The 72,089-nt window shown below is 36.3% G+C and overlaps 1 protein-coding gene across 4 annotated transcripts; it reads right to left on the reverse strand.

Moving 5' to 3' along the window:
* Positions 1–5,586: 5,586 nt before the first annotated feature.
* Positions 5,587–51,768, reverse strand: LOC110095900. 4 transcript variants are annotated; one of them, XM_020821600.2, is made up of 7 exons: positions 51,612–51,768; positions 49,020–49,148; positions 48,881–48,924; positions 10,332–13,403; positions 9,660–9,764; positions 9,394–9,568; positions 5,587–6,128 (listed from the first exon to the last, which is right to left on the reverse strand). In XM_020821600.2, the coding sequence occupies exons 2-7, from the start codon at positions 49,131–49,133 to the stop codon at positions 5,916–5,918; spliced, it is 3,723 nt and encodes a 1,240-aa protein (XP_020677259.1). In that variant the 5' UTR covers positions 49,134–49,148; positions 51,612–51,768; the 3' UTR covers positions 5,587–5,915. The 4 variants fall into 4 exon arrangements, 3 of the variants coding, with proteins under 3 accessions (XP_020677259.1, XP_020677257.1, XP_020677258.1); XM_020821598.2 differs by having other exon boundaries at positions 10,332–13,406; XM_020821599.2 differs by having other exon boundaries at positions 10,332–13,406; positions 49,020–49,152; positions 51,612–51,764.
* Between the last annotated feature and the right edge of the window lie 20,321 nt (positions 51,769–72,089).

Genomic DNA, 72,089 nt, shown 5'->3' on the forward strand with positions numbered 1-72,089 from the left:
AAGGAATCTAAGAAAGCTATTTACGATGCAAAGAGTTTAGCTTTTATTGATTTATATAATAGATTAGATACTAAGGATTGAGAAAGATATGTGTATCAAACAAAGAGATAAGAGTAGTAAGGATTTAGTTCAAGTGAAGTGTATTAAGGATGAAGATCAAAATTTACTTTTCTTAGAAGATAAAATTCAACAAATGTGGATGAGATATTTTGCTAAATTTTTTAATGAAGAATGTGAAAATACGATTTACTTTAGTGATTTTAGCACCCTAAATGTAAATAAATATTTTTGTTTTTATCGGCGTATTAGTAAAACTGAAGTTAAAGAGGCTTTAAAGAAAATGAAGTGCGGAAAAGCTATTAGACATGATGAAATTCCAAGATAGATGTGGAAATGCTTAGGAGATGAAGGAATTTCTTTGCTTACTAAACTTTTGAATACTATTTTGAAGACTAAAAAGATGTCAGATCAATGGAGAATGAGTGTGTTAATTCCTATTTTTAAGAATAAAGGTTATGCACATGAGTGTGCGAATTATAGAGGAATAAAGTTAATGTGTCATACTTTAAACTATGGGAGCATGTTATGAGGCATAGGCTGCGGCGTGATACTAATGTTTCTCAAAATCAATTTGGATTCATGCCAGGTAGGTCTACTATGGAAGTCATACATTTATTGAGAGGTTTGATGGAGAAATATGGAGAGAATAAGGAGGATCTACATATGATATTTATTGGTTTAGAGAAAGCATATGATAAAGTTCCAAGAGAAATGTTATGGAGAGTTTTTGAAAAGAAATGAGTTAATAACACTTATATTTAAATCATTAAAGATATGTATGCTGGAGCTATTACTTGTATTCAAACACAATGTGGTTTGACCAAGTATTTTCATATTTTGGTTGGATTACATCAAGGGTCAGCCTTAAGTCCATATCTTTTTGCTTTAGTCATGGATGTTCTCACTAGACATTTGCAAGATGATGTACCTTGGTGTATGCTTTTTGCTGATGATATTCTTCTTGTTTATAAGACTAGAGAGGGAGTTGAAGGTAAACTTGAATTATGGAGGTCAACCTTAGAGTAAAGGTTTTCGCCTGAGTAGATCTAAAACTGAATAAATGGAGTGTAATTTTAGTAGCAATAGACCTAGTGAGCGGATTGTGACTTTGGGCAATCAAGTTATTAATAAGAATACACATTTTAGATATCTTGGATCTATTGTTCAGAGTGATGGTGAAATAGATGAGGATCTTATCAGCATAATTCAAGTTGGTTAGTTGAAGTGGAGGAATGCATCGTGCTTGTTGTGTGATAGAAAAATCCCCCTCAAACATAAGGGAAAACTCTATAAGATGGTGGTGAGACTTACAATGCTTTATGGTGCCGAATGTTGGCCATTAAAAGAGAAGCATAATACCAAGTTAAGGGTTGCAAAGATGAGGATGCTTAGGAGGATGAGTGGCCATACCCTTAGAGATAGGATACCAAATGAGCATATACATGAAAAGGTTGGAGTAGCTCCAGTGGAAGATAAGATTAGAGAGAGTCGCCTTAGATGGTTTGGTCACATTAAATGGAGGCCTTCTGATGACCCGATTAGGAAAGTTAAGGTATTAGATTTGACTTATGCTAAGAAAGGTAGAGATAGACCTAAAAAGACTTGGCTAGAAAATATTAGAAATAATCTTTCTTTATTAGATTTAAATGAGAACTTGACTTTTAACATGGCACAATGGCGAAAAAGGATTCATGTAGACAAAGGCTTGATGTTGTTGTTGTTGTTGTTTCAGCAAACTATAGCAATTTCAGCACCAGTAACCCATGATGTCATCCCTTATTTTACTATTTTCTATAACGTTTTTTTGAATTACAACAAGTACATCAATTTATCGAAAAACAAGTACATCAATTTACCTAACTAATTTCACCATTTACAACAAATTACAGCCTACAGCAGCTTTAATTTTTTTATTTCTTACCTTAATATTTATTGAATTCTTCCTCTTCAACAGCTTACAGCAGCAGCTTTCCTGATTCCTCTTGCTTGAAGCCTTTAGCAGCTTCCAACGAACAGAATGGCTGAAGGGCGAGAGGAATGGAAGGGAGAAAAATACTAAGTGCTTGATATATTACGTAAATTAATTCCCTATATTCCACCAACTCCAATTCCCCTCATATGAGCTGTAGGATTTAGCATGCTTATATTAGTGGATGGGAAATGCTTAGATTTGTGGAATGCTTATGTTAGTGGATAAGTTAATGCTACAAGTAATTAAATTACGTTAACTTAATTAATAGGTAATTAAGTAATTAAATACCTTAAATTTAATTAATTTAAAATGTGTTAAGCTTGTAATTTAGGTACACTTCTATATGTCAAAATGCTCGAAATTAAAAATAAGATTTAATGAAATAATTTTGACGTGTTATGGAGGAAAGATATAATGGGGAAACTTTAGAAAATAATAATGCCAAAAATATTGTGCTTACATTTTGAAATTTTTATGTATTATATAAGGAGCCAGAATCCTTGAGATTTTATTAATGATCGGAATCTGATGCCTATAAGGCATGTTTTGGTGGCTAAAAAGTCATGTTCTTATGACTATAAGCTATGTTCTTATGCATATAGACAGGTTTTGCTACTATAAATATAAAGGGAGTCATAAAGTGTCAAAATACTTTAAGATTTTGTCTAGCTCCAGAAAAAGAGAAAACATATATGATATGTTATGTTATATTTTATTCTATGATATGAATTTCAATTTATTAGACTGATCAATATTATTACTAGAATATTTGAATAAATGCTATGTTCTTATTACTACACAGTGATTTATTATGCTGCATTTAACTATTTTTAAATATTCTAAAAAATATTTAATAAAATAAATTGGAAAGTTAAATCAATTTGTGTTGCTTATTAAGTTGTTGTAGCTCACTATGATTTTGCTCTGGTTTTTAGAATATGAGAAAGGAAATAAGCTTGCTGATTAACAGTTCAAGATCTAATCAGAGTTGTTAGCTATTTCTTTTGTTAATTTTTGTATCGTCATGGCTTCTTTTTTATTTAGTTTTGTAGATTCTGTTTGTAGTCATATACTGTAATATAAATATATTTTTGACGAAATGAAGGAATTTATATGGATGAATTTTTTTAGTGCTCGGATGTTTTAATAACTCTATAGTATTTTATTTATTTAAAATGATTATTTAAAGAGAATCTGAAACATTCTAAAACTAAATCTTGGGATTTATCTTTCATAATACAACACAATAGGAATCCTAATGGATTGGAATTGAAACATGTTTTATCTTTTCTAAATATGTCAGAAATGCATTATTCCTTAATTTCAGAAGGTTTTAATATATTATGAATTTGATCATTTTGAATAATTTTATAAAATTTTATTGCATTTTCTTTTGTCAAATATATTTATAAGAATTTTTATGGAAAATAAGAAGGAAAAATGTATACTGAAAACAAGTTGAAAGGTGTAGTAGTATGATTTTGATACGATGTTAAATATGATATATGATGAATTAATTGATATAATTAGTTTATGTTAAACAGTAATACTGATATTAATCTGATAAGAATGCTGACATGATGGATCTTATAAGATGGAATTTTTGGCATATGTGGAATTGGGAAGTCGAAACACTGACATGAAACATCGTAAGGTGTGATAAAATGATGTACTGATTGATATCAAATATAGGATATGATAAATGCATGTGATTTACTGATGGAGGTTATAAAGAGCTGGAGATTGATACAGAAGTTATAAGTACATGAGCAAATCCACATGATTTATTGATTGGGAGTTTTAAGATGCTAGAGACTGATACATGAGTCATAAGTGCGAGAGCAATATTAAGATACCATCATCTGAATATATAATAAATGATAAGAGTGTTGATATATATTATATATTACTGATACAAGATAAGAATATTGATATACCATAGCACATAATACTAACATGGCTCATTAGTTGATAGTCATTTATACTGATTTTATTTATAACTGAATAGATCTCTTTTGACTTAAATGATCATATTAATTTTATTATTGATTAATACAAATTTTATTAATTGCTTGTACGGATAAACTCTTCATTGTTGATTGATACGGACTACAACTAGAGTATGCATTATTTGCCTTGCATTGAATGCAATATTAAGTTTTGATTTTTTTTGGGACATTTAAGCCATTTAAGGCAAACTCACACACACAACGCATACACAAAGACTCGAATCCTGGACCTCTTAGTTGGAAGTCTAAGATCTCAACCAATAGGCCAAGGAGAGTTGTGTAGTTTTGATTGTTTATTAAACTTTCATGCTAATTATTTGATTTTATATAATTTCAAATAAAGATAAGGAGCCTACAGTATGAGGTTAGATAATGATGCTATTTTAGTTTTATTTTTAACTCTTATACTTTGAACAAAATCATAAATATTAATTCTGGACATATAATTATGTATAACACAGTTATATTTTTTTAATGTAATTAATTAGTTCTTGTTAAATCTAGTAATTAAAGAAAATAAATAAAATTCTTCTACTTCGGGTCTCGATGCATATAAAAGAGGTCTCAAAGTAATGATTAATGAAAGAATTTGATTGTAATCATAGCTGCATTATTAATTGCATTATTATTTGTTAAATATATTTGTATAATTATTTTATTTTATATTTGAAATTTATTTATTAATCAACCAAATAAACATGGAAGAGAAAAAGTTTGAACTCATACTAAAATCTTTTCAGGAACATCTAAGAAAATGATAAAAATTTTTGACATGGTCACTCATATGATGAGCTCTAAATTGGTAAAACAATCCAGACAAAATTATAAGAAAATAGAAAAGAAAAATATTAGCAAGATTGTCAAAACACCATCCACTCTACAATATATCTGATGTGGAAGAAAACATGTCGCAACCCAATCGAACAAGAACCATTAATAGAACAGGTCATATTGTGTTGCCTTGCAAAAAACATATTCTAAAATTTACTTTTTAAAAAATTTTAAATTTTCTTCCAATATAAATGTTAAAACAAACAGCAGACTACAGAGCTACTAACAATATCCAATACACTAAAAATATTAGTCTCATTTGAACTTAAATGGACTAAAGTGGATTTTCTTCTCATTTGATCTCAAGTAAATGGACTAAACCGGATCGATGCAAATTCGGCCACATCTCTTCCCTCTCATGCACCCTCTTCATTTCTTAAAATGTTAGTCTCATGTTCATAGCTATGGCTACGGCTATTGCCCCTTCATAGATTATTAATCAAGTTCGAATTTGCATCTATCCACTTTGGTCCATTCATTTGAACTTGAATTCAAATATTATTGATATTGTTATAAATGTCAACAAGAGGAGATAGCATTTTATTCAAAAAAAATTATAAAAAAATAAAAAATTTGTTCAAAATTTTAAAATAATAGTTCAAACTTTCTTATTTGATTTTTGGGTGCTTTAAGATCTATAACTTTGCAACAAATTTATTCTTAATTAATTGCAATTGTTAAGATCCCAACTTCAAAAAATTTGTACAAAAGATCAAACGAACAAACTCCCATAAGAGAGCCTCTATTATTTACATAAGACTGAAAAAAATCAGATGACTAAAGCTCCAACTGGAGAAAGAGCATTCAGAATGATGGAGTTATGAATTTAGGCAAAAGCATAAAGAAATTACATCAAAGCTTCTAGCAGATGGAAAATTCAGAGGCTTACTTCTATCAACATACATATACAGAAAAACCAAAATTTAGTTAACTGTTGTACCACATTTCTCCTTATTGTCTCAGGTGAAAATAAAAAACTGGATAGATTTAAGCTCATTGTAAAAAATTGAAGCAGAAAATCGACATAGTGCTTTTAACACATCTTACCTCTTCCTGGAGAGGAAGAACTCATAATCTGGGTGACTGTTTGTGCAAGTCAGACTACCCTTGCGGATGGTGGCCCTTGACATCACAGAAGCTGTTCTCTCTAATGACTGCAATCTGCCCTTAAAATTTCCTGAAGGACTTTTGGGCATGGATGAATCTGTCTGGACTGCTCTAGAGTTTAAATTTGTTGGCTCAAACCAGAACTCCCCCTGCAAGAAATTAACATTTAAATCTGGAGTTTTGTAAAGATGCCATTCATTCACAGTGTATATGTATTCTGCATAATTTGATGGGATATTACTGTGTTAATACACCTTCTAACATAGTGACTGATAAGCAAAGTGATCTTGTATTCAAGTATTCGATTAGACTTCAATTCAACACATTCTTATGTCCTTTTTATGTTAGTCAAGCTATTTCAGCATTGGACAGTGTATACTTTTTTTGTTGGACTATTTTATGAGGGCTATGTTTTATAGAATGGATGAATGAAGAATGAAGAGAATTTATTGAACCAAACTCTCCTCCTTCCTGAAGGCAAGTGGCCAGCTCTCCCTCTCCCAAGGTTGAAGTCCTTTATCATTTGGTTCCAAAGCGTTCTTTATCATATATTCCTGATGTCGTTTACAGCTGCTTTTCATGGGGGAAAACTATGCCCAAGTCACCCGTGCGGCCTTAGCACACCTCCCTATTGCTAAGCAGCCTTAAACCCTTATAAGGCTTGGTTAGAAAGAGATAAATTGAATGAAAAAGCTTTAGTATTACAAGATAAGTTATATAAGAGGAGAACTGGAGGGGTGTGAGGAGATGGTTACAAATGATGGGGAGGGGTTCTATTTATAGCATCCACCCTTGCCTAAGAACATTCTAGAGTTCCCTTCATTATTCATTAGTGTAGAGCTCTATAGAATACTCTACACAATTACCTACACTTACATTACAATATTATGGAGAGTTCTAAAGTATCCTAGGAGACTTTCCAAAACCCTATACCATCGTAGAACATTCTAGAGCATCTAGAATATTCTAGGAAACTCTAGGCCAATCGAGTGTCTTCCAGAACCTTCCAATGTTGTGTGACCCCATCTCAAGATGGTTTTGGAGGATTCTTTGGACTCCACTCGGCATGTCACGCCCAAGGGGTTTGGCCAAACCTCTAGGTCAAATAATTGAGCGTTACACTCTCCCCGGCCTATTCTCGGGATGCCCTCATCGCGATTTTGCTTGAAGCCATGATGAAGGTCCTCGAATCGTCATAGGTCCATTGTGCATCTCTGGCTCCCTTGGCCCTTGACCCTTGACCTTCTCCCTTAAACTGGCTTCCTTGTCGTCTGCTGGTGCATCAAGGACTTGGGATCTACCCTAGTGCTTTGGCTTCACCTCAGACTGTACCATTGGCAAGACATTTGAAGGTACATCGAAAACTTCTGTCACCTCTATTGGCAAGTCTTCAACGTGATTTCCAAACTCTCCCTCATGAGTTAGATTATCATCCTCATCCCTTGGAGTATCTTTCATAACCTGCAACTCCTTGCCCTTGAAGTTGACTCTATATGGTCCTTGCTCTTGCACCACTTGCGTTACCTCCACCTATATGACCCTATCACCATCTTCTCCATCTACCATCCCTTGATGTTTTATGAGTTTTAGGGTCATATGAGGACAATGCCTTCTCCAATGAGGCCCTTCGCAAACAAAGCAGACAATTCTCCTCTCCTTATCTTGACCCATTCATCTCTCTAGTAGTTCTAGCCCCCACGCCTTGATTTGATCCCTCAAGCATCCACGGTTGGTGGTGGAAGTTTTTGCTAAGGTATACCTACAATCCTCATGTAGATCCCCACCTCGAGCTAGAGTCCCGTTGAAAACCCTCTTGAGCTCTACATGCACATGCATTATAATATGTATGCACATAGGTACATAAAAGGGAAAGTGCAATCACACAACCGGCATGGGCCCCGGCGAGGGTGTCATGGGTATACAAGTGACATCTAGGGAAGCTGCGCGGGTCAATAAATGAATGTAGTATGAGCCTAATCCTTCTATATGAATAGATAGGAGTCGACATGGCTCGAATTATCAAACAGATATACAGTCACTCCGATGATGGCCATGTTGAACGTATATCTCAACCGGGGGGGTTAATTCTAAATACTCTATACTTTTAAAATATCACACAAATGCCCATAAAACCCAAAACTCCAAGAAAATGTCAAAAATCATCCAAATCCAAAATGTTTAAAGTTTAAATCAGCTACTGAATGCTTAAAAAAAACTATCCACCTTCCGTAACAATTTATCGAAATGGTCAAATTTGAAAAATACTTCATCTCACAAAGAGATAATGTGTGGTCGAGAATATCACAAGAATTCATTCTCAAACAATCTTCTGCCAGTAAGTACACGGCATGTGTCCTCTAACCACCGATTCTGTCACTAAATGGCACCGCAGGATAAACGGTTATGATCGGGGCCCTCTGAACCGGGTGGTTTGCCGCCAAATGGCACCACTACATTACGGCTATAGCCAGAGCCCGTAAGCTCCCCAATGACATAAAATCCTTGAGATATGTATCAATAGGATATAATCGATAGGGCACAAAGCCCACTATTAGCTAAGGTGAATTCAAATTTGTCCCCTTAGACAAACACCCACCCCAGGTTACAAGGTAACATTAGACGAAGCAATCCATGGCTGCCGACAAGGATCCTTCTATCAAGTTGGGTCGACTACCTCCTCTGACTAAGTAGATTAGGGACCACGATGGCCCGGGACGACGGAACAATGGAATCTTGATCGGGTCCATCATCCATTACCCCACCATCTGCTTTAAGTGCAAGATGATGAAATTTCTATTTTAAATATCAAATTCCCAAATCTAACCTCATGCTGCTATTATATGCCAGATACACGTATCTCTACGTATTTGATTGATGACTAGCCTTCATCGAAAGTTCTCTCTCGTTATCGGGAGGGGTAATTAACTATAGGGGTTTGCGCCTATAGGAAACTAGAACTCATATTATAAAGTCCTCGCAAAATGAGGGTGAAATCTTTGGGTAATGTCATATCTATAAACTCATCTGCCTTCCAAAATTTACCCCGGAACTTAATCCGTTAAAACTCCCCCCGAAAAAAAAAACAACAGGGGAGGCCGGGGCCGAATTTTCAGAGCCCACAGTTAATAGAGGAAATTTACTATGAACCATCAATTTGAATCAATCATCAATCTTTAACCTTTCACCATAAACCATTTTAGTAATATGCCTACTCAGCTCGCATTAAGCTGGAAGATTTGGTAGCACGGTCTGATTTAAGAAATGATAGGAGAAAGTAAAAGAATAAGCTTTTCTGTGCTAGGGGTGTTTTAGTTTTCACAACTTAATAATTGATCCAAGTTTAAAAATTGATCGGAAGAAAGCCAATATACTAAATAATGCAACATGAAATACTAGAAATTATAATGCTTCTACCTGTGCATTGTAACTTTGCAGACCTACAATAGGCAAGATTACAGAATTGATGCAACCATTAGTACTATTTGACGTGCTTCTGCGAACAAAATGGCCAAAAGAATGATAGGTTAAAAATGCAGCACGAAAGCTGCCCTCAGGTATCCGATAGATAGGATACCATGCCACGGCATACCTGAAAAAGCCACGACAAACAAAGTATAGTTCATATATTGCAAAACTAGAATAAATATAAGGGAAACTTCAAAAAATCATGCACAACAAACCAAGAGGCAGGATGGAGTTCTTTCAGATTTAGACACCCCAACTTTGAAGGATCCCCAAATAAGTGGCAATTAGATGATGAATCATTGAGAATAAGCTCTTGAATCCTATTACGTTAAAAATTTATCCTAATGTTAGTATAAAAGAAAATTTTAATCTTATAAAGTAAAACTTCAACTTTGAATCTATGCAACTGACGTATGCAACTGTTTAAAACTTGTTTCTTGGACAGCAGGGACAAAAATTTTCATAAAATTTGTGAGCACACAGGCTCGTATCTTAATAATATAGTAACATTTGGCCATTAACCTGAATACCAAATTGTCTTCGATGGAAAAGCAAAAGAGACTCCAAAGTTTTGAAAGTGCCTGGTAATGCGTGAAGATTATCTTATACTCCACACTGAGACATTAGGTTTCAAATTCTGGGGGACAATGATTTAAAATAAAGGTGTCAATACAAAAATAAAAATATTTAGTTAGGAAACGCGTACTGCTCGTTCTATTTCACCAAAATGTGCGAATTTTCACATTGCCCAAGAAATACAGCAAAAAGTTAAAAAAGTGTTTTCACGCTCAAGGAGTAGTAATTTCCACTCAAACAATTTGACTGGTAAATTAGCAAATGCTAATATACACACTATACTAAGGAGAGAAAAATATTGTCAAACTTACTTATCAAATAATGGTCTCCGCTTCTGTGGCTGATCCGAATCAAAATATTCAAATAGCAACTCATCAGCCAATTGCTCCCTAAACATTGATTCACTGAATTCTTTATTTTTGCTTGACGAATAAAGTTTTGTTGGCCTTGTATCTTCTTTTTTGCATGGTTGTGGCAAAAGCTTTGAGAAGATAGGAAGTGAAGCCAAACTAGTCGAATATTTGCATGTGTCACAAACATCACAAGTTTTCATCAAATCTCCTTCTGTATCATTGTTAGGATGATTGATGGACTTTCTAGATCGGGAAAATAATTGTACAGCAGAAAGATATGGTACAAAATAAGCTGAAAACTTAGAAAGACCAGTCCGTGATCTCTTTGAGGTATACAATTCATCTAACTTAACTTCCAATCCATAACTGCCAGGCTTCTCATACCATTGCCACAGTCTTCTCAGTGAAATGTTGGGAACTTGATGGGAGCACAAAGAATTTCCAATGATTTGACTTTGAGAACAGATATTGCACATGCTGATGCAGTCTGTTTCAATAAGTGGTGATGCAGAATGTAGTAATCTCTCAAATCCAGCAAGCGGACTACCAGTAGCCAGCTGAACACCCTCAGCTGCAACCAATAACTTGTATGATCCATCGACTGCCTCAATTATCTTGCTCAAATCAGTTTCAAAGCCTGGAAAAAGTTGTTCCTTTGTTTCAAGAGAAAAATGGCAACCAGATGGAGATGAGAAATCACTGGACTCTTCAGATGACGTACAAGGTTGACTATCAAGCTTGTTGATGAGTTCACCCTCTTCAGGAGATGAGCAATCCGCATAGCTAGACGAGGGACTTGAACATTGTATTTCTCTAGTAGACAAATAGACCAAACTATGAGGATTTGAACTGAGGTCATCAGTAAAGCTCGAGTTTAGACTACGAGGAACTAAGTTATGGACACTAGAATATGGCTGATCATCCATTTGACTTCTAGTAATCACTACATCCTGTCCCCCAGTTGGGATGCACTTCTGTAATAGAGACCCAGAATTGTTGTCTCTTCTGCTAGTTTCTAGGTGAGTAGTTTCCATATCTAATCTCTGGCATTGGATATCTTCCTTCCTTTTATAAATGCACGGATCTTTACTCATATCAACAGAAGGCTGTGAAGTACTGTCAAAATGTGTATTCGCATGCCTTTGGTCTGATTTTAATTCTATCACGGATGAATCAGCTAGGATATCTTGAGACATTGAAGATGTATTTTGTAGAATGCTGCAGATATTATTTGGTCCTGTTTCTTTCGGTAGGATTGTGCTCTGTGAATTCTTGGTTGATCTTAATAAAGTGTTAACTCTGTCAGTCCGCTGATGAGAAATATTAGTAAACTTAACTGCAGTATCCAGATTTTCGTTTCTTAAAACTTGAGTTTTAGAAGGAATATTAATATTGTTTATACTACTATGACGTGCACACTGGTTTTCCCGCTCAGTAGTAGCTAAACCGGGCTTCTTTTGCAACTTTTCCAGGTAGGTACTACCATCCATTGAAATATGACCTGAATTAGCCTCAACAATAGAGGATACTATGGATGAATATGATTGAGAGGAATCCAATTCATTAGAAGAAAATCTGAAAGATTTTCCCCTCCTACTTTGCTTTAGCTCATTAAGCTGTTGAACCCTTGGGTCCAGGCAATTTAACGAAACATCAGCATTTCGTGACACAATTTTACCATTATTTCTTGGACGGGTTACCGCTGAAGTGCCAGCCTTTTCTACCTTCTGCCATATAGAATGTTTATTATTTGTTTCAAAGCCCCGATGCAAATGGGCATTATTGAGTCTATGCATCCCATTTGAAAACCCAGAAAGCTTTCTTGCCAGCCTTCCTCTCTTAGTATAAATAACTGGATGGAAATCGTCACTGCTTGAAGCTTGGCTGCTATCAAAAAGTCTTTCGGAACAGCAATCAATATCTGCAACATCCTTTTCCCAGTCAGAGCAATTGACACGGCAGCTGCTGGATAAATCATTATCTTGATAAGAGTTATCCTTGCATTCACCTTCAACCGAAACATTCCTTGAAGTGAAAGTCATCATATCAGCCAATGGATTAAATCCGCCATCATTTGCAAGGGACCATTCCGTTCCACAATCAACAAGAGAATCGTTAGTCATATCAATCTCAGGGTTATTCTGAAGAGAAGTGGACAAGCTCAATTCACAAGATTGGTTAGAGCTTGATTTTACAACCTGAAACAATATCTTGTCTGTCTCAGCATCAGTAAAGTCATAAGGTAGAGAAACTGGCTTTCTAGAAACATTGATGCTTTTGTCTAATGTCTCTTCCACTGAGCTTGATAACATGCCTGAGCAATCATTACCATTGCATTCAAGTTGCTCCAAAACTTCACTACAAGTTTCTTGAACAACCAAGCTCGGACAAGGAACAACCAAGGACAAGTTATTTTCAGATGCATACGAACAAACTAGATCACCGCTAGTGGAGCTTTCAGATTTTGAAGCATCACAGTTGACTTCTTCACCCTGATTTTCTGGTTTAATGGATGCCTTGTTATTCATGGATCTTTTATATTGTTTTCGCTTCTTTTTTCTTTTCTTTTTTGAACTTAGTTTTGCAGGTTTATCTACTTTACTAGTTGCATCAGCTGAGATATTCGATGCTATATTATCAGAGCCATAATTGAGCCAAGAGGACTCCTTCGGTGCAGCAATAGGCAGTGAGTTATTGAGGCTATCCCTAATAGATTTGTTTCTGGATAACCTATGGGATTCTCCAAGAACATTAGAGCTGGGGGATCTGTAGTCTGTAACTGTCCGAGGGGAATCAGAAATAACCGATGGATTTTCCTTAGGAATGGGACTACCTTCTTTCTGAAAATCAAACTGGACAAATATAGTTGGTTGCAGATATGATGAATTGTGACAGTCCAACATATCTGCATGAACTGGATTTTGAGAACCCTGTTCATTTATTAATTCAGGCCCTTGCTTGAATGAAGTAAAAGGCACTACCATTCTCGACAAATGAACGTCGGGTGTAAGAAATCTGAGAAAAATCCGCCTGCTAAACAAATTGCAAGATGGACATAATAGATTATAACAACATTCCATTTGAAACTGAAGGAGAAATTAACAGGAAATAGGCCTTTTGTCCTACAAGACAATGGGCAAAATATGTTACAATGACCTCATTAAAATCATGTAACCGAAGGATAGAAAATGAAATTTAATATTCCAGTTCACACAGTAGCATAATCCTTTGTTTCGTAAAAGAACTCATTAGACGTTTGGAAGTCTTTTTGTCACACCAAGAACAGTATAAGATTGGACTATATAAAGTAGCAGCAGCAAAACTTAAATGGACACTTGTGGGCTCCGAAAATTCGGCCCCGGCCTCCCCACCGCGCGACTGTTGAGCTTTTTGTTTTTTCTTTGGCGAGGGAGTTTTAACGGAATAAGTTCCGGGGTAAATTTTGGAAGGCAGATGGGTTTGTATATAAGACACTACCCAGAGATTTCGCCCTCATTTTGTGAGGACTTTATGATCTGAGTTCTGGTTTCCTATAGGCGCAAGCCATCGTGGTTCCTGGTCTACTTAGTCAGAGAAGGTAGTCGACCCAACCTGATAGAAGGATCCTTGTCGGCAGTCATGGGTTGCGTCGTCCAAGGGTACCTTATTGACCTGGGGTGAATGTTTGTCTAAGGGGACAAATTTGAATCCACCTTAGCTGACAGAGGGTTTTGTGCCCTATCGATCATATCCTATTGATTCGTACTCAAGGATTTGACGTCAATAAGGAGCGTATTGGCTCTAGCCATAACCGGTATATCTTGGTGCCATTTGGCGGCAAAACCACTCGGTTCAGAGGGCCTCGGGTTGTCATAACCGTTTATCCTGCGGTGTCATTTGGCGGTAGACCGCCGGTTAGAGGACACGTACCACGTCCTTATTGGCAGGAGATTGTTTCAGAATGGATCCTAGTAATATTTTCGACTAGGCATTTGGCTCTTTGTGAGCAGAAGTAGATTTTGAATTTGTCCACCTCGGCAAACTGTTGCGGAGAGTGGATGGATTTTACTTTAAATGTTTGAGTTGAATTTCAAATTTAAATATCTTAAACTTTGGGATTTGCGGATTTTTGGATTTTGAGTGGATTTTTGGAAGGCATTTGGAAAGCCTGAAATTAACCCCTCTGGTTGAGATCTTCAATCAACGCGGTCATCATCGGGGTGTCTTGGGTCATTTCCATTTGATTGAACCTTGTCGACCCTATCCACTTACCGATAGGGGATCGGGTTTCATAGGCTTTGTGTCCTTGTTTGTGAAATTTCTTTATTAAAGGCCTTGAAGGCCTAATATGAATGTACAAAATAAATATTTCAGTCAACTTTGTGATTGCATATTTATCCGATGGCTTGAACCCTGTCCACTCCTATTTTACTTGCTTAGGAGGATCGGGTTTTGTAGGCTTCATGCCTTTATTTAATGAATTCTTTTGATTATAGGCCTTGAAGGTCTAATATGAATGTATTAAAACAAATACATCGGTCGCCACAACCATAGCTGTCAATGGCGCAAAATAGCGAGCGCCATGGCGCACGGCGCGGCACACCTACGGCGCCATGTTCATGGCGAGGCGCATCTGTTTAAAATAACGCATGCTATTTGCGCCACATGTGAGCCATGGCGCATTGCGCACGGCGCAAAATAGCGCGCCAAATTATTTTTAAATTTCGGTATACTTATAAATATTTTTTATATTTAAAAATATATCTATATTTTAGGATAAACGACTATTCATTGCCCTAATTTCACGAAAGATTTTCTGTTTGTGCCCGCCAAACACATCCACAGTCCCTAAGTCGAGGTCGCGAAATCTATCCCGAGGTCAATGTTTTTTGTTTTCTGTTTGCTGCATTCGCTGCTTCCGCCGAATCTAGCCGAATCTGTCCCGAAGTTGAAGTCGTTCTTTCCGCCGAATCGTCCCGCAGAGCATTGCTTCTGCCAAATCCGCCCCCTCCTTCGTCTGTTCCAATAAAAAATCTTACCAGCTGACTCCGATTTGTAACCTCTATCTGTTCCGCACAGCTCTGTTGTTTTGCATGGTTATTTCTTACAAGAATTTACAACTTAACAGGTATGCTCGGTACTGCTAGGTACATGCTCGATACCGCTAAGTAAATGCTCGGTACCGCTATGTATATGCTGGACACCGCTTGGTACCGCTAGTTACATGCTCTGTACCGCTCGGTACAACTCGGTACAACTAGGTACACGCTCGGTATCGCTAAGTACATGCATGATACTGCTAGGTACCGCTATGTAAATGCTCGGTACATGCTCGGTACCGCTAGTTACATGCTCTGTACCGCTCGGTACCGCTCGGTACAGCTCGGTACAACTAGGTACACGCTCGGTATCGCTAAGTACATGCATGATACCGCTTTGTACCGTTATGTAAATGCTCAGCACCGCTCAGTACCGCTAGTTACATGCTCTGTATCGCTCGGTACCGCTCGGTACAACTTGGTATAACTAGGTACACGCTCGGTATCGCTAAGTACATGCATGATACCACTCGGTACCGCTATGTAAATGCTCAGTACCGCTCGGTACATGCTCAGTACCGCTCGGTACATGCTCGGTACCGCTAGTTACATGCTCTGTACTGCTCAGTACAACTAGGTACACGCTCGGTACACACTCGGTACACGCTCGGTACACGCTCGGTATATGCTCGGCAACAGTTTTCTTAACTTTACAACGTTTTCATCAACAAAAACTGAACTTGAAGAAAATGTTTACTTGTGAAGAATTTATCTTGGGTCCAAAGAGGCTAAAGCAAAACAATCTCAACATACAATCTTACAGCAATCATTTTGGAACACTATAGTGTATGTCTTAAAAATAACTGGCCCTTTATTAAAGGTTCTTAGATTGATTGATGAAGAGAAGAAGCCCCCAATGGCTTACATATATGAAGCAATTGATAGAGCAAAAGAGGCAATTGCTGCAAGCTTCAATAACAGTGATAAGTAGGATCAAATTTTTAAAATGATTAATAGAAGATGGGAAGTGCAATTACATCGGCCTCTACATGCAGCGGGACATTTTTTAAATCCTGAATATTTCTTTAATAACCCTGATATTGCCAAGGATAAGGAAATAGATGATGATCTTTACCAATGTATTGGAAGATTATCTCAAGATGTAGCTGAAGAAGATAAAATCAGTAATGAATTAAGTTTATACATTAGGGGTGAATGACTTTTTGGTATTCCTCCAGCTGTAAGACAAAGAACTACCCGATCTCCATGTATTATTATTTACAAAAAAATTAAGACTGATTTGTTATATAATATTGAAAAAAAAAATTCATTTTTTCCAGCTGATTGGTGGTTGGCATATGGACAAGGAGCACCCAATTTACAAAGCTTTGCTATCAAAGTCATAAGTCTAACATGTAGTTAATCTGGATGCGAACGCAACTGGAGTATTTTTGAACATGTAAGTATTTTACAATGTATGTGTTGATTTTTTATATATGTTCATAATATAGTAATATAATAATATTTTAATTGCAGCTTTATAGCAAACGAATAAGCAAATTGGATCATGGTCGCTTAAAGGATTTAATTTATGTGAAATATAATAGAGCACTGATTCGGAGATTCAATCATCGTGATGTCATTGATCCTATTTCTCTAACTGAGATAGATGATGCATATGGCTACGGGGAAGGAAAATTAGATGATCGAGTTTGATGAAGAAAATGGACCTTTATTGTTGGAGAGGAAGATTTAACTTGACAAGTGTTGCTAAAAGCTACTGGTGTTATGATAAAAGCTATAATATTCGGGAAAGATCTAAAGGGAAAGAAAAATCTTCAATTATGCATGATTTGCTATGAGAATGATGATAAGGTGATGAAGAGAATTATGAAGTAGTGAGACAATGTTGATGAAGATAATGAAGCTTTTTTAACATTCGCTAATGATGATTATTCCTAAGAAGAGTAGATTAAATTCTTATTTAATCTTTTAAAAAAAGATTGTAATATTTGAATTATGAGAATATTTGGATGTTACTTAGCTCGAACTTATATATGCTATGGTTGTCTTTTATTATTATGATAGCTTGTCTTTCATTTTAATAATATTCATATTCATGCTTATTATTTTATAATTTTTTATATACCGCTGCGCCATTGTCAATTAACGTGCGCCGCGACTGTGTGCCAGCGACGCCTATGGCCTGGCCCAAAGGACCTTGCCGTGCCATGGTGCGCATTTGCGTTAACAGGTATGACCACAAGTATGTATTTGTTTGGAAGTTCGAATCCTGTCGACTCCTATTGATCCGTATAGAAGGATCAGGTTCGAACTAGAATTCACTTATTGACCCGCACAGCATCCCTAGACATCACGTGTGTACCAATAACACACTCGCCGGGCCCATATGGGTGTTTGGGAATTTCATTGATTTGATATACCCCTTTGTGTACCTATGTGTATACAAGCTACGGTGCACGTGCAGGGGTAGCTTGAAATAGTTGTAGTTGTGTAGGTAATTGTCATTTGGATGCACACAACTTTTCATTTGAGAGCTTGTACACGCCTTCTGTCCGCTAATACGAGTGTTGCGGATCCGGTGGAGATGGATTGTAGATTGTAGACGTCTTCTGTCTGCATGCATAAGTATTGCAGATCCGGTGGCGGGGAGTTATAATTTGTGGACGCCTTCTATCTGCTCGTATGAGTGTTGCAGATCCGTTGGCATGCGTCTTGATGTTGACACCCCCTTTCTCATTCACCGGGGGGGTCTTTCTGAACTTTGGAGTCAATGACTGCTGATTTGGGGAGAATTTCTTTTAAGATCTTCAGTGTAGTAGACTTGTTATTTCCGGTGTTTGTGGGTACCAGAGCTATTTTCTTCTTAAGTATAGAACTAAGAAGAGACTTTAGAACACCATGAAATTTAGTTCTAATTTGTTCAAACATTTCCTCCCTTCTGTCAGAGGGTGTCCTTTTCGTACATAGAGTCGCCTTGTACTCAATGCACTTGTAGATCTTGATCACCACTGACGTAGGTGATATCCGTACTTGTGTCCACAGTGGTTCGTTGTACTTACAATACACTGTTGTTATCCACAAGTAGTCATTTGCAGGGGACCGGTTGTATCCGCTACGACCTCCTAGAAGTATTCGTAGGAGAGCCGTTGTCAACTTCACCATCTCCACCTTTCACCAATCTCAGGTGGGTAAACGATTGCACTTGCTTGTAAGGGTGATCTTTGATTGCTGGTCTCCAGTATTGCCATCTCAATCAACAGGCAATTGTAGGAAAAAATCGTAAGAGTTCGCTGCATTCTTTTTTCGTGAGCATTATGATTTCATTTCCCACTTGCAACTTGTTGTTAGCTTGGACGACTGTGCACTTAGACTTTGATTGGTTTGTTCATCCAAAGTCCCAGTCTTATGTATTCAATCAGACCCGAATTCAAAGTTCAACTCATGCTTGAGTCTCCCTTGTTGTCCTTGAAAGTTTAGGCTCCTTATTGTTCATGTCAAACATGGATCTAGCTTGAGTTCAGAGTACAAGTTCAAGTGATCTTGTCTAATTCATGTCATTCTTCAAATTGAGTTCAAGTCTGAGTTCACTTGAGTTCGAGCTGAGTGCACAAGTTCACAGGTCTCTTGTATTCAATCCAGTTCGAATTCAAAGTGCATGTTCAAGTCCTCTTGCCATTTTGTTTGGTTCCAATTTGTAAGTCCTTGCAAGTTCAATTATAAGTTCAAATTGATTTGGATTTGAGTTCATTTTGATTTTATTTATTTGGGTTTGAACTTTTAGAAATCATTTAGAATTTGTTCAGGTCCCCTGCTCATGTTCAATCAAGTTCAACGGTCCACAAGTCCACAATTCATGTTCATTTGAGTCCAAGTCCTTGTTCTTTGTTGTTCGTACAAGTACTTTGCACATCTTAATTCAAGTTCTGTGCATTTCTGTTCAAGTACAGGTCTTCTATATTGTTCAGACTTTATACATTTTAGTGAAAATTTTGACAACACCCCGGCATATCCCCCGTTTGGGGGAAACTAGGGGAGCTGGGCCTTCCCACCATGCTACTCGAGCGTGTATGGTAGGTGTCCTTAGACACCGCGGCAGTACAAATTTCATTCCACCACGCTATAAGAGCGTGTATGGAGCCTTCAGCAGTGCCCGTATGAGAACACCAGTGACTTCCCCACCACGCTACAAGAGCGTGTATAGGGCTTACCCACCTAGTCGTATGCATCGCACCGGGCTCCGTGCTACAAGAGCGCGTATAGGTGGTTCTCCGGTCCGCCGCAAACGTCGAGAATGGGATTTGGAATATCATACCTTTGCGTAGCAGTCATTGGCGCCGATGTCGAGGTCGCTACAAGAGCGTGTATAGGGCTTACCCGCCTTGTCGTACCTGTCGCACCGGATTCTCCCCCACCGTGCTACAAGAGCACGTATAGGGGATCCCCCGACGCGTCAAGCGCATCGAGGACGGGATTTAAGTTAATTCACAGCTGGCGAGCCCGTTCTTGCCTCTGATCCGGCGGAATTACGGGATTTGGCCGAGCGGCGCATGAAAGGGAGATAGTACCTCCTCAGCCAACGAAGCTCCTGTCATTGCTGCTTCCGATCACAATGTGGTTTCCGATCGGTCCAGAAGGGAATGTCGGCGGAAGAGCAAAGTCGAAAAGCAACGAACGAGCCGAGGGAGCGCGTGATTGGGATAAAGTTAGCTTCGCAGTCGACGAGCTACCATCGTCACTTCCGATCGGGTAGAAGGGAAAGTCGTCGAATGAGCTGAGTCGGACGTCTACGGAGGAGGGAGAAGCGGCCGAAGGAAGTTATCCTCACAGCAGCGAGTCCAGTTGTTGCTTTCGATCGGGATGTTGTAACTTCCAATCGACTCGAAGGGAACGTCGTCGAGCAGACAGGGTCAAACGACAACGAAGAAAGGAGCGAGAGAGAGCGGGAACCAGAGAGATCGGAGTGGAGAGTGCGAATGAGGGCCTTCGCTCTCATTTTAACGACACGAATGGGATTGGCTCGAGGCGGGATCGTGCGATGAAGCGACACGAGGTCGTGGGAAGAGCAGCGGCGTCATGGGATGGCAGAGAACAGGTGAACGACTCCCTTTTTTTAATTTCATTTTTTTTTTTTTTTGTTTCTTCAGTACAGCGGGTCAACAACACTTGAACACTCATAGGGTTTTTTGCATGTTGTATGGTCCATATATATTTGCCCATGTAATCCAATCTCGGGTTTGACAATGTTGAACCATAGGATTTAGCCATGCCAACACAATCAAGCATTTTTTAATGAAATTTTATTACCAATCAATAAAATATTATATGAAGAACTATTTTAAAGAATGTCTATAAAAGAGTAAAGAAACAAAATACATTATAACAAGATAACAGGCAAGCTGAAAGAGTAGTATCTATCCAAACAGAGAGTAATAGACTCACGTTCAAATACTTGCTAAGTCAAGAATGCCAAAGTCAGTATAAGAGTTATTATGTCTAGCTTGAAATCTATTAGACTTGAGAGAATAAAGTTTTTTTTTTTTTCAATTTGTCTCTTAAAAAAAGCAATAATTAAAATCTTTTAACTATTAGACCAAGTGAATTAATAAAATTTTGAGATTGAATAGAGCTTAAATCATCAACAAACTCTACATCGGAATAAACATCGATAACATTGTCAAACAAAGTTGAAACATCACAGAGAGAAATGTGGAGAGTGACTGTTGGACACTCAATAAGCTAATAGATAACTTTCCCAAACATAACTCCTAAAATATCAGCAATTCTGATAACTATATCTAATGAGATATAGGATCAAGAAGGATACTAACATCCAACAAACCCATAACAACTAATTAAGGAACATAATCAAAAGACAAGGCTAAAATAGAATCCATAGTGCGAGAACATTTCAGGGGGTATAAGGCTTATAGGACAACTTCTAGCAAGTTAGTAGGTTCATTTGATTATTACCGTTTACAATACAAATCTTGCTTGTTCATATCATGTGAACATGATCAACAAGACTATATTGAACAATATGAGCCCCTAAAGGAAGATTTTCTTAATTCTACATGAACTTTGAAACAATCCCCTTGTTCATGATCAAAGATTTTGCAAAACTAATAATATGAGGGCAAACCCTCAAATTTAATTTTTTATCAAAGTGTCAACCAATATCTCCTAGGCCAAAGGAGTAGAATGACTATTTCACCAAGAACATGGGCCACAGATAGTTAGGAAAGTTTAATGGTAGTAGGATTCATTTATATTGTTTTTCCAAGAATTGATCTTAATGAGTATAGAATAGATTGATTGATGAAGTGGACAAATAAATAAGAAAAAAATAAGCCATTGGATCTCTTGCTAATAAGATATATTTCTTCACTCAATGCATTGTGTCGGTATCCAACTTATTAATGGAAATTAAAAATAAATTAATTTATTATATTTTGGCAATAATACCCAACTCAATTTGATTCTTTCTTGAATAAGGACAACGTATTCAATTTTTATCTTTAAATTACCAGCATATTAAGAAAATCTAGTTAATTTGGGTCATTAAATACGTCAAGCTAGAGAAGCATGGCATTTTATTGCTCTTTCCATTAGACTTATAAAGGGGAGCTTTCTTACAACAGTCATTTGTATGTCTTGTGAATGGGAGAGCAGCAACTCAATTATATTTTAACACATTAAGTCCAACTTTTTATCTAGGTCTTAAAATTGAGAGAAAATAAACTTATACTTTTCCAACTTTAAAGCATGCAGACTTCAGCAATCCTTTTACTTTTTAGAATCTTAATGAATTGAAGATATGACCCTCTAGCAGTTGTGCTCCATTTGAAGATCAATTTTCTTTTATGATTCCACTACATTAAACTTAATGCCAATCTATGAGTATTTGTTGGTTGGGGAAATCAGCATGTAGAATAATAATGACCCATTTGAGTAATTATTTGTTAGGGATATATATATATATATATTATCTACCTTATAGGGAAAAGGTTAATGAGATCTTGATATACATAAATAAAAATATACAAATATCAGTTATCATGCAAAGAGATTTTTAGAATATATATATATATATATATTTCAAGCATAATACATCTCCAGGCAATGTGTATTGATTGGAGGCATGGGTCATAGATCAACAAGCTGATAGGCCCCTTTTTACATGCTTTCTTGATGGCAAAGTAAAATTTCCCAATTCGGCTCAAAATTGTTGCCAACTCAACGATGGGGAATGATGGGTTAACATGGAAATATAATTAATTCGCCTTCTTGAAATATTTGTGAATGCACCATATAGTTGAAAGACCTAGCTATCATTGTTTAATAATTTTCTAGGTTGTTGAGCTGGATGTAGGACTTCATCAAATGCATTGACCTCTTCCATTCATAGGTAGGCATTGTGTTCTTGTGTGAAGTTGTACTAAATAGTTATTCAAAGTGAAGATAATTCCACTTCAAGTAGCATGACTGCTTCTACGCTGAATACAAGGGCATATGAGGTGGATTTAGTCATCAACTTATAGATAGTAAGATACACTCATAAATCATCTATCACTTCGATTTGACATTCTCTAGTATTTTTTTATAAGAATTTTCTTAATTGATGATCTACAGTGTGGTGACATACAATATTGCACCATAATATTTTTGTAGAATCTAATTATGAACTAGATCTGCAAGTGCATGTTGACCTGTTATGAAAAAACAAAAAAAGAAGATCGGGCGTACCTGTCGGAAGCCATCCAATGCATGTCGTTCGCACGTCAATTGCACGCAGACGTCGTTTCTCCCCACGTCGTCCGCACAACACATTCGCGCCGTTAAATAGCCAAAGAAAATGAGGCCTTCAGCCTCCCTCGTGCTCGCTCCGCTCTCTCCCATTCTTTCCCTCTCTCGGCACTGCTCTGCTTCGCTCCTTCTACGACTTCCCTTCCTTGTCCGAGCGGAAGTTACGACACTCTGGCCGGAGGCAACGACTGGAACTCGCTTGCTGTGACAGTAACTTTCTCCTTTCGCGAGCCTCTCCAACCGAACTCCCCTTCCCCATCGTAAGCCTTCCGGAGCCACTACCTTGCCCAAACTCCTCCATCCATTCGGCATCAAACCCTTATGCCCAAAGCCTCTGTCGTGCCCTCTTCCTTTCGATCCTCAGAGAGAAAGAGAGAGAGGCTAGTCTAGCTGCCGAAAGCCTGCCCCCATTGTCGATCTCCCCTAGCTCCTACCAACTCTAAGCCCTATCCGAGCTCCCATACCCGTCCGACCATCCCTGTCTTAGCTGCATCCCCCAGCCGCCTTTAACTCGACCTCTTCTCCGCCTGTAGCCAAAACTGAATCCAGAGAGGGTAACCCCTCTCCCTTTGTGCTTATTCATATGTATTATTACTAATAATAATAGTATTATTGTTAATATTAATATTAAAGTCATATTATTATTTATAATAATATTATTATTATTATCAACATTAATCATATCATTAATGTTGTATAATAATAATGTTATGATAATATGATAATAATATGATTGTAATATTAATATTAGTATTATCATTATTATTATTATTATTTTAAATAAAAAAATGCTTCTCTTGCCTTGATGTTCGTGTCAGGCAAGCAAACACCCATACATGCTTTTCTCTAGCGTGGTGGGAAGGGGACCAGGTGCGACACCTACGATGAGGTAGGTGAGCAACCCCTTGGATCCAAAACCCTGTCCTCGGTGTTCGTGTGGAGGCGGCAAACCACATATGCACACTTTTCTCTAGCATGGTGGGAAAAAACCCGGTGCGACACCTACAACGAGGCAGGTAAGCCTGGTACACACTTTTCTTAGCGTGGCTGGGACAACTTTTAAGTACTCGTACGCGGCTTTGTACCTGCGGGGAAACGACTGCTTCTCTCTTGTAATAGGTACCGAAGTCCCATACACGTCTTTCTCTGGCGTGGTGGGGTTGAAGATTTCACGGCCGCGGTGTCCTTGTACGAGGGCACCTACCGTACACGCTTTTCTCTAGCGTGGCGGGAGGCCCAATTTTTCGTAGTTTTCCCCTAAACGGGGGAGACGTCGGGAGACTGCCGAAATTTTGAGTGAATATATTACTGCACTCGAACCTGTTTGAACACAAAAGAACAAGAACCTGGACTCAAATGAGCATGAACAATGACTTGTGAACCTTTGAACTTGATTGAACACGATCATGGGACCTATGAAAATGAACTTAAATGAATTAAATCCAAATTTGAACAAAATACATTAAGGACTTGGAATCCAAAATGATAACAAGGACCTGACTCGAACTCGAGTGAACTCAAACTTGAACTCAATTTGAAAATGAAATGAATTAAACAAAACCACTTGAACTTGTACTCTGGAGTCGAACAATAATGGCTTGAACAATTTGAACTCAAGCGAAAACTTGAGTTGGACCACAGGGGACTCAAGGGACTTGAGTTTGAATGGGATACAAAGAGCTAAACTCATAACAACATACAAGACTCAAGCATGAATTGAACTTGAACTCGGGTCCAATCGCAAGAGACTTTAACAATATGAATGATAGGGAACCTGGATGAAATACATAGGACTGGGCTTTGGATGAATGAACAAATCAAAGTCTAAATGCACGGTTTTCCAAGAAAACAACAAGTTGCAAGCGGGAGATGAAATCCCAATGCATGCGAAAGATGAATGCAACGCATTTGAAGCACATGCGAGTCCCTATGAGGTCAAATGAGCCATGCTTGCAAGGACGACAGATGGTTGCATAATGCATATGTGTGTCCTATATGCACTATTGAGATTCCCAAACAAAAGCAACAATGCCTGTTGATTGAAGGTAATGTTGTCAATTGATAGTGGAAGACTCGTCCTCACAAACAAGTACATCAACCCCACCTGAGATTGGTGAAAGGTGGATATGAAGCAAGGACAATGACTCTTCTACGAGCACTTCCAGGAGGTCGTAGTGAATATAGCGGGCCCCCCGTAAATACACACGAGCTGCTTGTGGATAACATCAGTGGGTAATCGTAAGTACAACGAACCCCTATGGACACAAATACATATATCACATACGGGAACAGTGATTGAGATGCCGCAAAGTATGTCAGGTATGAAAACAACTCGATGTACGAAAAAGGACACCTCCTGTCAGAATGGAAGAAATGTTTGAACGAATTCGAACTAAACTTCCTGGTGTTCCAAATTTTCTTCTTGATCCTGTACTTAGGAAGGAAATAATTCTAGCATCCACAAATATCAGAAATAATAAGTCTACTATGCTAAAGAACCTAAAAGGGGTTCTTTTCAGAGCAGCGGTCACGAAAGTCCAAAAACACCCTCCCGGTGAATGAGAAAAGGGAGTGTACATCAGAACGATGAGGTATCTCATTGCAATCAGGTGATAATGCTACGATTCACCTATCTCCAAAAGCAGGAGACTAGTTAGTTCACTATAATCCACCTACAGAAAGAAACATGTAGTGCACGACATTCTACCTATAGAAAACAGTAAACAACTCAATTCAAAAGCTGCTACAATATGCCACCGGATCCGCAATACTCATGCGGCGGACAAAAGGCGTTTAGAAATATTCCAAAAATACCCCCGCACATGCACTGTAGTTTGTATACACATAGGTACACGAAAGGGGGTAAGTGCAATCATAAACCCGCATGGGCCCCGATGAGTGTGTTATTGGTACACATGTAATGTCTAGGGAAGCTGCGCGGGTCAATAAGTGAATTCAAGTTCGAACCTGATTCTACTATGTGGATCAATAGGAGTCAACAGGGTTTGAACCATCAAACAAAAATATACGGTGGTGACGACCGGTATATTTATTTTAATACATTCATATTATGCTTTCAAGACCTATAACAATGAGAATTCACTAATAAATGCATAAAGCCTACGAAACCCGATCCTCCTAAGCATGTAAATAGGAGTCGACAGGGTTCGAACTATTAAACAAATACATGGTTGTGACGACCGGTGTATTTGTTATAATACATTCATATTAGACCTTCAAGACCTATAACCAACAGAATTCACTAATGAAGGCATAAAGCCTGCAAAACATGATCCTCCTAAGCAGGTAAATAGGAGTAGACAGGGTTCGAACCATCGGATAAATATGCGGTCACGAAGTTGATCAGAATATTTATTTTATACATTTATATTAAGCCTTCAAGGCCTTTAATAAAGAAAATTCACAAACAAAGGCATGAAGCCCGAGAAACCTGATCCTCCTAAGCAGGTAAATAGAAGTAGATAGGGTTTGAACCATCAGATAAATATGCGCTCACGAAGTTGACCGGAATATTTATTTTATACATTCATATTAGGCCTTCAAGGCCTTTAACAAAGAAAATTCACAAACAAAGGCATGAAGCCCGAGAAACCAGATCCTCTGTAGACGGCTCAACAGAGCTGACAAGGTTCATCCACAAAATGGAAATATTTTTAAATGAAAATGACCTCAAAGTCACCCCGATGATGGCCGTGTTGAATGAAGAGCTCAACCAGAGGGGTTCATTCCAAATACTTTCAAATGATTTCTCAAATGCCCATTAAAATCCAAAACTCCACAAGTTCTAAAATCCAAAAATTATCAAAATCCCAATTTCTAAATATTTAAAAATTGAAATTTAATCCATCAAATCACTTAAAAGCAAAATCCATCCACCCTCCGCAAAACTTTTTCAGGGTGGACATTAAAATTTACTTCAGCTCACAAAGAGCTAATGCCTAGTCGAAAATATCACTAGGATTCATTCTGAAACAATCTCCTGTCAATAAGGACGTGGTACGTGTCCTCTAACTGGCAGTTTTGCCGCCAAATGGCACCGCAGGATAAGCGGTTATGACCCGGGGCCTCCTAAACCGAGTGATTTTGCCGTCAAATTACACCAAAGATAACGTTTATGCCCAAAGTCAATACGCTCCTTAGTGCCATCAAATCCTTGAGATATGAATCAATAGGATATAATCGATAGGGCACAAATCCCTCTATTAGCTAAGGTGGATTCAAATTTGACCCCTTAGACAAACATCCAACCCAGATCTACAAGGTATCCTTGGATGAAGCAACCCATGGCTGCCGACAAGGATCTTTCTATCAGGTTGGGTCGACTACCTCCTCTGACTTAGTAGATCAGGGATCACGATGACCTGGGACGACGAAACTATGGGATCTTGATCGGGTCCATTCTCCATTCCCCCACCATCGGCTTTAAGTGCAAGATGGTGAAATTTCTATTTTAAATATTAAATTTTCCAAAACCTTTAAATCCCCAACTTCCAATCATTTCCAAATATCCAAGCCCAATGCTGATACTATACGCCTGATACTATATATCTATGGATATAACATATCTGATTGATAACTAGCCTTAATCAAAAGGTCTCTCTTGTTATCGGGAGGGGTAATTAACTATAAGGGCTTGCACCTATAGGAAACCGAAACTCAGATCATAAAGTCCTCGCAAAATGAGGGTGAAATCTCTAGGTAGTGTCTTATCTACAAACTCATATACCTTCCAAAATTTATCCCGAAACATATTTCGTTAAAACTCCCTCGCCAAAGAAAAGCAAACAAGTTGGGCGGAGGCCGGGGACGAATTTTTGGAGCCCACAGTGCCCGAGTCATTGGATTGATTTATTTTTGATGAAAATGCCATTTTGTACTTCATAGCAAGCTTAAATAATTTAGATCTTAGATACTAGGAATCATTCTATCATGAAGCAGAAGCTCTAGTTTGATGGATCAACCCCCTTATCATTGATTGGAACAAAGCATCATTAACCAATCTTTGTGAAAAGGTCAAATTCCAACAAGAGGTCAGTAATGCAACTAATACTGAATTTAAAATGAGTGTTGAGATAACAAGAAAACATTGTCATTAATTGTTTGTTCTTAATACTAAGATAAATAGCTTGACTACCAAAGTGAAGGGTTTGGAAGGAGATAAAGCACTTGTTGTGTAGATCAAGTCTCCAAGCAGACTGAAATGAGAGGAATCAAGTGACCGGAAGAGATCGATAGAGGTATCAAACTCGATATCAAGTTATGTTGGGTGTTGATGTTGCATTGGCTTGAGCAATTAAGGAGTAACAAGATGCTAAACGTGACGTTGCGTTGACTCGAGCAGTTAAAGCGTTATGAGATGCTTAACGTTAGCACCAAACACATTGTTCAATGTATTCGATGAAGGGCTAATCACAACCTAAACTCATCAAAAATTCATGTAGAATTTAACAAGAGGAAATGGTCCATTGGAAGACAGCATATCAATAGGACCAATTATATCCATGCCCAACATTCAAATAACCAGTATACCATAGTAGGGTGTAATAAATTTGGAGGTTTATAGATAGTGCACTATGGAGTTTATTTGTGACACTTCCTTAACATGATTAATACAATCTTTCACCATCAATGACCAATGATAACTCATTTGTTTCATCTTAACAGTCATTGTAGGGAATAATTGATGCACACCATAGAGACTTTAATGAACTTCAACTAGAACATTATCGGCTCTATCCTTCCCTAGGCATCACACCATGTTTGATCAAAATTTCTAGAATATTAGTGTATTTGCAGCTAGAGTAAGTACTACACAAAATCCAAGGTTTTACATGTTGTTTGGAGTTGATGTGACTGGAGCTAAGGATCGACACCCTTGCTAAAAAATGAAACTGAATACTGGTATTAGGATTTATTTTAATTTTCCTACAGTAAAAACTTAATGCCCAAAAATCTGCCAAGACAGGTAAAAAGACTCATCATTTTTGGCAAGTCCTCATATGGAAGAAGATGGGAAATAGGTTTTGGAATCCAATCTCCACCAAGTTTTACTTGATGGCACATGAAAATTTTACCGTTAATTAAACCATATTCTGATTATACATGAGATAATGTCTCGCCATGAAAAACAAAAAATATAGGTTATATAAACATATTCAAGCAGCAAATTTCTAGAATAATTCATAATTAATGTTCTAAAATTGAAGCTTTATCTGAAAATAAAGGAGCAGCCAGCATTTGCAAAACAAATATCGCATGTATTATTAGCCCACAAGAGACGATAAAAATACGGACAACCGATGCATATAACAAGCTCTAAAGGTGAATCAAAACTGTTGGATATGTACACAAATTGAGGATGAAAAAACATGAACACTTGGTAATATCTCAATCTAGTAAAGTATCGTAAAACAAATGTTAAAGGTTTTCAACTAAATTTCATAGCTTCTTCCTAGAACAAAAAAAACAACAGAATTTTGTGGTTCCAAAGTAAGCTTTGAAATTACGCAATTAGATATTGGGGCAATTTTTCTAAGAGGCAAGGCATAAGCCTCGAGCCAGTTTGAGCTATAAGCCTCATGATTAAACCATTAAATCAATAAAATATGAAATAATAAGTAAACTATTAACATCAAATTAAGATGTTAAAGTGTGATCATAAAAAATCAAAACCAGGCCATTAAAAGTTATACAAGACTACAAACAAGACAAAATAGATAGTTTTTCCTAATCTCCGTTCAACATAAATAAATAGCCTAAGCTCTTAATTTATAAATTCAAAAGCCACCCATACTCTCATCACTTAATAGGTCTTCATTAAAATCATCCTTGCGATTAATAACTTTCTCTATTCCCTCATACTAAAACTAAGGAAATGGATTTCCCTAAAAAAAGGAGAGGTGTTGCAGGAGAAGTAGTGGCGATGCAACAAATGCAGCAACAAAGCAGGTACAAGTAAAATTTTAAAATTGCAAGTTTGAGATTGCACGGCTCGTGTCATGCTTGGTTTGGTCTAGATATAATAAAAATGTTTAATTATATCTAAATAATTTACAAGTAAAATTTTAAAATTATCTAATCCTTAATTTTTAAGGCTTATGTCTCTTCAAACTCAATTGCAGTTTTTTCTAGTGCACAATCAAAATAAACAACCATCCCACCACATGAAGAAATATAAAAAGAGTATAAACAATCTGATCAGTTGGTTCACTACTAAAATCCCATGGATAACCCTCACAACAGTACAGCCCACATGAATCATAGGTATATCTCAAAACAAAAGCACAGTTAGCTGCAAGTCACACAAGGGGCATAGCTAATGATCACAAACCACACAAGGAGCTACATGTCCTAATATGCACCAAGTAATGAATCATCGTTGAAGCGCAAAATAAGGCCCAAGTAACTTTGAAGCCCAAACAAGGCTTAACAGTAGAAGACTCCATACCATCAAAGATCATACTATTGAACAATCAAAAAAATAAGTATAAGCTTTAGCTAGACCAAGAAAATTGGGAACCAAAGCTAAATGAGTGAACTAGGGATTGTTCCTTTGTCAATGGGCTTAATGTCCCGTGTTTTTTAAGTCATTAAACTTTCGAGTTTTTCATCAAATCTGCCCAGTTTTGGGAAAATAATTTTGATAAATTAAACATTTGATATCCATCGAGAAAATCTAAACATAATTATTGCACTTAACGTAGGGGACACTATAAATCATCACATGTAAATATATTACACTAGTGCACAAGATATTTTTGACATCCACCATTAGTAGTGGATACAATTCATCATCTAATATTGATTATGGAACAAGATATATAAAACCATCTAGTAAAATATTATGCGTGAATTCCTAACGAGATGGAAAAGAGAAGAATATAAGACTTTGGTGGAGATATAATGATATAAAATAAAAAAAGAAGCCTTGAAGAATTGATCAATAACAAAACTTCTCAAAATTTTCAATTTATTATAAGTTACCCCAATACATTGCATGATTTTATACGGTCTTTCCTTCCTAGCAATTATTTTTTTCAAGGTTCACAAAAGAAATCTTTCAGAATTTTAGCATACCATTACTTTGTTATATTGTTGGAGTTCACATTGTCTCTTATTCACATCAATACAAGACAAATAGAATTTCTCATTAATAGCAAATTTTATGTGAATATTTTCATTCAAATCATGAAAATGACTAATGAAGGATGCAATATGATATGATGCAAGTAATAACAGTACTAGAAAACTAATATAATTTTTAATAGGTACTAACAAATGCAGTGGTGGAGCCAAAAAAATTTGCTAGTGGAGGTCCAATTTGATTGTTTCAATAATTCCCTTCATTTTTCTCATCTGAGCATAAGATTGGGATTAGAAGTTTTTTAAAAAATATGATTGAATTTATTATTAGGACTTTGAAGGGGACGGTGGGAAACTTATGATGTCAAGGGTTGAGTTATGCAAGTAAAGTTGTGGTAAATTTATTAATAAAATATGTAATAGGGGGTATATATATATATATATATACTTCTTTGCAAATTTTTAGAGGTGCTTGTTGTAATAACCCTGAATTTCATAAAATAATATTTATTTTGAAAATATGAAAATTTCCCTTGTAAGCGTAGCGGTGCTGAGAGCATTACAGAGCTAGAAATTGTCGTCACAACATTAGATTATGGGGAGTGACACTCGTGCCCCCTTGAGCCCCCTCTTGAATCCACCACTAAACAAAAGAACCATAATTAATTCCTAGAGGAAGAAATCAAGCTAAAACTTATTTAAAAAAAAAACAAGCTGCACAAATATGAAATGTTACTATACTTGATATTTTTTTGTTTTGTTGATAAAATTAACCCAAACACTTAAATATTAGACATGATGAATTATGCACTTCTAAATTTAACCATATAGATTGCTTTTAAATTTCAAGTTTCTTTAAGATAATTGTTATTAATAAATCATTTGAAATATTGATGCAACTCAACACTCTCCATAAGGCTCTTTCAAGAATTTGTAGATCAAACAATTAAGAACCACATACATAAATGATTTTACTCTAATTATTATTATAATAATAATTTTAGCAAATAATATCTCAGGAACTAATTTATCATTTTACATAATCAATTCAATCATTATATTCAATGATTTATTTGATTTCACATTCAAGATGAAATCTAATATCTATTAGAATTTCAAAGACAAATATAAGCTATTGTTCAATACTGAACTCAACTCAAATTATGACTTGCTCTAATTCATGAACATGTTTTAATGTATGTGCAGACTCAGATTCAACATAGTTATATGTAGATTCATATTGTAAATGCATCATCTTTGGCATCTAATACATTATCAAAATAATATTGATAGACCGGTCCAGCTGACCCAGAAGGGACCGGTTCATCCGAAGGCGCAAGCTACTATTTTTCCGCCCCTAGTTGAGTTCTGCCCTCCCTTCTATGGGGCCCACAGCTTAAGTAGAGAGAGAGGATGAGGGATTAGGAGGAAAAATTTGAATTATGAGGACTGTTTAGCCTTTTTGGGGGTTATTTTTTGTGTGCTTTATGTAGGAGGTTGGAATTAGAGTTAGGGTTATCTGAATTATTGTTGAAGTTCTACATTTCCTTGGTGTTCATGGGTTATAGCAGCGTTTAGAGAGTTGGGAGAGAAAGATCCTCCTCTTGAATAGAGGATCAATTGTTTCTTGTTATTTTCTTTTTGTTTTCATCAATTCCTACAATGTAATTGTTGTTTTTCCCAAGTTTGATTGGAGATTTGTGGTGAAGTCTCGCTGAAATTCAGATTTTGATAAAATTTGCTTGAGATCTACAAGGGTTTCCTATCAAATTGGTATCAGAACCACTTTCCAGGCTGTTTTGGCTGTTTTTTGGCATTTACCTGCAGCAGTTTTCTCTTCCAAACAGTGGTTTTTTGCTGTTTTTTGGGACGAAATCTGGATTTTTTAGTCTAATAAAGTTCCGGATATCGATGGCGGTCAAGAAGGTGGATGCTTTGGAAGAACGTCTAGAGGGAGAGATGAACCAAATCAAAGCAACAGTGGAGGATAGAATTTCCTCCATGGAAGAACAATTCTCAAACATACGTGACATGGTGAAGAAGATGTTGGATCTCCACAACCAAACGGCGGCATCAGATGCGAGAGGGCCGAAAGGGAAAAATACGAATTTTGAAATTTGTAGGGATGAAAATGATGTGGAGATCATAGAGGGATAAGGGAGAAGACCCCATCTAGAACCTTTCCAGAGGGAGGAGAGGGGTGGAAGATATGGGGAGTGGCATAGATATGTGGGATATGAGCAAAGGGGTGCTGATTAAAAAAGAAAAAATGGGGATTACAGTAGGAGAGGTGCGAATTTTGAAGGAAGAAGGGGGGGAATTCGAATAAAGTTTTGGGTATGAACGTGGAAGGAAAGATTAGAACACTTGGGGGTACCACCCACTTAGGGAAGGAGAAACTATGGTGGAATTAAGGGAAATGAAGGGGATTCGAAGGTCAGTAAGTTGAAGATGTCCATTTTTGAGGGGAAGGATGCACGTGGGTAGATTTAAAGTGTAGAGAGATATTTCACCGTCAATGGATTGATGAAGGAGGAGAAATTAACGGCAGCTAACCTATGTTTGGAAGAGAAGACGTTGGCTTGGTACCAATGGGGAGGGGAGGAAGTTCAAAGAGTGCTAAATGAAACTTTCCGAACCAGCAGGGGAGGGGACTTCTATGAGAAGTCCTTTGCCCTAGTACAGGAAAGCTCGGTGGCAGAATACCGCAAAAGATTTGAGTACTTGGCAAGTCAACTGGATCGGCTGTCTGGGACTATTCTAGAGAGGAATTTCATTAAGGGGCTCAAATCAGAGATCCCAGCAGTAGTGAGAGTCATGAGGCCTCGAGACTTGGAGAGGCGATGGAGCTAGCTCAACTTGTGGAGGATCAGAAGTACCACGAGAGGGGAGTCAGAGGCGGCACTTCAACTCGTTTATACAGGATAATCACCACTTTCTTACACCAGGTAACATTCATGAGATTCCGAGGGAGAAGCCTGTAGAAGGAGGGAGTGGGGGAAATTTCAAAAAGCTGACTGAGAGGGAAGTGTAGGAAAAGAGGGCAAAGGGATTATGCTTCCGAAGGGATAAGAAGTATACTCTGAGGGCATAGTTGCAAAGACCGAACTCTACATGTTCTCACCGTCTGTGATGACGAGGAAGCTGAAGAGGGAGTTGGGAGTAAGACCGGGGTAAAGGAGGAGGACAAGTTGTATCTGGACGTGGCAAAGGTCTCATTGAACTCAATGGTAGGATTTGCTCCTAGCCACACTATGAAGCTAAAGGGGGAAATAGCAGACTGAGAGATGGTAGTGTTGATCGACATTGGGGCTACCCACAATTTCATCTCCAACCAGGACGTGGACCAATTGGGGGTGACTTTGGTGGATACAGGGAGCTATGGAGTGATGATGGGCATGGGAAAGGTGGAGACGGGTAAGGGCATTTGTAGGGGAGTAGTGTTGACCATACAAAGGATTCAGGTGAGAGAGAATTTTCTCTCATTGGAGTTGAGCAGCACTTATGTCATCTTCGGGATGTAGTGGCTGCAAACCTTGGAGAATACTAAGGTTAACTGGGGGGCACTGATCATGGAGCTAGTAATGGAGAGAAGAGTAGTGATCAAGGGAGATGCACGGCTGTCCAAAGCTATGGTGTCCCTCAAAACCATGGTGAGGAGCATAGAGGAGGTGGCGGGAGGATTCCTGGTGTAGCTACAAAGATTAGTGGGGATCATATTAGAGGAGGGTGGAGACAATCCTCCATTAGTATAGTCGCTGATATAACAATTCAGTAAGGTCTTTTAGCCACCTCAAGGATTGCCACCACCAAGGGAGCAGAAGTATGCCATCACCCTGAGGGAGGGGGTGTTACCTGTTAAATCCGAGAATTTGAGAGGGAAAAACTTATCTTTATTCATTACAATGTTCCCTATTTATAGATCTATACAAGATATCCTAATGAGGAAATAATAAAATACATAAAATTTCTAATAAAATCTTTCCTAAATTCGTTCCTTCATTATGACGTGATCCATGAGAGCATCCCACAGATTGATCTTTGTGTCTGTCAGATCCTCTGCACTAGGAACGGCTGGATTTCAATACTCCCCCTTAAGCTGGGAAATATGGATCTATCATCCCAACTTGTCAATCATTTTGAGAAAGGCAGAACTTTCCAGTCCTTTAGTAAGGATATCTGTAAGTTGATCCTTTGATGATACATGGTCGACACTCACTAGACCACTGTTTAGTTTTTCTTTAATAAAATGTCTGTCCACTTCTATGTGCTTGGTCCTGTCGTGCTGGAATGGATTGTGGGCTATGCTGATTGCTGATTTGTTATCACAATGTAGCTTCATGGTCTCATCCCACTTAACTTTTAGGTCTTCTAGGATTATTTTGATCCATAGTAGCTCACATATTCCCAAAGCCATAGCTCGATAATCTGCTTCTGCACTGGATCTTGCCACCACATTCTGTTTCTTGCTCCTCCATGTAACTAAGTTACCTCCAAGAAATGTGCAATACCCAGAGGTAGATCTTCTATCAACTGGTGATCCTGCGTAGTCAGTATCTGTGTATACTTCTAGGGTTATTCCACGATCTCTCTTAAAGAGAATCCCTTTTCCCGGTCTTCCTTTAAAGTAGTGCAATATCCTGTCTACCGCTTGCATGTAAATCTGCTTTGGATTCAGCATAAACTGACTGACCATGCTTACAGCAAATGCTATGTCTGGTCTAGTGTGGGAGAGGTAGATCAATTTCCTTACAAGTCTCTGGTAGGCCCCTTTATCTACATCTGGATCTTCACTAGCTTCCCCAGTTTAAGATTAGGTTCTACTGGTGTCGGTGCTGGTTTACAAGCTAGTTAACCTGTTTCTTTTAGAAGATCTTTGATATATTTCTGTTGTGAAATGAAGATTTCTTTGCTAGAGTGAGCTACTTCAATTCCAAGAAAATATTTTAGTCTACCAAGTTCTTTGATGTCAAATTCTTTAGTAAGACTATTCCTTAAACTGTCTTTCTCCTCTTTATTATCTCCAGTCAAAATAATATCATCAACATATACTAATAATATTGTGACCCCCCTGAGTCTGAGTGTTTAAAGAATAATGTATGATCTCCTTGACTCTGTCGATACCCATTTAGGAGCATGAATTTAGAGAATCTTCCAAACCAGACCCTTGGTGATTTGAGCCCATATAGAGCCTTTTTCAGTCTGCACACCCTGTTACCTTCGGATTTTTCTTTAAACCCTGGTGGTATTTCTATAAATATCTCTTCCTCTAAATCCCCATGCAGGAATGCATTTTTCACATCCAATTGTTCCAGATGCCCGTTGTACTTGGCTGCTAGTGAGAGTAGTATTCGGACAGTATTCATTTTGGCTACAGGCGCAAACGTTTCTTGGTAGTCAATGTCATATGTTTGAGTGAACCCTTTTGCCACCAGTCTTACCTTATATCTCTCTAGTGTGCCATCAGCTTTGTATTTTACTGAGAACACCCATTTGCACCCAACCGGTTTTTTCCCTATCGGTAGATTGACGATCTCCCATGTTTTGTTCTTTTCCAGGGCCTGCATTTCATACTTCATGGTATTTTTCCAATTTTTATCAGATAAGGCCTAAGAAATATATTTAGGAATATGTATATCTTCTAATGTAACAAGGAAATTTTTTTATGACGATGAGAAGTTGTTGAAGGATATAGAGTTGTTTATAGGGTATAAGAGAGGTGATGAGCTTACCTTATTTTCAGAAGATGGTTCAGATTCTTGGATCTGCTTTGAAGCAATCTTTCCAAATCTAATGATAGCTTTGTCATTTGTTTCCCCATCTTGGGTTTCAGGTGGATTGTTTTGAGGTGATGGAGGAAGGTCAAGAGATGCTAGTTCAATTTCATCATCTTCCTCAAGTTCAGTCTCCCCCTGAAGATGAGGTTTGGAAAAATAGGGATTTTGCTCATCAAAGGTAACATCAATAGAGACAAGGACTTTTCTTGTGGGTGGATGATAACACTTATAACCTTTTTAGGTAGCTGAATAGCCAACAAAGATGCATTTGAGTTCTCTTGGATCTAATTTCCCTCTCTCCTGGCTGTGAATATGAACATAGGCAGTGCATCCAAAGATTTTGAGCGCAAGATTATGATGAGTTTGAAACTCTGGGTAAAAAGAGGACAAAGTCTCCATTGGAGTTTTGAGTCCTAAGGATGTTGAAGGTAATCGGTTTATGAGATAAGCTGCAGTTAAAAGAGCTTCCTCCCAATAGGATTTGGGTGTATTGTAGTGAAATAGGAAGGCTCGGGTGGAGGCTAGAAGGTGACCATTTTTCCTCTCTGCAACACCATTTTGTTGTGGGGTGTGAATACATGAGAACTCATGGATGATCCCTTCACTCTGGAAGTATGAGGAAAGGGTTTGGTTGAAATAATCTTTTGCATTATTGTAGTGTAATCTTCTTATTTTTACCCTGAATTGATTTTTGATCATGGTATGAAAGATGGGAAGAATGATGCTAATATCAAATTTATTTTTAAGAAGATAGATCCAAGAGACTCTAGTGCAATCATCAATGAATGACACAAACAAGCGTGCCCCAGAAATATTGGGAATTTTTTAGGGTCCCCATATATCACTATGAATAAGGTAGAAATGAGTGTCACATCTCTCACTTTTGTTTGAGAATGATGTTCTTTTATGTTTAGCCAACTCACAGGTTTCACAATGAAAATTTTTATTTTCTAATTTCTGGAAAAGTTGTGGATACATGTCTTAGGGCATCAAAAGATGGGTGTCCTAATCTATAATGATGAAACCAAATAGTGGAATTCCTATCGACTGGGGATAACATAGCAACTATTTTTAGATTGGTTTGGTTCTTCCAGGTAGTACAATCCTGCTCTTTCCTTAGCAAGTCCAATCTTCTTCCCCGATCTCTGGTCCTGAAATAAGCAATAAATAGAGTTAAATAAGGCTTGACAATAATGATAATTGGTAAGTTTTTGTATTGATATTAGATTTGTGGATAATTGTGGACGTGGAGGACATTTTTCAGGGTGAGTGAGGGAGATAATATTATGTCTCCTTGGCCAGCTACGGCGGTAAGAGAACCATCAGCAGTGATGATTTTCTTATTGTTTGGGCAAGGAGTATAGTTTATGAGGTGGGTAGGTGAGTGAGTCATGTGATCTGTGGCTCCTGAATCAATGATCCATAATTCCTTTAGATGATTTCTGGAAGCATTTAAACTAATAGAGATTGGAGTCTTACCTGAGAGTGCAAGTGAAGAAGAAGCATTTGGTTTTTCAAGAGATACCAGGAGTCATTTCAATTTATCAATATCTTTTGTATTGAATTCTCCAAGTCTGGATTGTGCTTCTGGCTTACTTGTAGTGTTGTTGGCATGTGATGTGCTCCTTGTTTCACCCTTTTGATTCCACTCCTTGCTGGGGGGTTTTCCATGTATTTTTCAGCACGTTTCCTTTGTGTGCCTTGACTTTTTGCAAAAGCTGCACCAAAGTGAGTCCTTGTCTTTGAATTTTAAAGAATCTTTACCCTTCTCCTTCCATGACGATTCTTTGTTCATCACCATTGCTGTGCTTTCAACGGACTTCGGTTCTAACATCACTCCTCGTCGGCTTTCTTTTGCGCAAATGAGAGAAATAGTTTCATTGAGTGATGGCGTCTCCTCCTTGCTAAGAATTTAAACCCTAACTTGGTCAAATTCTACATTTAGTCCTGCAATAAAATCATAAACTCTATCTTTTTCAATAAAGTTCTTTAGGATCACAGCATCTTCCGGACATCTGGTTTCAATGCACCTATAGTGGTCAAGTTCCTGCCACAAAATTTGTAGAATGGTGGCATACTCCGTGACGGTCTTACTCCCCTGCTTCGAGCTTCCAACTTTGACTTTAATTTCAAAGATTTGAGCAGCATCACCAGCTTTGAAGAAGGTTTGTCTAGCAGCATCCCATATGTCCTTTGCAGTTGAAAGGAACATAAATGTATCACTAATTTTTGGAGTCATGGAATTCCACAACCATTGAGTTTGCTTCATCCCATGCCCCAAATTTAGGATCTCCTTCTTTTGGTCCTTCTCCAAGAAGGTGATGTATTTTCCCTTTCCCCTTCAAGTAGGCTTCACAAATTGAGACCACTTTAAGTAGTTCTTCCCATTTAGACGATAGGAAGGTTGCATGCTTTGAAGGTCACCTCGTCATTGGTGCACCATTGAATCCTCAAGTTGGTCAGTATTTGAAGAAGAGTTAATTTCTGATATTTTTTAATCAAATGATAGTAATGAAGACTATCAATTTGAATTTTTTGGCCAGCAATGACGGCTCCCAAGATTTTTCTAATCGACAATAAAGGTCGAATATTTTTTTTCTCTTCTTTTCTATCCGACAATGAAGGTCGATTTTTTCTTTTTTCTTTTTTTTTTGGAATTACCTTCCTGGTTTAATAAACAAATCGGGCTGGGTAGCTTAGGGCACGCATGCAGGCATGTCGATCACAAGCTTGGTCCCGCGCACGCACGTAGCAAGCCGATCACGAGCTTGGTCCCGCAAGTCACAGTTTTCCAGCGATCGGAACGGGCTTCCGATCGGCTTCGTTTTCCGCACGAACGGTTCCGAACGGGTACGACACTTCCGCTCCTTCGTCTCCTTCGTGGTTGTTTGTCTAGGCTCCTTCGACGATAGTTCTGACGAAGTCGAGGCTTCCGTCTATGGCAGCAACTAGCGGAATCGGCACTTCCGTCTATCAGAATCGGCGGCCTCTTGCAACGTTAGGAGATTGGATCGTTCGGCAATGAAGGCCTCCCGATCGGCTCTGATACCATGTTAAATCCGAGAATTTGAGAGGGAAAAACTTATCTTTATTCATTACAATCTTCCCTATTTATAGATCTATATAAGATATCCTAATGAGGAAATAATTAAATACATAAAATTTCTAATAAAATCTTTCCTAAATTTGTTCCTTCATTATGGCGTGATCCATGAGAGCATCCCACGGATTGATCTTTGTGTCCGTCGGATCCTCTGCACTGGGAACGGCAGGAGTTCAACATTACCTATCAGTGTCAGGCCATACTCAATTTGAGAAGGATGAAATTGAGAAATTAATCAGAGAAATGCTAGAAGCATGGATTATTTGACCTAGTGTGGGCCTTTTTTCTAATCCAATTTTACTGGTTAAGAAAAAAGATGGGAGTTAGAGGTTATGCATAAACTATAGAGCTTTGAATAAGGAAATTGGGCCAAACAAGTTTCTTATCCAGTGATAGATTAGCTATTAGATAAGCTGAGTGGGGAAGCTATCTTCACCAAGATTGATCTGAAGTTTAGGTACCATCAGATCCATATGAAAAAGGAGAACATATCGAAGACAGCTTTTAGAACACATGAGGGGGATTATGAGTTCCTAAATATGCCTTTTGGCCTCACTAATGCCTAGCTAACTTTCAGTCCCTAATGAACACAGTGTTCAGATCCTATCTCAGGAGATTTGTGTTGGTTTTCTTTGATAATATCCTGTACAACGGGTCTGATAAGGAACATTGGGAGCACTTGAGGACGATCCTAGAGCAACAGCTGAGGGAAATTTTGAAGAAATATTGCTTTGCACAGGCTACTGTAGAGTACTTTGGACAAATAGTCTCTCAGGAGAGGGAGGTAGCCATATCAACTTTTGAGAGGTTGAAGAAGGCCATAACCACCATACCATTATTGGCCTTACCAGATTTCAGCCAGGTTTTTGTAGTGGAGAAGGAAGCATTAGAATGTTAATTGGGAGTTGTACTCATGCAGATCCACCGACCTATTGCTTACTTCAACCAGGTTTTAATAGCTAGAGTTAGGTTGAAGTCAATCTACGAGAGGGAGCTAATGGTTATTATACTAGCCACCTTGAAGTTGTGACCTTACTTGTTGGGTCGACATTTCATTGTCAGGACGGACCAACGAAGCCTGAAGTACTTATTGGAGCATAGGATGGTGACAAAGGAGCTCTAGAGGTGTCTGTCAAAATTATTGGGATATGACTTTGAAACTTAGTATCAGCCCGGGATAAAGAACAAGGTGGCGGATGCCTTGTCCAGATATGGGGGAGCTCTAGGAGATGGCAGTATCGATCGCTGATGTTGGATTGGGGGCCATTAAAGAAGAAAGTGCACGGGATGAGGAGCTGGGGAGGATTAGGGCAGATTTACTGAATGATAAGAATAGCTTGGTTATTCTCTAGAAGGGGAGAGGTTGCTATACCATGAGAGATTTGTGATGCTGAGGACATCAGTCCATATTTCACACCTACTGTAGAAGTACCATTGGAGTGCGATTGGGGGTCACTCGAGGGTGCGGAAAACCTATTAGAGACTAGCAGTTGAGTTGTATTGAAAAGGGATGCACAAAGATGTAAAGAAGTTGGTAGCTAGTTGTGAGGTATGTCAAAGGAATAAGTATATGGTTATGGCTCCAGAGGAATTACTTCAATCCCTGGCTCTACCTGATCAAGTGTGGGAGGGGGTCTCCATGGATTTTATAGACGGGCTATCTCGATCTAAAGGGCTTACAATGATTATGGTGATTGTGGACAGACTGAGCAAGTATGCTCACTTCATCCCCCTTCAACATCCCTACACGCCCGTGATAGTTGTAGCAGAGTTCATAAGAGAAGTGGTCCGACTGCATGGGGTGTCGGAGTCTATAGTGTCCGACAAGGACGAGGTATTCCTCAACCATTTCTGGAGGAAGTTATTCAGGTTGCAGGGTACAGTCCTGAAAAGGAGTACAACTCACCACCCCCAGATGGATGGGCATACATAAGTGGTCAACATGAGTCTGAAGACATACCTATGATGTTTTGTTTCGGAGACACCTCGGCTTTGGGCCAAGTGGCTAGCATAAGCGAAGTACTGATACAATATTCCGTAATATTTTGCTTCCCAGATGACCCCATTCAAGGTGTTGTACGAGCGAAACCCACCTCACTTAGTGCATTTTGGGCAGAATTGCACTCCAGTTTCTTTAGAAGAAGAATACTTTGAGGAGAGGGACAAGGTGTTGGTAAATTTAAAAAGGCATCTATTAAGAGTTTAGCATATTATAAAGAAACGGGCGGATGGGTATGGAAGGACATCTAGTTTGAAGTTGGGGATAAGGTGTTCTTGAATCTTCGACCTTACAGACAGAGGACAATAGCTAACAAAAGGAATGAGAAGTTGATTATGTGATATTTTGGCTCGTATGAGGTACCAGAGAAGATTGGAGCAGTAACTTATCGTTTGATGTTACCCCGCACTGCTACCATACATCCAGTGTTCCATGTATCTCAACTGAGAAGAACTATTTGGGATCACACAGCTTGTTCAAAGTTGTCGGTCACACTGACTGAGGAATTGGATGTGGTTCTAGAACCACTAGAGCTATAGGTGGTATACCAAAGAGGAGGGATCAAAGAAGTGTTGATTAAATTGATGAATCTTCTAGATGATGATGCTACATGAGAGACATACAAAAGGATGCAACATCAATTATCATCTTTTCACCTTAAGGGAAAGTTGATTCTTTAGGAGCGGGGTATTGATAGACCGATCCAGATGGCCCAACACTTGGGTCGGCCCCTTGTTTACAGCCAATGTTTAAAATTGCGTATTCGGGTATTGAGGCGTTTTTCATTCATGAGGCGAGGCGTAAGCCTCAAGGTGTTTTGAGGCGTAAGCCTCAAAATCAAAAGATTGCGTAAACATAAAATGATAAAATTTTTATATACTAATGAGTGAATAATATAAAACATAAAAAAGCATAAGATATGAATTGAAATCAAAATATCCCAATAATAAGACAACATGAAATCTAGTTCAACTCAAAATTTTATCTTTCCCAAATCTCAGTATTTGTTTCATTAACATATAATTCCAATTTCCAAAAACAAATAGCAATGACATATCACATAAGAACTCATAAGTCATCAACACTGTCATCACTAAGGGGTTCTTCATTTGAATCATCATTATGATGAACTGATCTCTCCCCTTCCTCCTCTCTTACAAAGTCTAATGTCGGGCATTTACTTCAAGATTTATGTAAATTTTAATATATATAGCGTGAGGCGTAAGCCTCATGCCAGTGAGGCGAGGCGGGCCTCATCCAAGTTGAGGCGCAAGCCTCATAAAAAAACTCAAGGCGTAAGCATCGAGGCGTTTTTTACTGGAATTGCGCAAAGGCAGGCCTCAAGACGAGACTCATATTGCGCAATTTTAAACCATGTTTACAGCAGGCATAAGCCTGCTGTTTTTCGACCCCTAGTGGGTTCCCTCCACCCCCTCTTTTGTGGGGCCCACAACTTAAGTATAGAGAGAGGATGAGGGATTAGGATGAAAATTTGAATTAGGAGGATTATTTAGTCTTTTTGGGAGTTATTTTTGTGTGCTTTATGTAGGAGGTTCGAATTAGAGTTAGGGTTATCTGGATTATTGCATAAGTTCTGTGTTTCCTTAGTGTTCTTGGGCTCTAGCGACATCTAGAGAGTTGGGAGAAAAAAATCCCCTCAAATAGAGGATCAATTGTATCTTGTCATTTTTTTCTGTTTTCATCAATTCCACAATATAATTGCTATTTTTCCTAAGTTTGATTGGAGATTTGTGGTGAAGTCTTGTTGAAATTCAAATTTTGAAAAGATTTGCTTGATATCTACAAGGGTTTTCTATCATATTCATGAACTACAATCACTTCAATAGTATCAGATTCAAGCATTTAGGAATTTGATATTGGTGTGGGTTTGGCAAACTTTAGAGGAGATACTAATTATTTTTCTAAGAAAAAATTAATCACAAGTGTTGCAGTCCTAACAAAAGAATAGTTGCAATATTTCTTGATATACAATGCTCTATATAAAGCCTCAAATAGTGTTTTTTGTTGAATTGCAGCTTTATCCATCTTTAATTTCTCATATTTAATTTCTCACATAAGGGCCCTTAAAGAAATGTATAATGATAATATAATAATTTAGAGGCAAAAACTATTTGGCTACAAGACCACCTTATATAATATTCAAACATACAAAAATAATCTTGTTAATAATTATTAAATTGATAATGTCATTATTTTCTAAATTTATTGAAAGTCAAATATTACTCTTTCAGTTTATGTTTCATATCAAACAATATAGAATTAGGAACAACACTTATCAATAATATTGAGCATGTCTTATTAATTTTATTTTAGCAAAATCAACTCTTTGGGAATATATATTGCAACATCTGAAGAAATCTTCCAAGATATCAAAACCAATTTGAAATCACAAAAGATTGTATCTTCCATCGAAAATAGGAATATAATTCTACACCATATGAAAATCTCACTGTAGTTATTTAGAATAAATTTTATCCAAATTTATTTAAATTTTAAACTACATATTATTATTTCATTGATTGGACAATTTATCATATTTTAATTCTTTTTGACATGATGATGCAACTTTATGCTCTAATGTGAAATATAATACGTGAGATTTTATGGTTTCTTAGCAAAATTATGTATGAAATGCACAAAATTTAGCGAACAAAATAAAAATTTGTAATCACAAATCACCAATTCAAATGAGTATTGATCTCTTTTGATGAACATAAAAAAATACGTAATATTAGTGCAAATGATAATTTAATGGTTTCCTGATAAAAATTTAGCTAAAAAAAATTGGGATTGATAGAAATCTCAAATCGATTGAAAATACACTGCAATAAGAAAATCTATATTATATGTGTTTTAACCAAATCTAATCACACAAGTAAACCAATAACTAAAAATACGTAATATAAAAAGATCAAGGAATAAACCACCAAATTAGTAACACAGTCCTCATGCTAATGAAGAAGATGGCTTCCTTAGGAAGTTAGTAGTCACCACTTGTACCTCCCTTGATAGATTTGCATCCAACTAGCACTAAAGTACAAAAACGAAGCAAAACATTCAAAAGAAATTATTATCAAAATTGTTTTACATGCAACATTGATGGGGACATCAGCGCATGGAAGGTTTATCAGAGGCGTGGCCGCCGATCTACAGCCACGATCGAGTTGTTGTACTTCTGAGTTATTTTCGTATTTATGTATTTTTCTATTTCAGTGTTATGTCATTGTTTTCCAGTTATACCCTTTTAGTTTGTGATGTCGTTTTGTAAGCCCGAAGGGCAATTGTCTTTTGTTTTCATGCTTCTCTTGTACTAGGCTATATATATAGCCTGTTGTTGTATTTTCATATTAATGAATGATTATGAGAAAATTTTCCTGCATTTGTTTTCTTGGAGCTTATGAGAGAGCTTGAGAAAAAGAGTTAGAGAGCTTAGTGGAGCCTAGGAAAGTCCACCCGTTGTACCCAACAGTCACCACCAGCCACCCTCTTCCCCTTTGGTTTCCTAAATTAGGTTAAGATTAATTAGGAATAATTTTGAAATTCAAATCCCTTCAAGTTTGAATTCAAAATCTTTCCTAAGTTAGTTATCCTATTTTAGGAAAGTACCTAATTTAAATCAAATTTTTAATTTTTAATTCATGAGGATTTAAATTAAAACTTTCCTAAAACCAAACTTAAATTAGGAAGTCAGTAATTACCCTCATGACTTGGCTCTTGCCCATGCATGCCGCCGGCCTCCCCTCTCTCCTAGCCCATTAATGCTCCCTCATTATTTCCTAAACCCAAGTCTATCTTTAGGAAATATTTCTAAATCCTATTTCCCCCCCCCCTACTTGGCCGAAAATTCCATCTCCTATAATTCCTCAAATTATTTCCTAAGAGCTTGATTAGGAATCAATTTCCCCTCCCCTCATTAGACCGCCGGCCCCTCTCTCTCCCTTAACCGCCTCCCCTCTCTCTCCAATCCCCTCTCTCCCCTCTTTAATACCTCAATTGAATTGAGGCTAAAATTCTCCCTCCAATTTCCCTACCACCTAAACTTAGAAAATCTGAAATTCTTCTCAGGTTTGTCTCAAAATCTGAAACTGTTTTCAGGTTTTTGAAAAGGGGACTTAGAGCTTGCTTCCTCTCCTCTTGCAAAGAGAAACTTCTTTCTCTTCGCTACCACTCAAGAGGCGTATCAAGTATTAAGGGGATCTTGTCTTCCACTGCCCATGAATGGCGGATCCGGAGACTGACTATGGAATAACATGGGACGAGGACGGCTTCACCGACATCCTACAATCCACCTTCTTCGACTTGAATCCAAGGATTGATCACACCGTCGAGGACTACTTGGAGCGTATTATGGACACCTTAGTGGAAGCAATTGACGAGCACTTCGAAGGTGTCGAGTGGAGGATCTCCACCACTCCTTGACGAAGGTTTCTCTTTCTCCTTTCATTAGATTTCCTAAATCTAACTTCTCTTGGGATTGATGATAGTCACGACGGACAACTCTCTACTGCTCATGCTAAAGCTTAGTAAATGTAGGATTTGAGTGCGCCTTTATGCTTATTAGCTCTTATTGTTAGATTAGGAATTCCATTGCAACTATTACTTGTTATTGTGTTATTTTCTGAATTTATTTTGACGGCTTCTAATCTTTTGCTACGTAATTTAGCCTAAGCGGGTGTGACCCCTTATTTGTTTTGATCTGTCATTTTAAACTGCTATGAGGTTTGTTCCATGATTATTCTAATCAAGAGTTGTGCAAAGTCTAAATGAACTAAAGCATTTCATACTTAGTCCTGCATCAAACATATATTGCTTATTTATCATCACAGCTTTCCTTATAGGATTAGTTAGTTCACTGTTGAAATATCGTCGAAACACTCACAGAAGTCGTCGTTCACACCAATTATGAAAAGGTTGTGCAAAGGAGGTGAAAAATGATCAAAATTCACAAGGAGGCAAAATTCCTGATCTAGAATAGTATTAAATAGCTGCTAAAGTACAAAATAAGGCTCAAGTCACTTACAAGCAAGCACAAACAAGGCAAAAATAGTCAAAACTGCTCATATCAATAAACATAGTGAACCATCAAAGCAATGAACATAAGCTTAACTGGGCCAAGGAAAATGAAAATCAAAGTAAAAAAAAATGTACCAAACCGAATCAGGGATCAAAGAGTTAAACTAACTCAAGTCAAACTAATATAGGGAACTGAATCAAACCAAAGTAGGTGAAAGAGTTCAAAACATTAGAGAACGCAACCATTTCTTATAAGAATCATCACATGAAATACAACTAAAATTGAAACCTAGAAATTAAAAAAATAGTAAAATAAAATCAACTAAAGTAATATCAAAACTTTATATCCATTTGTCCGTCTCAACACACATGTCATGTATTTGTAATGAGAATACATTGAGGCTTGCAACACCTAAAAAAAGACTAAGGATAGTCTAAAACTAAATGGGAAAGGATTTAGAATTGATGATTGATAGTCCTAAGTAGCCAAACTTGCTTGAGGTTAACTAATCAAAATTAGAGATGAATTGTCATGTAAATCTGAATGTCTTTACTCATTGGGAATATGAATCAAGTGTATTGATGATGTTTTATTTCTTAGCTTTTGTTTCCAAGTTAATTTTAGTACAAAACAGGCTTATGGTGATGATCCTCTCAAGATATAAGTCAGGTTCCTTTTAGTGGAGCAAATTCTAGATGTTATTGAAATTTTATTATTGCTCTCAGTTTTTATTATGAGATTTTAAATTTCAGTGCCTATACACTATTTTCTAGGATGAAATAAACATGATCGTTGTTTTTGTATCAATTCCAAAAGTTGAGACTTGATAACCTATGAATTGTTGTTTGTTTATGCTTCATTGTGTATCTCATCGTAGACTGCATTAGTAAATTTTATATACTTAAGGTGTTCTACATCAAATTGAAACTTTAGTATCTCAAATACTAATAAATCATAGAGAATAACTAAGATCAGAGAACTATCTGTTTTTCAAACCTTTTTTATTTTCTTTAGCTCCTTACAAAAGAACAAATACTTTTCACCATAAACAACTAGCTATGTAACAGTTATTTTATCACATGCAAACTTCGAAAATAAAGGACTGCAATGCTGAATATAAGACCCCAATGTAGTGCAGTATTCTCATACAAAGCAAAGTTAAAATAGATGAAATGCCTACAAAAAAAAAAGCTAGAGATACAAGCAGAAACTAAATGGGATTTGGATTTGGATTTAGAGGAACTAAAAGGGAAAAGGATTTATTGGATTCTTGAATAATCCAAAGTAACCAAACTTGTGGTTAACCAATCGAGAATTCAGATGAATTGACACATAAGTAAGGCTATCATGGAAATCACATACAACCGCAGAAGAACTAAGAAGACTTCAAAACCTGATTACATAAGCCTAGCATCCTATTGTAATCTAAATTGATGATTCAAGATTAAATCAATCTATAACTTATCATAGAATAATGTCAGAAAACATATTTATAAATCTCGAATGAATCTTTTGAACTATTAGCAACATAAGCAGCAACTAAGAATCTGAAAAATATAAGAGAAACTTCCAAAGAACAGAGAATGACTGACAGTAAACCAAACGATACTAGATAGAATCAGAACCACATGTCAAATGATAATACCTCTCTTCACAATTCCTCAAGACAGGAACAATTACAAGATTTTCCTAAAAAAAAAAACAAATGCATCAGCACTGTAGTACAAAAGTTGCAACCAGAACAAGAGAAAAGAGTTTCAAATAGACTATTTATAGACAAATACCTTTGAAGGAAGCTTGCGAATGGTCTGTTCTGAGTATCTTCTAGACAGAGCAGAACTTCGTCTGTCTGCAACATTATCAGAAATGAAAACAGTCCTCCCATGACCACGTCGCATAATACCTTGCGTTGCCTGTCTAATCACAAATTAGCAAGGAAAAGCTATATCAATTACTAGGATTGAGAATTTGCAAGTACAAAGCACCCTTAACATAATAGTTCGATTTATCTGAGAAGACATAGTGAACTTTGAAAGCACCTCAGCAAAAGCAACTATTCTACCTCTGACGATAGAAGACATAACCATTTCCTCATGTGAACCTTTGCAAGCATACTAAATGGATGTATCCAAGCGATTATATTTGAATGATTTAATGAAACAAGAAGGGTTTATTTTTATCTCAGTGGCTGAGGTTTCTCATATGAGCATGTCCCCATGGTTAATTATATCTTGGGCCTAACACCTGAAAAAAACTCCAAGTTTGAAGAAGGATATACTAGAAATAAGTTTGGAGATTAAGAGTTATAAAGATTATAAGTAACGAGCCAAGACTAATGAGTTTTTTAGGCGTAAGGACTGGGCAACATCAATATAGGTAAGGTCATAATCAATGGGGTTCTAAAGCTTTGAATGGACCATTCAATGTAGAGATGGTCATTAGGCTTTAGAATATGGTTTAGGGATGGTGGAGGGGCCTGAAGGGCATTGATAGGTTCTAAGATAAAATGTGTATAGTCATAGAGTTGTGGTCAAAGAAATCTAGAGCCCGGGTATTAAACCACTTTCTTCCTTAATGACGCGCCAAATTTAAAAAAATAAAGAGATACTCATAGCATGAGAGGATACTCTGGGAAATGGATGGTTCTTACAATTCCATTATAACCATGGATATGATTGTAGGAACTAGTCACAAGGCAAAAGATATCAAAGATGACGGGACTTATAATCTAAAACCTCAAATTAATCTGGATCATTAGAGCAACCTTGGACTACACCTCACGTATTGTTCAACAACAAAAGCTTCACAACTTAGTAAGTAGTGAATATAAATATGCATAATATTAAAGGAGTAAGAATTATATAAAAATAGATCAATTGTCTTGGAGAATAATAATGAGGCCCTTGACTCCTCAAATTACAGGGAGCACAAAAAAGGGATTAATAGTATTAGAAAGAGTACATGCACAAAAAACTAGAATTATTGGGGTCTTAAAACTTTGCAATAAATAGAACAACTGCTGAAACAAGACTCACAATATTATGAGGGTATGTACCTTGACATTTGAAACCAAGCTTACACCCACATTAACCAGAGAGAGGCCCATAATTGACACATAGTACCCAATTAATATATGCCTTCATGACATTATATACTTACATATAATAATGTAAACCATTGAAATACTATGCTTAACTGAGAGTGTTTCTTCCTACTTTACTAACCCAATGCCTTAAGTGGGTAACCCTCTTGCATGGACATTTTTAGATTTCAACATATACATGCCACTAAATTTCACATTGGAAATGTCATTCATTCCGAATCCGACATAATGATGAAACCAACATATATCTTTTTCAATATGGTATTCTATGAAAGTCCAAGAAAAAAATGACATGTATAGCATAAATTGAAATAATTACAAATTGATTGCTTTTTTAGATAAATGTATCAATTGAACACTAATTTTGATTATGAACAATAAGAAAAGTTTTTGTTCTTATGCATTAATAGTATCATTAGGTATTAAAAAATGCATGTAGTTAATAAAAAAAATGCATGTAATTGAATTTTGAGCGTAAATTATTTTTTCTTGATTTTTAAAACTTTCATAGAATCATGACAATAAAAGAAACTAACTACATTGCAAATTGATATCAAGGCAAAACGTGCAAAAGTATCAGCTTTATCATTCTTCATTTTTTTTTTTTTTTTCACATCAGCGTATACATAAGGAAAACATACGACAACCATCACAAGTGAACCTCTGGTCCACTGTGACAAATTAATAATCTCAAGGTAGCTATCATGGTGCTACCAAACGATAAGTGGCACAATAATAAACACGCTTAACTTAATCCATATTCGATAATCAATCAATCAAGCTCCAGTCATAGGAAGTACAGTACCGAATAACAGAGGGGAATAACATATTAGTTTCTGAAAGTAAACTTTTAACAGAAATACAGTATTTATACTATGTAGGTGATCCGCTGATTAATTAAAAATCTAATATTAACTGAAAAAAAAAAAACTTAGAAAAAACTATACATGAGAAAATGGCCCCCGTTGCAGAGAATATAATTGCATCATCGAAAATAAATTTTAAAACGAAGAAACTCATCTTTCAGCCAAAAAAATCGTCACGGATCGAAAATATACACCAAATACAGTAAAACCGAACGCCCGCAATCGGATTCAAAGATCTAAAAGAAACTTTCTAAAATACTGACAACTATTGCAGCCAAAATTTATGATATGGATAAACGAAATGCAAAGAAAAGAACCAGATAGAAAAACAAATGAATTGAATCCGACTAGGGAACGCACTCCAAAAATTAATAAATGAATAGAAGAGCTGAAGATGAGAAGAAGACCAGATCGTCAAAAGAAAACTGCGACTTTTTCACTGCTGTTCAGTTCTTTGTTTCGGCGATCGCTCGAGCGTGAGGCTCCTAAGAAATCGAGAAATGAAACTAGAGGGCCGGTGGAGAGCGCAGCAGGAACAGACATATAGTTTTTAACAAAATTGTCCTGGCCATTTCTATGAAAAAAGGATTATATATTTTATTTATGCCCCCCTGTATACCGTCAAAATTGCATTAAGTTCCATCCGTCCTTATTCGACAAGAAATACAAATTTACCCTTGATAAATTTATATTTCGGCAAATAGGACCTAATGAAATTATAGATGTAGAAAATATAAAAGTCTTGACCCTCATAAATCATTTGACCCTCATAAATCATTTGAATTTAACTAGAATAAGAAATTTTTGAAATTGGAATTCAAAATATACAAGTCTTAAAGAATTATGCTCTTGCTTGTTGATATAGGAGACTATTTTTGTGAGTTGATAAATCAGAGTTGACGAGTTTTTCACGTCTTTAAGCCCAATAAATGTAGAATCAAAGTGAATGTTCTTGTGAAGTGATGATGATTAACCCCACTAAGATTTTAGTGAAGGTATATGCAGTTTGACTAGCAACAGGAACATATTAAACATGTTAGATAAAACTAGTAATGTATTATGTAATGACATGGTCATCGAACTCCATATTTTTGTTCAGCCATGTAATAATGGGTTAGTGATAATGTTAGTTGTGCATACATTATTGCATGATCATATGATAAGAGGATGAGGTATATGTTGCGAATCTGATTTCAAGGAATAGAATTTTGACGATAGCAAACACTTCTGTTTCTCTACGACTACCTTGTCTATTAACATTTCAGGTCCACAAGATCAAACTGCAATTTGAATCATCTCAAGATTAGGTAAACTAGGTCTAAGTCAGTTTGTAATCTTTTCCTTTTCTTGAGTCAATTATAAACGATGTGGTTCATGATGCTAAGTAACCTTACACACACACTTAGGAGAAATTTTCTAACTGTTTTAGAGTTTTCTGTTTTTGCTCACATCGTCCGGGATGATCCAAAAAATTAGCCTAGACGATTAGTTAAAAACAAAAATCCTAATTAGGGCATCCTGGTTAAGGCAGCCATCATTAAGCGCATCGTCCTGGACTATATTCGTACCGGCTAGGATGATAGGCTCAAATCAGAAAGAATCAGCCGCTAGATCTATTTAGGTAGCTTTTATTTTTTGGGCATTATCTTGGACAATGCAATGCAATTATGCATACATTAATCTGGTAATTAAGGAAAGCAATTAAGGTTTGATTGCTATATCATATCATCCTAGACGATCACAGGATCGGCCGAAATGATCAGTTCAAAAACTTTAGTTGTTCCTGGACGATCAAACATCGACCAACTTCTATTTAGGGCGATATTCAACGATTTGTACTAATCGTACAGGATGATATACTATCGGCTTAGATGATATGAACAAAAATCTTATGATCGTCCCAAATCGTCCTGGCTGATTGAGCTAAATTTGTACTGATCGTACAGGATGATATTTATATCGTCCTGGACGATAAAGTCGGTTTGTTGTAATTAAGAGCTATTATGAAGCTCTTCTATTTAAGACCTTTAGTTCTACCTGAGAGATCATCTTTTACTGATGTTCTCACATGAGAGAGCCAAGAGGAGAGGAGAGCAAGGGAGAGAGAGAGAAGATCTTGTGAGGGGGAGTTTGTGAGGGGTTTCACAAAGGTTGCTCTAAGAAAAGATCAGTCATCGTCCCTAGTTCCTTGGGAGTTCTAGAGAGGTTTACTTCAATATTTGATCGAGGTTCTCTGCCTACTTCAGGAGGAAGCAGAAGGAGTTGGGTTCTCTACCTGCTTCTGGAGGAAGCAAAAGGAGTTGGATTCTCTGCCTACTTCTAGAGGAAGCAAAAGGAGTTTGGTTCTCTACCTCACCGGGGTCGGTGAAAAGGAGATTTGTAAAGGCTTCTCTGCCTTGTTGTGGGGGCAAAAGGAGAGACATTGTCTTTAGTGCAATACTCGGATGGCACCTCCGATGAGTGGACGTAGGTCGAGTTGATCGAACCATTATAAATTTTTGTGTTCTTTATTACTGCTTCCGCATTTAATTTCCATACTTTGATTTCTGTGGTGAATCTTGATTTTGGTTTAAGATTGTGCTTTTGCTTAAATATTTTTTAAAAAATACCAATTCACCCCCCCCCCCCCCCCCCCCCCTTCTTCTCCACCCCCCCCACACTTGGTTAGCCTTGGGACTAGTTCATTAGGGCTTAACATCCCTGTCTAACTTTCAGTATAATGTTACAAAGTTCATTTGAAAGATGAAGAAGATGAGAAAAATCTGAAGTAATAATCATAGGTGCCCAATACTTTAACGATCAACATAAAAAGGTTGAAACTTTTCCTTTTTATAGACTCGTCATTGATGTATCAACCCCCATATCTTCATTAGTTGGTGTACTTCCCCACTATGTACCTACCATCAAAATATAGTTATTGTAAATTTTCCTAAAAAATTAGAAAAAATGTCTATTATCTAAAAAAAATGTTATATCAAGTAATTGATCAATGGTTATTTAATCACTATCCTGATCAACATGAAAATAGTAAGCCCATAGTTTAAAGTATGTCTTATATAATGAGCAATTCTTTAGCGACAGTATGGGTGTCCAACTAAAATTAATAAACTTGATTCTCATAATATTTTATGTTTTTCCATATAAGAGTATAATATTAGAGAGATCTAATAACTACATAATATAACATGGTTCTTCTACTAGAACAACTTAGACCTAACATAAGATGGCATGAGGATAAGTTAGATATCATTAAGATTGAGGTGGTGTAAGAGATTGGGAAGATATTTTGAATAAAAAAAAATATAAAGCTTATAAAAAGTTCTAGTAACTTAATATCTAAAAAGAAAGTATGAGATATAAGATTTTTCTTAAAATAATGATGTAACAGCCCAAACTTTTTACAACCGAGATATTATCTGCTTTGGCATAATAACCTCAAGATTTTATCACATTGGTGTAACTTCCCAGACGAACACTCATTCTAAGAGTGTTCCTATACGAGCAAGCTTGACCTTGGAGTTTGTAATGAAATTCTAATCATTATATGATACCTTGATGTTTAAGAGTTTGACTTTATTTTATTCAAGGGCTTCATAATCTCTCCAACCAAGATAATTGATATCCTTATCAGCTTCCTTATCTTAGAATCATGCATCCACCATGTAAATATGATTATAAGGGGACAGCTTCCATCTTCCAATGGGTTTGTTGCTCTAATATCATTTATAACAGTCCACTTCAACCTAATGGCCTCACCATTTTGTCCCCTTAGTGTAACTTCCAAGATGTTATCTCATCCTAAGAGTGCTCCTATACAAGCACATTTAACTTTGTTATTTATAATAAAAATTCAATCGTTACACTAAAAGATGTCTCAATGTTTAAGATTTTAGTTTTATTTTCTTAAGGTTTCACAAATGTGATCTAATAGTGAAAATAAGATTGATGATAGCACATTGAGAATTATTGGTTATAATAATAGCATTAGTGTCTACAAGATGGCATATAATAATATACTTGGTTGAGTAAAAGGGTATATCAATCTCAAATGTTCTCAAACCTTAATTCAATAAAAAGTAAAAATAGACAGTTTATTTTATTAATCAAAATATGAAGTACATGATTAAGGGTGGGTTACAAATATTTTAGTTTGAGAGAATATATTTAAGAGCATGATCATAGAGTATACATTTTGGTTTGATTTGGTAGAAGATAATATTATGGTAGGTTTTAGATGCAGATCTTATGTAAAAATTACTAGTTATATTGGCCAAGAAATTAACAAGCTAAAAATAAAATTGTCAACTATGAAATAAGCTGGTAAGGTGAGGTAGAAATGAACTTGGATGTTGACACAATTATAAGGAAGGGATGATTTAGAAATGGAAGCAAGGAGGTTGTGGGTAGGCTACTTATAGGTTTAGAACTCATATGTAAGAGATGGATTAACATGTAGATTTTATAGCATGTACTTCATAAGCATAATATTAGCATGGAAAATAATAAATAGATGATGATGAATTATAAGGTAATGTCTATACTCTTTGTCTTCATTGAAAGTTGTCAAATAGATTGTAATAGAAGATTAATTGTTACCATTAAATATACTATATAGACCCATAAGATAAATGCACAAAGATTATTAATTTTGTTATAGATTTAATTTGAATAGCTCAAAAAAATGATAAAATAAGATTTCCTTAAATTATACGATTGATATCTCCCATAAAACAAGCTCATTAGTTAATTAATGTAACACATCAAGGTGTTTATAAACTACATCCTAACACCTGCCTAATATAATATTTTGTATCCAATAATTATTATATGTTTAAATGTCCAAAGTTAGTTGAGAAGATGGTCAAAAACTAGTTAAAGCTTGTTGCAATGAGGTTAAAAGTTAGTTGGAAAGGTGGGTGAAAAAATGTTAAATGAATTCCTCATCCAAGCTTCATGTGGCCAGCCTCAAGTTCAAATCCAAGGTGGTTATGTAATTTAAAAGCTTCATTTTAAAGCATTCTACACAAGTTTAGTTTCTTTCTATATTTTTCAAGGAAGGTCGCAATAGAAAAATTCATACAAAGATGGCTAACCCCTCATATCTCTCTCTTGATTTTTAATTCAAGTTTTCTTATTTTGAGATTGAAATATTATGTACATTATAAAAAGGCCTTTATTAAAAGAATTAAAATACCTTTAGAAGTATCTTTGAAGCACTCGATTTGTGTTTGGTGGTTGAATTGTACTAATTTCGTTGTATGAAATTTTTGTCTACTTATATCTCTAACCGTAATACCATTGATATCCCACCTCCTTCCACAACAAACAAAAATCCCTAATAACTATCAAAGTTCACAACCTTTCTAAATAATTATAAGCCCTAGTCATATAACTCTTCTACAACCTAAGGATGGATTTGATTTTTAATCAAATTAAGAGTTTGATAATGAATTTTGATTTTTTTTTTAATTTATCATAAATAACTTAAAAATATGCATAAAATTCATAATATAAAAGAACTAAATATTAAATTTTAATTTATAGTTTTAAGATGAAGAAGCTAGTAATATATTTAAATTTCAAATATTTATGGAATTTTACCCATTTTATGAAAATTTTATCGATTATAATTCATCGTATTATGTGATTTTATGTAATATTTTAATAAAATAGATTTTAAAAATTTACCAAATCATTTATGAAACATAAAATATCATTTATAATTATCCTAAGTTTTAAGGTTGTCCTAGGTTTTAAGGTTTTAAATATTTTAAGACCTTACAATATTAAGAAAATAACAAATATATTTAATATTATTCTAAAAATTTATTTAGTATTTTTGGAAAATATATGTTTATATTAAGAAAATTATTTTATTTTTATTTTTATTTAAATTTTATGTCTTATTTAGGTAAATTGTATTCATTAAATCTATTAAATCAATTTAAATGTATTTGTTATATCAGCTAGTTGATTAAGATTCCACTTGGCATGATTAGGAGCATTGAGTAGTCCCATCTCAAAAGATATATTGGACACAACAAATAGGTGTATGAACAACATCAATCAATTGGTGCTAAGGTGGTCATGAGCCAGAGCACAAAACATGATTACATATAGTTAGTGATTGTTGATCTATGATCAAATAGTTTAATACAACTACATTAATAGATTTTCTATGCATAGAGAGTTAATGAGTATTGATATTTAATCGTATGATATCAATTAAAAAATCTAGTTCTACTTGCCCTAAATTAGATGTCACAAGATTGATCCCTACTTAACTTTTATAGATGATTTTTATAAGGACCATAATAGCAATGATTAGAGAGTTTTCTATGATTTGAAATATATTTTATAAGTTGACAGAATTTTTTTTGTATGTATTTTCTACATTACATTAAGTCCCAAGGGTCATGTGTGTTAAAATCTACATGTGGATGAAAAAAATCCCTTGGGAGGGTTGCAACAATATCTTATGGGTGCTACAACATTATCTTCTCTATTTCTAGTAAAAATAAGATTTTTTTGGGAGAGCTATGGTACTAAGGTGAGCACTACGGCACTGGGGTGAGCAATGTGGCCATGTGTTCTCTATATTCTTATTTTTGTGGGTATGTTGGGAACCCTGTAGTGCTAGCCTCTAAGTGTTGAGGCATTAAGTGGTTGAGTTTATTGCGCTGATCAATTATACACCTCAACTACTAATATTACTGAGGAGAAATATTACATATTTTTAAGAGGATTAAAGGATGAGTTGAGTTATCCATTTGTACCACTGAGGATTCAAGAATTCTTAGAGTTAGTTGAGAGAGAATAGCTTGTAGAAAATGATTTGGTTATTTCCAATTCAAATAGGACATGAGCAGGAAGAGAATAGGTGAAGAAATGACTAGAAGAAAAAATAGTGAAAATAAAATATGTTTACTAATATCTAGAGAGAATATATAGTACCGATAGGTAGTGTATAGGAGTGTCCCAAATGTAAGAGGAGACATGCATGATAGTGTTATTTGATTATAGAATAATGTCTCATGCGTGGTCATTGCAGCCATATGATGATAGATTGCCTATAAAGGGGATACAAAGAAAGATATGGGTACAGGACAGATAAGTCCAGGCAAGCATATGGATAGAAATACCAAATCCAGCATGTCTAATCAAGGTTATGTGAGTGTGATAGATGGAAGAAATTAAAGTGAGAGATAGATATATAGCCCATGTAGTCAATGATGACTGCATCTCCAGTACTACCAATAGTGTACAACTTAAGTCAGCAGGAGGTGAGAGATGCACCTGAGAGATCCACCGGTATAGGTTCTCTTTTAAATATTATTATATTTGTTGAAATATACTAGAATTGATTTGCTTAATATGTTAGAATTGATATGCGAATGAATGATTGTGTGACATGATTTATTTATGATTGATGATTGAGGTGACCAATGATTAGCAGTGTTAGGAATTTAACGATTATAGAATTAATATCATACCATTTTTTTTAATTAAATGGATTTATTCAGCTAATGAATTTGGTTTTGCTTTATATTATCTTTATTTTGGCATTAATTTATTTCTTATTGATCATGAAAATATCGAGGGTGATATTCAAAAGTGGATAGATTGTAATAACCTAAAACTTATAAAATAAAAATTTGGAAAATTTGAAAATTCTAAACTAGAGTGCTGTGGTGTTATGCTTGCATATGCAACGACACTGGGAGGTGCTGGTAAAGCATCGCCATGGCATTGAGCTCTTTGAAACTTTTGAAAATAATTTAGCACAGCAACGCTAAGGTGACATTATGGTACATGACTATTTTACATGCAAAGATGTTGTGCTAGGTCATGGGAGTGTCGCGATGCTAAGCAATGAAAAATATTTTTTAAATAATATCTCCACTCAACCTCCTTTGCCTTTCATTTCACTTTGCTTATTGAGTAAGGTAGAATAAGGAGATGAAAAGGAAGAGGGGAGAAAGAGGAGTGAGAAAAAAGATAAAGTTATTTCATGTCACGACCCGACCCGACCGGGACGGATCCCGCCCGCACCGGGCCACGACCAGCCAAACAAACAGACCAGGATCTGGCTTTGGAATTTGCTTCGGAACTGATTCTTCCAAATATTTCAACTCAAAACAGACGCACAGAGCTACTATGAAACATCAAATGCAGCGGAACAAATCATCTATATTTTTCTCTTCCTCAAAACAATCAACTACAAATACAGTACATGGCTGATAGAAAGAAAAAAGAAGAAAAGCCATGACTGTACAAAAAATTAAAAAGTACAAAATACCTATAACTGATCAGACTCAGAACTCTAATCCAAGACCTCCTTCCCTTTGCCCGAACCTGAAAATCACGCAGAAAACAAGGGTGAGCTCAACAGCTCAGCAAAGCGACAAATCTCCAATCAAAACTTCCAGAATCCAAAACCAACCGCTTCAAGCCAAATCCGTACAGAAACCAGAACAGAATCAGACAGATATCAAAATCGTGCAGATCAAAACGAAACAGATCAAATCAGAACAGATACGAACATATATCAAATCTATCAAATCAGAACAGATAGTATTGTAATTAATAGCTAAATTCCCTGACACTGACAAAATCTCTACGGATTCTGGCCCCTTATGGATCGTACGATCGTCCTGGACGATCAGACCAAATTCACATCGGCCTGGCCGATTACCTGGACGATCCTCAGGACGATGCTCTCTGACTTTTGCACTGAACTGATCGGCCTGGGACGATTTCTCAGGACGATAATTAATTTTTCAGGACGATGCTCTCTGACTTGTTCCATCCACTGATCGTCCAGGGACGATCCCAGATCGGCCCGGACGATCCCTACAGGAAATCATTCCAGGAACTTCTATACAGAATCTGGAACAAAAATTACACTGATCATCCCGGGATGATCCAGATCGGCCAGGACGATCCTGGAGCAGATTTTGATGTTACATTTCAGCTCATTTTTTCTTGTCACTTCAGTTATAAAAAGTCTTTTGATCGTGATAGATAACTCATACCCAACTTTTATTTTTAAGGATTTTAATTCCTCAAATTTATCTTTTTGAAAAGTAATTAAAATGCATTATCACTTATTTTAATGATTTTTGACCATATAACTTTTCATATATGATAGATACCATCCTTTTGAATACTTTGACTAGTTGATATTAAATTTTCACCATATAATTTTGACTATATGTTATTTTAATTGAAATAGATAATATAACATTAATTATAAAATGATTAGGAAGTAATGTACTACATTTAGACATAAAATAAATGATATGCATGTGCATTTTACTATTCATATAAATCAACATACATTTTTGGCTTAATATAAGAATCTAGATTGTATATTGATTACTGCATTTAGTGTATATGATAATTTTTATTATTCTTCGTATGATGTGTATGTGTGAAAAAGGGCAAGAAAGGCTAGTTAAAAATGGTTAACTGATTCAAGTTGGTTGAAGACATGTTATTCTATATAGAAGAGTGAGTTGAAGGACTTTTCTTAATGATATAAAAAGGGAGGCATAAGAAGATTGATTGATATAATACTATACACCGACATGTAGGAGATGATGACTTCTTATATGAAAGCTATATGAGTGACTTGTGATATTTTATTAAGACTGATTCATGTAGGATTGACCTACATGGTTGAATATAAGAAAAACATCACATGTAGTCAAGTGTCCCATCTTACTTATTTTTCTTACATTGATACATTTCTTGCATAAATATATCATAGGAGTATATATGATATAATTAGTCTACCTTTTTACTCATGATACCAAAAGAATAAAACAAAATACAAAAATGAAAGGAAAACTTGAATTCCAATCCGCCTCACTCTACGGGATCCAACCCCATTCCTGAAAAATATATAAAATCATGGAATAAGCTAACAACTTAGTTTATCAAAACCCACCACTAAATTCAATACAAGAAGCATGTAATCATTCAATCAATATCATTATGAATATATAACTGTAAAAGCATGTTGTAGTCATTGTAAACATATCATGTCATATGATCAATAACAATATGTATAATTATATATATCATAAGCAGTGATCAATAACAAAATAAAAGTTCAATAGGTTTTATCATTTCTATTCCCATTAGTTACATAATAGTTTAGTTCATATATTCACTTATAAAATCTATACACCTATTATTATCATATGCATGTCATACAATATCTATGTTATGTATGCATATCATGTATCATGCCCAATACAGTCTACCCATTGTTAGTGTAACATATCATATGTATCATTTAATTCATGGCATGTGATTCGTACATATATACTGTGAAACCCCTAAATTTTCTTATAAGGATTTTTTTATCTAGAATAGTCAATATTTATTTTTGGAGTCATAATAAGTTCAAATCATAAATCATCTTCTCTAGAACAATTATAATATTGTGTTTTATCTTCCCTAATTTTTTCATAATTTTTTGACACTACTAAATTTTCTTAAGAAATCAGCATCTGTTAGTACAAGTGTGATTTTAGGGACCGTTAGGTCTCCGTTTTGCAAATCAATTTCACCAGAGTATTTTAAATATTATTAGCTAATTTATTTATATTTTTCAATAATTTTGAGATTTAAAGTTATGAAATAATTTTAATAAAATTAATATTTTAATATTAAATAATTAGAAGATTATTATTTTAATATAATATCCTAATCCACTCATTTATTATAAAGCATCATAATTTCATTTCCTTAATAGAGAAGGAAAAATTCGGTTTGGGGAAAAAAAGAGAAAACGAGAGAAAGTGAAATCTAATTTTTGGGTGCCTTTAGGCCATTTTTATCCTATTGGCTCAGTTGAAAAACTTGTTTGTCTCGAGGTAAGACACATTATGCCCATCTTAATTTTAAAAAATGTATAAATTTTAGCAAATGTTTCGATTAAAATTTTGTATCTGTTAGCAAAATAAATGTATAACTTTGCACATGTAAAACTTTCATTATGTAACTTTTTATATGTTATAGAGATTATGATTATACATATTTTAAATATTTTCTAAAAATTTTTCACTAGGGTTTTTAAAATTGCAGTATTTTTATTGAATAGAAAAATATTTAAATGTTGAAAAATAGTGATGTAGTATAATAAAAGTATTAAAATATTATTTTACACAATCTCTAATAATTTAATAATTTTTTGAATATATGTATTTTTGCCTAGTTGAATTTTCTATTGTCTACCATTATACAACACTGTGAAATTTTGATACATACTAAATTATTATAATGTAATTATATATGTGCATATATGAGTAAAAAATATCTGTTGGGAACCATAAGGAGTCAGAATCCTCTGATATTCTGTCTGTGTCATGGAATTATTGTGAGTTATAAGGGGACATAATCATTTGAGATTTTATATCTAAGACAATGATATGTGATATGTTATGGTGCTCTAAGTACAAATAAAAAGAGAGTCATAAGAGGTTAGAATTCTTTGAGGTTCTATCTGGATCTGAAAATTTTGAGCTGATCGAATTACGCTATGATATGAATTTTAATTTATTTATTTAGTCCATACTATTATTTAAATAAAAAAATAACTATTATACATTTATTACATTTCTCAATTTAGTGATTTATTTAATTTGCATTTAACTTCTTTTAAATATTCAACAAAATATTTGATAAAAGAATATTTAAAAATTTAGATTGATTTGTATAGCTTACTAAGCTGTTATAGCTCACTATGATTTTACTTTTGATTTTTAGGATCTAGGAAGGGGAAGAAGATTGTGGACTAGAAATTCATGATCAGATATAAGGTCATAGTTATTTTGTTATTTTAATTTTTATATAATCATGACTAGTTAAATTTTCAGTTCTATAGCTTTTGTTTGTAGTCTTATACTGTAGTATAGATATTTATTTTGATAAATGAAAGAAATTTGGTTGATGAGTTTATTTTCAGTATTTTGATATTTTAGTAGCTCTGTAGTCTATAGTTTATTTTAACAAATTTTTTACAGAAAAAACTTGAAATACTTCCAAAACTAGATCTTTGAATTTGCTTGACACAGCTCAACACGATAGGATCTGCCCTGGTCGGGTTGGGTTATGACATATAGTGTATACCTTTATATCAGTCTTATTAGTTATACCATTTACTTGTATCAGTCATGTCTTATATCATATATATATATATATATATATATCATATTGAGAGGAATGATGAGGACTGGCGGAGAGAAGATATCCAAGAAGGAAAGAAACAGAGAAGAGACAAAGATAAATTGTATTATTGTGATCACTGGACATACAGGTATTTGATATATATAAGCAATACAACTTGGTAAAGAGAGTAAATACATAATGGTAAATATGGATACAACCGTTTGTGCATATAGCGTCCCTCAAATTAGGCATTCGATGAACGAATGTTTAATTTGCTGCGAAGATCGGTAAACCGAGCTGTAGAGAACGGCTTAGTGAGGATGTCCGCTATTTAATCGGTAGAAGATATGTGTACAAGCCGGAGGTCGCCGAGTTGATTTGTTGTCGAATGAAGTTGTAGTCGATCTCAATGTGCTTCGTTTGGGCGTGGAAGATAGGGTTCTTAGCTGTTGCAATGGCGAAGGTGTTGTCACAGTGTATGACAGTTGGAGATCGTTGCGGGATGTGGAGCTCGGCCGCCAGGCGACGGAGCCAAATGACCTCCGATGTTGCTGCAGACAGCAACCTGTACTCGGTCTCTGTTGATGATTTAGCGACCGTTGCTTGCTTTTTGACCGTCCAGGATATGAGATTTGGACCGAGGAAGGTACAAAATCCAAAGATGGACTTCCGGTCGGTAGAATCGGACGCCCAGTCCGCATCAGAGTAGGAGTGAAGTTCGAGGCTCCCTATGGTGATGGGAAGACCGTAGGAGAGAGTGCCCATGATGTATCGAAGCAGGCGAGTGAGAGCACGGAAGTCTTGATCCGTCAGACTTTGCATGTGCTGGCATACCCGATTGGTGGCGAAGGCTATGTCCGGCGAGTGATTGATAGGTATTGTAGCGAGCCAGCGAGGCGACGGTATAAGGAAGGATCGTGAAAAGGAGCGGTGTTCGGCTCTTGCTGTTTAGAGGGTGGTGTGATCGGAGTCGGTGCTGGTTTGCAATTCTTGTAGCCTGCATCATTGAGGAGTTTAGTAGCATAATGTTCTTGCGAGTGAAAGTATCCGGTTTTAGATTGAATTACCTGGATTCCAAGAAAGAGTGAGATGTTGCCTAGTTGTTTGAGTGCAAATTGCGATTGTAGTTGTTGTAGAAGTTGGTGAATGGCGGCATGATCGTTGCCTGTTACGAGGAAGTCATCAACATAAATAAGGATATAAAGTTGAGTTTGTACCATGTTTAGAGAAGAAGGGATGGATCTGATCGGCTGAATGTGAAGCCTTGCGATTGAAGAAAGCTTGTGAGTTTCTGGAACCATTGCCGAGGAGCCTGTTTTAGGCCATATAGAGATTTGTGGAGCTTGCAAACCGCTGTAGGATGTTTTTGATCAATGAAGCCTGATGGATGACGCATGTAAATGTCATCGGGTAGATCGCCATGCAGGAAGGCATTGGAGATGTCGAGTTGGTACATGGGCCAGTTGCAGTGAAGGGCAACAATAAGAAGTAAGCGGATCGTTGGCATTTTGGCGACGGGACTGAAGGTCTCAGTGTAATTGATGCTGAACTTCTGATCATAACCGAGGGCGACCAATCTAGCTTTGTAACGATCAATTTGTCCATTGGGTAGCATTTTGGTCTTAAAAGTCCACTTACATCCTAGAACAGGTTTGTTCGGGGGCGGGGGAACTAAGGTCCAGGTGGCTTGATGTATGAGGGCCTCAAATTCAGTGGTCATGGCCTTCTGCCAGTGATCTATTTTCTTGGCTTGGTTGTAGGTAGTTGGGGTAGAGGGGGTTGAAGTTTGGGTGAGAAGGTTTAGGAATTGTTTGGGTTTGTGAATACCAGATTTAGAGCGAGTCTGCATCTGGTGAGTTTGGCGAGGGCCAGGAGTTGGTTGCTGTGGCTGGTTTAAGGGAAGAGGTTCAGGATTGGCATCATGTGGCTCCGCGTGAGATGTGGTCCTTGGTGTGTTTGTAACAGTGGGAGGTGAGGGTATAATTGGATCGATTTTGGGATCCTGGGAAGTATTTATTGCGGATGTGGGTATGAGAAGACAGGGAGAGATGCTGTAGTTATTGGGAGCGGAAGAAGTAGGCGATTCGGTGTTGGTATGTTTATAGGGAAAGTGCTGTTCATGAAAGACAACGTGACGGGATATGTGGGTTTTGCCTGTGATAAGATTGTAGCATTTGTAGCCTTTGTAAATTGGTGAGTAGCCTATAAATACGCAGGCCGTTGATCTGATCGAGAGTTTGTCCGTGGCGTATGGTCGAAGCCATAGGTAACATAGACAGCTGAACGTGCGAAGGTGATTGTAGACCGGAGGATTTCCATGGAGGCGTTGAGTGGGAATTTGATTAGAAATGGCTTTGGAGGGGAGCAAGTTAGTGAGATAATGAGCAGTTGAAATGGCTTCAGCCCAGAATTTGTGAGGTAGGCCAGATTCGTGGAGAAGGGCACGGGTGTGGTCAAGGAGATGACGGTGCTTGCGTTCGGCAATACCGTTTTGCTCCGGAGTGTGGGGACAAGATAGTTGTTGAAGAATACCGTTTTCTTGTAAGAACGATTTGAATGCATGACTAGTGTATTCGCCGCCGCCGTCGGATCTAAGAATCTTAGGAGTTTTCTGATATTGGGTTCGCGCCATTTTGCAGAAAGATTTAAAGATGGGAAGAGCTTCTTGTTTTGAGTGAAAAAAATATAACCAAGAGAAATGGGTATAGTCATCTATGAAGATGATGTAATAGCGATAACCATCAATAGAATTTTGCGTCGCTGGTCCCCAAAGATCAGTGTGGATTAAGTCAAATGGAGCAACAGTTGAAGAAATGCTTTTATTAAAGACGATCTTGTGGCTTTTAGCCAGATTACAAGAGTCACAAATAAAAGAAAAATTTACAGGAGCTAAATTCGGAAATTGGAGATCTAAAGCAGTCTGGGATTCTTTGCTGGGGTGTCCAAGGCGCGAGTGCCATTGGTGAGTGGAGGAGATAGTGGTCGTGAGAGCAGCGTGACGGGTCTCAGGTGGGATGCGAATGCGGTAAAGACCGTTATGGAGTTGTCCAAGAAGAAGAGGACGGTGGTCCCGAATATCCTTCATAATGAAACCATTAGCATCGAAGGTTATAGAAATAGAATTATCAGCTGTAAGCTTAGATACCGAGAGAAGATTGTGAGTTAAAGAGGGAACATGTAGAAGGTTGTGAAGATGGAGCTTATGGGTGGTGTCCGGCAGAGGAAGAAGACCCTGACCGGCATTGTGAATAGGAAGCGTGGAACCGTTGGCGGTGGAGACCGTGTCCGATCCTTGGTAGGTCATCGGATAATAAAGCTGGGAGGCGTCCGGAGTGAGATGCGCGGACGCACCTGAATCAAGAACCCAATCTTGGGTTGTGGAAGTGTTCGGATTTTCAAGAAGAGCCCGGGGCGGACGAGTATCGGTTGGGGCGTATTTGGGGTTATTCTGGTGCCAGCAATTTAGCGCAATGTGGCCGATTTTGCCACAAATTTGACATGTTGGTCTGGCTGAATTCTGATTGGGAAGCTGATTGAAGGTGTGAACCGGAGGATTGGGTGTGGACGGTGAGTTCTTGGACTTACCGAAGCGTTTGTTGTTGGTGTTGTTGCGATAACGGGAGTTGATGTTAGACGAGGCGTAGAGGGAGGTACCTGTGGCGGAGAGGGATTGATCTTGGTGAAGTTCTTGCTGAAGGTGGATGTCTTCGTTGCACATAAGTGAGTAAAAGGTGTCGATGTCGATTGGAAGTAATGAGTTACGGATGGTGGATTTGAAAGAATTAAATGTGGGAGGGAGTCCATTCATGATATGAAGCATAATATCTTCGGGGTCAATATGAGAACCGGAGGCTGAGATATTATCCACAATGGTTTTATGCGTGTGAGGTACTGCTGAATGGGTAGATCTTTCATTTGAATGCGATATAGCTCGTTCTTGAGTTGAATAACCCGAGAACGGCTGGTGGGTTGGAGGCGACGTTCAAGAACAATCCAAGCTTCATGGGTGGTGGTGGATGTGATGATATAAGGTAAAATCGACTGCGAGATGGTGGAGAAAAGAGCGGAGAGAAGATTACTATCAATTAGGGTCCATTGAGCGTGAGCAGCGGAGGAGTCGGTAGGGGCTTTGACAGCTCCGGTGAGATAGTCGGCGTAACCATTTGCCGTGAATTGCTGGAGAAGTTGAACGCGCCAGATTGGGTAGTTCTCCGTTGTAAGGGGATGAGGAGCTAAATTCTTGATGTTAGAGACAAGAAATTTCAGAGGAGGAGGGATGTGACTTGCCGCAGTGGAGGTGGAGGTCTGGTCGGATTGGGAGGATGGAAGAAGAACAGTAGTTGAGTCTTGATTTTGATCTCCCATTTAGGCGACTGATACCATGAGAGGAATGATGAGGACCGGCGGAGAGAAGATATCCAAGAAGGAAAGAAACAGAGAAGAGACAAAGATAAATTGTATTATTGTGATCACTGCACATACAGGTATTTGATATATATAAGCAATACAACTTGGTAAAGAGAGTAAATACATAACGGTAAATATGGATACAACCGTTTGTGCTTATACATATCATATCATGTCATATGTATTAATGAAACTCCTTATTATTGTATATAAATTTTGAGGAATAAGTATAGTTTTACAATTATCTTTTGAGACTATATAGTCAAATAAAATAAAATAAAAGTATAGTTTTTCAATTTGATATATATGATTATTAATAGCTTTCGCTGGACTGAATTATATTGATAGATTATTAATAGCTATGGTAGTTCAATTATAAATTAAGATAGATAATTCTTTCAAATTTGATCGCAAGGCATAACATTAGGGGAGTTCTTATTTTAGGGTTAGTTAAATGCGAATCATAATTTCAAGCAACAAAATTGATATTCACTTTTATATGCAAAATGTATCTCTCACGTTATATATATATATAATACATGGGCGGATCCACCCATAGCTTTAGGGTGGGAAATGCCCACCCTCAAAATTAATTTGCCACCCTAATTTTTTTTTTTTTAATATTTAGAGGGGAATTTTGAAATATTTTGGGTATTTTGGGCATTTTGCCCCTCTCAAAATCTTTTTTGCCTTACTTTTACCAATCCTAAGAATTTTTGCCCATCCTCACAAAAAAAATTTTTGTCCCCCTAAAAAAGCAAGCTGGATCGCTCCTGTATTATTATATATAATATTATATATATAATATTAATAATATTATATTTTATATATATTATAATAATATAATAATAATAATAAATTAATAGTAGCAAGATATTTAAGACATGAAATTAATTTATCGTATGATTTTTAAGCTTCAATGGTTTCATTTCATTTAAAATCAATATGAAACTCATTAATACCTTCAATTTCAGAAGATTTTGAAAGTTGAGCACAAATTGAAGGGCTTCAATTGAGTTCAGATAAAAATCAATGATTTCAAAGTGAATTTTCTAAATTCTTTATTAATCTTAAATTCAATCGAATTTGCTTCAACATCTTAATATATATGTTATAATTATTTTAATATAAAAATTTTTAAATCACGATCCTAACTAAATAACAAAACCAAATAAACTCTGAAATTTATTTTTTTTTAACAAATTAAAATCTAAAAAAAAAAAAAACTTGTTCATGTGATGGCAATTGGATGAAGAGCATCAACTGAAGCCAACTGAAAGGACAATTACTACTGCTATTTTCATTCACATTATCTCATATATTAGTAAACTTTTTGGAATTTAGTGGTAAATAAAATATTTATATATGAATACTTCCAGGTCTATAAATAAAAAATATTAATTGCATGTAAATAAGAGATTTAAGAATCTTGTGAGGTTGATAAGGGTTTATTTGAAAAAATCCTCCGACGTGGAACAATTCTGAGAAAATTTTCTTGCGGCTAGGCTAACCAGGCAGGGGCCTTTTGGTCTTTTCAACTTAGTGGCATGGCCAACAATTTATTTTAAATTAAAAGATAATATAATTAAACTACTAGATAAATAATTTAATTATATTATTTTTATAAAATTAAGAATATATATACTAAAATTAATTTTATCCCAATATACTACATATAAAATTTTCAAATATTTCAATTGAATTTTTATATATTTATTGTACTAATATATCATTTTAATTTAAAATAGTTAAAAAATATGCTTTAAATTACTTATGAATTTGATTCTACATTAAAAAATTTTTATTTTCCAAAAAATAATATTATCTTTAAAAAAGAAAATGGCATAAACGTAATTTTATTTAGCTTACGAGGGTAATATGGAAGTTTGCGTCCTCTCTGCGGAAGCATCTAAGAAGAATAAGCGCATCTCAGTCTCTCATTCACTTAATCTTACCTCTCAAACAATGCATTACTGTCACCAAAACACATTAACTAGTGGGAATTTCTCACAATAGTGGTTCTTATTCCTACCTTCGGTGATGTGAAGCATACATAACACGGGCCTGGTAAGTGGTAACGGAGCAACAATCGGATTTTGATGAAAAAATGCTGCATAAGCCAAAACAGAGAACAGCATTAGATTTCCTATCATTGACGTGCACGAAGTCCTGTTGAGGTTTGAGGAAATTTATGGTAGGGTTAGGTGGCAATTTCAAATGCGATACGTAATGGATGATGTCAGCCGTCCAATAGAGAAGTTAAATGGTCAATTATGAGGGATTAGGACCATAATTAATTAGATTTTCAAGAAATAAATAAATAGGAATTTCGATTTTGCAAAAAAAAAAAAACTAGAAATTAGATAAATGTACGAGTCAAGCTGAGTGTTATATTGAATATGCAAATTTTTTTATACGTTTTATATTAATAATTTATATAAATATTTTTTATTATTAGATATGAATGAATTTATGAATTTTAATTAAATTTGAGATGATTTACTAAATATTATTTGGTGAAATTAAAATAATTATAAAAATTAGTTATATATTTAGCTATTTCTTCGATATATAGTATTTATACCTAAAATAATATTTTTAATTTTTAAAAATATAAAACAAAATGTTTAATAAAAAACATATAATAAATTATTATTAAATGAGCACTTTATCAAACTACTTTTTTATTATTTTATTTTTATTTATTTATTTATTTATTTGACTTTATCAAACTACTTGTTAAACATTCAATAAGCATATTTAAAAATAGAAATAAATTAGTTGGTTAAATTCCAAAATCTCTCATTATTAAAAATTTATATACAATGACTGGGGTGGGTGCTTTCATCCCTACATCCAAATCTTGCAACACGAAAACACCTACTTAGAGAGCCTTCAACTCTTCCTACCGTGACCAACCGACATCTGATTTCATTCCCTATGAAACACCACTTCACTCGTGTTCTTCTCTAGGTGATCACAGACTCAACACAAAGTCATCGATTACTCACTAGTTATCCTTTAGTCATCAAGCATCTGTTGCTCGGTACTCGCTCTCAGAGTCACACGCTCTTACTCAGCACTACAAGCTCATCTGGTGCATATTTGACACTATTAAGCTCACCTAGAGACAGATCATTAAAACACTTTAGCCCCTTTGCTCTCCTCCAACCAACTAGGAGGTGACATATGCCTATGATAACCTGTGCAGCATTGCAATTTTCTCTTTATTTTTTTCTTTCTTTTCATTCTCACACAAGTTCCAAGTCAAAGGTGCCAGTTTCTTTCCTTCAATCTAATCAAGGACTAAAAAATATAATCTTAGGTCATTTCCCATTCAAACATAATCTGCATAAAATTCAATTGTATTCCAACTAACCTATTGCCGCATGCAAATCTAAACAAGACGGTTTGGTGGCGAGGTAAATATTTTAGTTGAGTGGTTAAAATCTGATGCAGCGACAATTGACCTTTTTAATTAAGTTCAGTTAAGGTTAAGAGAATAATTAATTGACTGAATTTACTTTCACCAATAAATTTTGGAATAAATAAAAGCTCTGGTTGGTGTGGGACCTCTCTCAATGATCATTAATTCGCCATCAAAAGTTGAAATAAATCCTATCAAGAGCTTCAAGCATAATTACAAATTTTAGACTATTAATTGAATGATCATATGATCTTTAAAATTGACATGCTGATAATCCAATTGAGAGACTCGCCATAAGACAAATTCAACGAGCTCAAGATCGCTTATTTTCAACAACATTAAGGCATTTGAATGTTGAACAAACAATCTATGATCAATATTGTTGCGTCCAGGAGTATTCGCGGCTGTAGAGAAATATAAAGTTTATCGTCTTAGCGTTGTACAAAAATCCGGCACGCAATCAGATAAGAGAAAGGGTCTAGCATTTATGAGACACCAAGATTTTTACGTGGAAAACCCCTCTTGGCTAGATATTTCAAAGAATGCAAATGCATGAAGAATAACAGGCTCCACCATCCGACCACCATCGTCAGATCATTACCTAACCATCGTACGATCACCCCCTTTAGAACTTCACCATCCGACCACTACCATTGGACTACCTTTGTCTGACCACCACACGACAACATCAATCGAATCATCACCCGATCGCCACTGTAGGAACATCATTAGAGTGTCGACATTTGACTTTCATCTATAGACCATCTAAATCATACCACCACCACTTGACTAGCACTATCGCCCAAACCGCTATCATCAAAATACTATCGCCCAAACCACAATGGTTGAATCATATCTATCGCTGAAATAT

The sequence above is a fragment of the Dendrobium catenatum genome, unplaced genomic scaffold (genome assembly GCF_001605985.2).
Source record: "Dendrobium catenatum unplaced genomic scaffold, ASM160598v2 fragScaff_scaffold_126, whole genome shotgun sequence".
NCBI classification, from domain to species: domain Eukaryota; kingdom Viridiplantae; phylum Streptophyta; class Magnoliopsida; order Asparagales; family Orchidaceae; genus Dendrobium; species Dendrobium catenatum.

Coding starts and splice junctions, on each gene's coding strand:
- LOC110095900 (XM_020821598.2), bottom strand. CDS start 49,133: ATGCGACGTGGTCATGGGAGGACTGTTTTCATTTCTGATAATGTTGCA. Junction 9,765..10,331: donor CGGAGACCATTATTTGATAA/GTAAGTTTGACA, acceptor TTAACGTAATAG/GATTCAAGAGCTTATTCTCA. Junction 9,569..9,659: donor GAACTCCATCCTGCCTCTTG/GTTTGTTGTGCA, acceptor TGGCTTTTTCAG/GTATGCCGTGGCATGGTATC.